Below are 71240 nucleotides of genomic sequence, written 5' to 3' on the forward strand. Positions count from 1 at the left end.
AAACACAGAAAGCAATATGCTTTCAAAGAGTAACTAACACATAAAGAAACACATTTAAATTTAGCTAAGATTACTTAGAAAAATACCACTGAACAGAGCTGGAAATGCTATAGCAGTAAAATCCTTGCTGAAGCAAAAGGGAGGTGCACATCCTATTTCAATTTAGGCAATCTGCTGTTTTTCTGGCGGTGACACAGATAGTTACCACATGGCAACAGCAGTTACAGTGATAACAGCCCTTACCGCAAATGGTAAAGCAATGAAATGTAGTTGGGTTGTAAAGCTAAAGTACTGACAAAGTCATACTATTTGACTCATAACATTTTATAGGTACCTTTATTGCTGCCAGACCTGTAAGTAGGTTTAAAAACCAATCAGAGTGTTTGATCTTCATCTATTACTAACCTGTACAGCCAAAATCACAAAGCCAAATATTGCAACTCCATAGCAAGACATCCTTGGAAATTACATATAAGGACTTTTCACTTTAATATTACATTATAGATTTTGTACATTTTTAAAGAGAGTATTTACTTACTCTTAAAGGAACCACTTTGAGATTATTTTATTTTCTTGATTTTTGACTTATTTTCCTCTAATTTTAAGGAGGGTACAGCTACACAACTTCAATCCTGCAATTTCCAAACACTCATACTTTAATTATTCTGAGCACAGACAACTTCTTGGTGTTTATGCTTTGACTGGTTTCTGTGATCCCTGCCCTTTCAGTTTGAATGCAGCTGTGCAATACTTTCAGATCCTTGCCAGAAGCAGAAGCCAAAACATTTGTTCTGCGGGGAGAATTAGTAGGGAATAACTTCCTAAATTAGTAGGTGAGTTGGCAGGTGGACATCATACAATCAAAGAACGGCAAAAGGTGGTTACCAGTAAGTTCAAAATAAAGTGGTGTTAAAACAACTTAGCGTGCTGAGCATCCCTTCAGGTTAAGTGAAAGAAGTAATTAAGGGTTTCTTTAAAAAAATAGCATCAGGAAACGATAAGAGGTCCCCAGAGCCCATAAAGCTCTGCCATGGGGTCAGAGCATTTCCCAAGGCACCGCTTCATGAGTGCTAGGGAGCTGGCTTAGAATCATAGAATCACCTAGGTTGGAAGGGACCTTTCAGATCATCTAGTCCAACCATCAACCTAACTCTGACAAAACCACCACTAAACCATATCTCTAAGCACTATGTCTACCCGTCTTTTAAATACCTCCAGGGATGGTGACTCAACCACTTCCCTGGCAGCCTGTTCCAATGCTTGGTAACCCTTTTAGTGTAAAAATTTTTCCTAATATCCCTCCTAAACCTCCCCTGGAGCAACTTGAGGCCATTTCCTCTTGTCCTATCACCTCTTACTTGGGAGAAGAGACCGACACCCACCTCACTACAACCTCCTTTGAGGTAGTTGTAGAGAGCGATAAGGCTTACTTTGTGTAACGACCTGCAACAAGAGGAACAGTTGTAAAGGATTAAGGCATAAGGTAGGAGCACATATTCACAAAACACAAGGTGATAAAGCACATTATAAAACTAATGATATTCGTATCACATGTCACAATACCCACGAGATGGAAGCACAGCCATATTCTGGCTGTGGCTGGCAATGTGATTTCCAGCTCTGTTCTGAAGGCATGCTTAGGGTAAGAAATTATTTCCTGAAAGTTTGTTAAAGGTGTAGATAGCAAACAAGTTAACACATTATCACTTACTAACATAAAGCAATGAGGTTTATCCCTATCGATAAGGCCGCAGCCTGATGACCTGGGATGTGCAGAAGGTACTCCAGGCAGAGGAACAGACTCCGCGGGAGCCGCAGCGGAGCCGTTCAACCTTTGTAACTCGGGCTTTCACTGCCACCCGGTGGACAAGCCGCCACTTACTCTGCAGCCGACCTGCTGGTGATGGTGCATCCGAGAGGGATTTGGCCCAGTAGATTTATAGCAGAAAATAAATTGCTTAACCTAAATTCATGCAGGAATAAGGGAGAGATGAAGCAACCTATTACTTGGTACAAACCACACATTCAAAAATCACGTGGGGAATATCCTAAGGCATAATTAATGTAATTTGTAAATCATACAAATAATGGCTACAAATATTTTGAAATGCTTTTCGTCTTCTGATTTCCAGGCACTTACAATATGTCAGGCTTTTCTTGCAATACCAAGGGCTAACTCCTTTTAATGGTAGGTTTTACCTAATCACATCTTCAGAGGGAAGAACTTTTGAGAACAGCAAATAGCGCAAATCTTTTAATTAAGCTGCTGAATAGTGGCGATATTAATAGTGGTTGACAAAGCTTCCTTGTTTAAAACAAAACTTTCAGAAGTGATAACTCTTTGGTGATTCTGCCACAGCCAGGTTACTAACAAAGACAAATGGTATATGCAGAGCAGTCAGAGTGCTCAAGATGCTCATCCATATTGCAGGCCACCTATGGGAGCACTCCTTATCAGAAATACATTACACAATATCATTTTATGTCGCAGACTTTGATTATTATTTAGTATTTTGTCACACTAGGGTTCTTCTAAGCACTTAAAAAATACAAAGGGACGTGACATCAAAGCAACAAGAAAAGAAAAACAGAAGTTCCAGATGCAAGCACAAAGTGGATGTGTGTGGCTCATAAATACTGTTTGTGTAACACTTGACTTCAGTCAAAAGCATCCTTTAGGGTTATCGCTTCTAGACTTTGGAAAAATCAAAACTAACTTGGTCCCAGGTATTTAAAAGCCACATTTTATTTGGAAAGACAAAGTTCTCTCCATCTGGGCACAATCAGGATTCCTGTTTTCCCCATGTGCCAGTGTAATAATTTGGATCCGGAGCTCAACAACTTGTATTACTGACAAATATTTGAATTACCAGAAGAGTCACTTACTAGACAGTGGGAGAAGAACAAAATACACTTTTCTTCCTATTTGTCTTGTTACTGGATGATTCCAAAGGCCTTCCAGGCACGTTAGTGAAGATCCTTGTGTCCCTAAGGCCCCAGCGGGCATCCTTCTGCCAAAGAGATGAGAAAAGCAGAAAAGCTTTTAAGATCAAAACCTTTTTGGTCAATGTCCTTTTTCTGGTAGCTCTGAAACTCAGGATTGCAAGGCAAACAATTTATCAGGCTCCACGATTATGTTTCTCCATTTCAGGCTGTAAAATAACTGCTCTGAAGCAAACACAGCATAATCTAATCTACTTTACCGTAACAGCAGCTGAACTAAGCTTTGACAGTGATTTTCTTTTTGCACGCTCGATTCCTAAACCCAAACTGAAGTTTGATCTTGAGAAGGTGCAGACTACAATGAGTGAAACCAAAGGCAACATTCATATGAATCTTAATGAAGTGAAATTCTCAAGCTTCAGGCAACTTCAAGTCTTCTGCGAGTCAGACAGATCTGCATTACATGAGAACTTGATATAACATTATGATACTCTCACAAATACAAAAGGTTGTATTTTCCAGTACCTGGTTCCCCTGTGACCCAGCTTTTAAAATCATGATTATGAAAGGTTTTGGGAAGTGAAGAGAGTATATGGAAAAGCAGTGCAAATTGTTTGCTTAACAGCATTTGCTTTTAGAGCACGTCCAGAAGTGTTAAAAATATGCTTCAGATGACAGGAGTGATTCATGACTAGACAGCTGCTGAGAGAGACATCACCGACAGGAGAGAGAAGGAGAGAGATTTGACATGCAAATTACTGGGAGAAAAAGAAATTAAATACCTTTTCTTCTGAGTTTTAGCATTTAGGAATTGTTTTAATGACTTTTGAATTGAAACGAAGTTGTTGCATCTGCTGAAGCTGTCAGAACTTCAGCGCCCCTCAGACCTGTTTCACAGGCTGCAGTCATTACTCAGCTGATGTGATGACTGTCTGTCATCGCTTTCTGGGTAAGAAAAGACAATTTTCTTTTGTCCACTTGGTGTTTTGCAGTATTAAGAGACTGACTGCTGAATTTCCTGTCAAGGTCTAACTTCATAAATAATGCAATTCTTACATAGGTATCAATTTTTAGACAAAACGTTTAATAAAGTTGGTTGGAAGTAAGTCCCTGCTCAACAAGTAGAAGGGGTACTTACCCCATTCTGGATCCATGGAACACATTCAGAAAGTGATTGACTGAAATCCAAATCTGAAAGTAATGACTAAACCATTTAGCACTTGAGTTTGAACTTTGATGTTCTAGTGATCTCCGGCGTTCCCCATCTGAAAAATAGCATGGCAAGAGTGCTCACCACTGGTCTACACCTAGAGTCCCACTGCTTTTCCCTATCCGTTCAGCACAAATCTGGTAGCACAAATCTGGTAGCACAAATCTAAACAGCAATCTTCATTGATTTTCTGCTTTGATATTGCTAATTTCATATATACTTAAGTGGTATGATGTTCCCTGGAAGCCCAAGCTTAAATTCTGGTGTTTGTCAAAACTAGTCAACCTTAATCTTGGCCTTTTCATGACTCCACAAATACATACCTCCTGGACGACTTAATGCTTATGGCTGTTCTGTATAGTTTTACCCTGAAATACTGAGTCTGACTTTTTGTGCGCGGCAAGTGAAAATACAGAGGGCCTTTATTCTGAAGTGGAAGTAAAACACGGTAAAATCAGCTAGAACTCTCTGTACCTAAATTTACAAATTTTCAGCCACTTCCAAAATAAGCATGTCATACATTCATACATTTGCATTGAAAAAGCTAAGCTGATTTTAGAAAACCAATATGATTAAATCATAGGCAAATTTGTGTCGACCACCCCCTTTTTAGAAGGGGCTTTTTTAGCTTGCTTTGTTTCACCGGAATACAGATTATCTATTTGAAATACACGAACTGAATGGACTTCCCATTGAGGTTAGTGTATTCTAGCATTGTAATAAAGGTTATGAAAAGATGTCCGAGCACCAGCTGGCCTTCCTTTGATCCTCTCCATTCTTGTGATGATACATTTTCACACTTAAGATGATTCCCTTCTACCTCAAAGGCTGAAAGCTGCTTTGGTCCTTACAAATATTAACTGCAATCACAATGACCTATCTTTCTGGTTCCAGTCATCTGTTTAATATAGAGTGGAAGGTCAGAACTACATTAAAAGGGCCTGAAAGGCTTTATTTCAGTATACTGCCCCCTGCAGAGCTTCACAAAAAGCTGGCAGACTTGTAGTTCATGCATGCACGCTCCTCAGCACTGCATTGTGCAGTTGTATTAATGGGCTTTTGTAACCTTCCAGGAAAAATTCCCTCACCAAGAGAACAAAACTGTTGTCAGATCTGAACACACATGTGAATATCAACTACCAAAGAAAAAAAAAATATATTTAAACAGTAGGGGTACTGTCTTTAGAAAAAAGAATGTCTAAGTCACTAGCTTGTGTCTTCACTAGGTTGTGTTTTAAAGGTAATTTTTATCTATTTGCTAGCATGGAGATTTAATAACAGAGATGGAAACCAACTGTTTAGAGAAGGCAAATTCAATAATAGATGTCAGTAAGGATTAATGAATAAGGCTATGGACCAGAAAGCACAAGCCTGTGTGTACCAATACAAAGAAATCTATTTGCAGCACAGTGGAGCACAGGTCACTTTGAAGTCATTAGCATACTGAATTACAAAATAGCTACATCTAAGGCCCTTCAGTTGTCATTAGAACACATTTCCCAAGCTATCACATTTTCCTTCTTCAAATCTGCCTATAAAGCTCACGCTTGCTTGCATTCTATTAAGTCTTCTGTACAAGCAGGACCATCTACATTTCTTGTCATGTTTGTTTTACGTTATCACTTCTCAAACAAGCTCTTTAGCAAGAAACCAAAATATCCAAAATCCCAGCACACACTCCAAAACACGGAGACTGGAGATTTTTATAGAGTTTTACAACTATGTGGGACTCTGCTTACCTATATGCCTCTACATTTTTCCTCACTGAGTTTGAATATGTTAACCTCTGGTCTGGATTATGAGGGGTGGGTAAGTGGCATGAAGTGAGCAGCAAGAATTGAATGCAGCTGTCCACGTATGAATGGAGCTACCCACAGTGGGGAAGACAATGAACGGAAAGAAAAAAGTGGATTCCAGAAGCAAATGGCCTATGGGGCCAGTTCCACTTGCTTCACACTGATTTTGTCTTAAATTTGACTTGCTCTTGTATATGCCACTTAGATGTTTTGGGAAGACTTCATGTGTAGCAATTACTTCCCTATAAAATTATCAACAGGAGTTTAAGCCTATTTGGATTTGCTGAAGAAGCCATGGAAACAAAGCACAAGTGCTCTGTTCTAAAGCCCAGTCTCTGAATTCAAGAAACTGTGAAACTTCTAGTGGGCCTAAAAAGAGTACGAGAGAATGCAGATAAAGTCTCAGACCACAAAACCACTATACGTGCACAATGGCAACAGGTAATAAACACGTGGCAAGTCCTTCCTAGTAAAGTTCGCCTTCCTTAAACCACTTATTTTCAGTTCTAACTAAACCAGATCACAAGTCTCAAGATAAGCAGAGGATTTTTTTTTTGGAGGGGGAGTTATTTGAACTTAGACTTAATTATAGGAAGTATCATTTTCCTGTGTACACACAGAAAACATACCCACATAAAAATAGCAGGTTACATTTTGTATAGGTTTAATGCACTTCAATAATCCAAAAACCACAGTAATTCCTTCAAAAGTTTAAAAGCTACTATCATTTGATTATTTTTTTTATATTGTGCAGGAGTCAAATGACAGAGATCTCTCTGCACTGAACAAACCCAAACTCAGCCCTGAGCAGTTACCTACATCTAGAAACAAAAGTGATTTAAGTTTGCAAGACGAACTGAAGAACAGCAGCTCTGAACTGCAGAATAGCTATTCCAATAAATAACTATTAGCAATCCTTCGATTTTACTATGCCAGGTTGGCTAACTTTTTTTTTAAATAGCACGCCATTTACATCGATTATAATGGCACTTCAGCAGTGCCTACTACTAACCAATTGACTGATGCTTATTCATACCCCTCAGCACGCTAGCTATGGATATTTATGAGCAATAGCGATGGCTGGGCGTCTGCTGCTTGTGAAATACTATTGGCTCAATAATTATGTCACGGTTTCCACCTGTTCTTCAAAGTCACAGGGTAACTGCTGTTTTCCAACTGCGCCAGCTTTATGGCAGTATTAGGACCACCAGACCATATTTGCTATTCCCCCTCAAACATCCTCTTCATTATGGGCCTACAAGTTGACATAGGAAATCCTTGGATACAGAAGATCCTCTTGCAAGGCAATTTTCTACAGAAGTCTCACTGGAAAAAGCACGTGGCAGTGCTAAATTGACATGACATACTATATTTGATTTTTGGAAACAAAAAAGCAAAATACATCTTGCAGTCAGGCAGTGATATTCTCACTGCGAAGTGGCTGCAGGGATGGGGCTTCTTAATCCAAAAGTTCTTACTCCATACATAAAATTTCATTCTCTTCCATCTGACTCCATCTATCTACTCATCTTTTGAGTTTTCTCTCTTCCTCAGCTTTTCCTTCAAGCCAGCGAGCAATAACAGTTCTTTGTGCTCCTGCCCAGTCTGCAACTCTTGCTTTTTCTGGTTCCAGCTGCACAAACTCAGATGGACTGTTTGCTCCTACCAGTGTTCTTTCTACTTCCTTCTCAAAGATGCCACATTGCAGCAAGGCGTTTTATCAAACTCCCCAAACTGCAAACAGTATTCACAGTCTGGTAGCAGGTTTGAGAACCTGCATGTTTTTGGTGTGAAACACTCTCACAGAAACACTGCCAAGGAAGAGAAATTATCCTTTGTGCAACATGGCTGTCCGCTGGGCACAAAGCAGTTGGTACCTAGTAACTTAATCGATATCCTTACAAGCATCTCAAGATGCCATTTTTACCTTAAGAGTCTTCAGCAATAACACATTCCACCAAAATAAAGAATACAAACCTCCAATACCCTGTTAGCAGAGCACAAAGGTTGCAACATGGTCTGTTTTAAACCTATGCTGTACCGACTCCACCAAAATACAACGGAGAAAGCAAAACCATTGCAGAACCAGAGGCAACTAAAAAGTTAGGAGGTTCACAAATTGCAGATTTGTCCTCTCCAAGCAACAGAATCCTCGTGGGAACAGAATCAAATGTCTGTTTTCTCTTGGGTTAAGTATATCTAAAAATACTTTCTGACAAGGGGAAAGCTACAGAGCTAGTGACTGGCAGATACCCACATTTTGCCTTAGGTGCTAGTGCAAGGATAGCAGAGTGAGAGCGAGCATGAGCACACATGGTCAGGGACAGAACCATAATGCATGGGTTGTTGAGTAGCATGTGGAGGATTTCCACAAAGATCTGTAGTGTTCACCAGCAAATCATGTAAAAGAAAATGAATGACAAAAGAGGTAAGGGTTCAAATGTACAAAGTGTTGCCTGCTTAATCCTATGTGGGACTATGATCTGCTAGCCTACATGATACTTTTAAAATTAGGCACCAAAAGGTGAAAAAAAAAATCCCAATTTTCTCTTCAGTGCATCTGTTTGGGTTTCTTTTTTTTTTTTTTTTCTTTTTTCTTCTTTTTTTAACTGGTCTGTTAATGTAGCAAAAAAAAGGTTTTCTGCCCTTTTTGTTTTAAGGAGTGGTAAGCTCTGGCCAGCAATATTATCCTTCTCATTTCAACCCAGGTTGAAAGCAGTTAAAAAACAGGGAGGTGCAGGGCCCTGTAAAGGAAGGGGAAGCCACAAATTGCAATGCATGGCATTAACACAATAAGAAACTGAACAGCTAGGTTTGAATTCCTGGGGGGAAAAAGTGATAAGCACTTTAAAAATATGAAAAATACTATATTTTCCAGTCTCTGAAATTCCACAGAATGCAGGCAGTGGACTATGTCACCTCTGGTCTACAATCCTATTCTAGCAAAACTAATTCTTGTTCTACCAAGAACTAGCTTAATTACAATAGATTTGAACATTTGTGCTTTAGTGGGCTACAAATGACAATGTATTTTCTAACACCAAGAAAATGTGACATTACATATAAATTTATAGATAGTTCCAGCTATTAGTTTTACACAAACACGAATTTTTCAGCAGAGCAACTACAGTGTCACTAAGATAGCAGTGATACCAGAATTTGTTAACCGTTGCAAAACACTGAAATCAACTTCTCGGCCTACAAACTGCTTCTTTTCACAACAAAAAAATTTATGTAATCAGGTGTTTGGGGGGTTTTATATGGTTTTGTAGTCCCAAATAAATTTTGGCCTATTTTTCATGCAAGTGCAACTGAAGTCTTGCAGTCTTATCATATAATACTACAGATACCAGTACTCACAGCTGTCTTGCTAGCAGTGAACATTGAGACTCCTTATAGGAAATAAGTAGCATGTACTTCAAACAGACTTCCCAGCCTGTGAATGAACTTCAGAAAAAGGTTAGTACAAGTGTATTTTCAGGAATGTTTTAGCAGAAACCTTGACAACACACTACTGAAGCTTTTTGATGGGTTGGAAAAAGTTAGGCCAGTAGAACTTATGACTGTAGCAGGCAGTTTGAAATGCAGCAACAGAATCTATACTGCAAATTAATACAACCATTCAAAGCACCAAAGCAGAAAAAGGCCTCTAAGCAAAGTTTCTATCCTGTAAGAGTCTATTCATTCCATTAATTAGCCAATAGTTTACACTAATTCACTGAAATGCAAAGACAATCTACTGGTGTATTGATTGCACTTATTTTATAGTGCAGCTCTTCTTGCAGTGGTATCCCCATTAGCATTGAAAAGATACCTGGAATAGATGGATGTTATTGAAAATCTTTCATAAAAAGATGAAATGCATTGACCAATTAAGATACAATGTAAAACAACTTCCCTTTATTTACATTTCCTGATCTTGGTCTTCATTGTACAAACAATCTGCTGTGCAAAATAGTTTATAAAATACTAAAAAAAGCTTTTATTGTAAAAAAATAAAGTTTCTAGATATACAGTTACTTTGCACTATCACAAATATTGTCCAGTATTTAACATTGAAATTTAATATCACAATATTCAAGTCATGTAAACCAATGATCCTACTGGTAAGAAAGCCACTACTGAAACTCAGGTTCACTAGGAATTTGTTAAATATTTTCCTCTTTTCATATCTACACCCTTACACAAGTCTGATGACCCATACTTGAACTGCACCCATATCATGAAATTAGACATTGGGCTCTCCTTTCCTCCCTTATCAGGTAAAAAATACCAAGTTAAATGGCAAACTTAGTAAATGGTAAATTTTAGTAAATCCTGGCAACACATGAGCTACACAGTGCAGTCACAGAACAACAAAGGTCCTCAAAACTAGATCTGAACTTTGCTGAGAAGCAGTGTAAAGGCAGCCTACACTGGGTTCTGGGCATGCGTATCTTGATTTCTACCAAGCTAGCTGGCTTAAAAACTAGCTCTGATCTCTATGCTGCAGTGCAATCACAGTCACTTTAGCATGAAATGCCTCTAAGAAGTTTTGATACAGTCACCTGAGCCCTCACTGTTCCAATTCGCTTTCGTTCTGCAAGGTCTTCATAGCTAAACCCCAGAGGGTCATGCTGGAGAAGAATGGTCCTTCATTATTCTTGTATGCAGCAGATGATGTTCGACTGCCTAGTGGATCATTACAATGACTGTCCAAGCTAACCATAGAGGAACGAAGCATGGGAATATTATCAGACTGTAGGGGTTCTTCTGCAGAAGATACATCTGCATCGGCATAAGCATATGGTGGTGGTGGTGGAGTTTGCTGTGTCTGCGCTTTTGGGAGTTTAGCAGAATCCATGTTCAGTTTCTGTTGGTTTGCTGAGTCATGGTGTTGAATCATTGATCGCAACTTACAGTAAGAATCTGCAGAACTATCAAATTCAGTTGAATTTGCAGTTGGACGAATGGGAAATTTAACAGACACTGGTAACAACGTAACAGACGTTTCTTGGCCAAAAGAGTCAGAACTCTGAGATTTGTCAAGGTCAGAAGTTTCAATCCCTTGAGTAAATTCATCTAGTGCATTTGGACCTTCATCAGGGGCTTTACAATGCATTTTCTTGTGCCGCCGTAGAACAGCAGAGCGAGTGAAGCATTTGTTACAAGTTTCACAGGTATAGGGTTTTTCTCCTGTATGAGTCCTCACATGTCTACGCAGGTCACCAGAGCCTGCAAAACACTTCCCTACAAGACAGAAGTGATAGATTAAGATTTTGTCTTTAACAGAAGTGCATAAACATGTTTTAATTAGGGAAAATACCAAGTGATAAGGTATGGTATGTCCCAATACTTTGTTTATCTAGAACAGGTTCAAACAGGTTCCATCTATTTTTACAATTCAATGACTTGTTTCTTCTTCTTGATCTGATTTTCTAACTTGTGTTTCCCAGTGCATTAGTTTTTGTCTCCAGAGATGGGAATATCCATTAGTCATTGAAAGCTGTTGATGTCCTCAGTTTTTAATCAATCTTCATGGAGGAAAAAAAATTTTAAAATAATTTTAATTGTCTGTCTGGAAAAACAGTATGCTGATAGGCTTCTAAATATATTCTTCCAGTGAGAACTGCATCATAGAAAGTAATGGCATGTTCATTACCAAGAAACTATTCTTAAAGTGCTGACAAAGTTAGGTTTTTTGTTAACTTTGAGCTAATGTAATGCAGCAGTCTATGTTTTATACTCTAGCCAGAGAATGTGTCGAAACTGTAATTTTTTATTGCTGTAAATATTAGAATACAATAAAATATTCGACTGTTGCTTATTTTCAGAACCACAGGCTCAAATAAGCTCAATTACCATATTACAAAGAAAAAAGTGTCTGAGGCTGAACCACAGCAAAGTGTATAAGAACAAGCAGAACAATAGAGCATTAATTTCCAGAATTGTTACATGATTGAGACATCTCACATTCTTTACGATAGCAGAAATAAGCCGGTACCTATTTGTGATTTTTTCTCATTTTACCTAGGTTAAAGATTATTTTATTTTGCGTGGAGGGATACCAACTAAAATCTGTATTATCTGAAATCCTAGTAAAACTGCAGTCTCAATTTCCAGCATCATACTTTTCGTTCTACTGACCAGATTTCTCTTCAGAGAAGCCATTAAGCAGTAACAGTAACATTACAAATTACTGGACTAATACATGTGGATTTTTTGCATGATGTGAATGATTTCTTAATGCTTGATCAGATCCTCTTTGCACAATTTTGCCTTCTCAGTACAAGATGGCTAAAATGAAAAATAATCAAAAGATCGCTACAAGACAAGATGAAAACAAGCCTATTGTAATGACAGCTACACAACTGTTTGTTTATACTTTCATATCCTGCATATCTGTATTTCCTCCTTATGATGGAAAAGTTCCTGATAAAATTAGCTTTTCTTGTGCCTCGAGACATTACAAATAAAACATACTGCAGCTGGACATTCTTATATGGAGCTACCCTCATCCAAAGCTGATTCTTCAGAACGTGAATGAAATTATAGCAAAATAGCACTTAAGGGCAGAAAAGTAAGTAGTATGCTGGATGCTAAGTAACATATGAGCTAAGGATAGACAATGCAATTTCTGAGAACTATGTTATACAAGGATGAATCATTGATCAAAGAGCCATTTTCAGGCCACCTGGAAGTAAGACCTATCTAGCAGATTGTGAAAATGAGGTGTTCTCTGGTATGAAGCATTGATCAAGTTTTGATTTTATTCCAGAGGTTGAAGCAAAGCAGCAAAAGGTTGTTATTATCAAGCTCTGTGGTTGAATGCAGTTAAATCCAAACAATATTCAACTGCAAAAATAAAAAAGAAGAAAGAAAAAAAAAAGATTCCACCGATAGCCAAGTGATGCTAAACCTATCTTTTCATCAGAAAGAACTATACTGAAAATAAATCAATTTTTGAAGCAGCTAGTATTAGTACTTTGCTAGCAAACATGTACACGTCTAATGTTGATTCCTCTTATTTCCTTTCTCTATTCTTCAACTGAAATTCACTTTTGAACTTATTTGCAGCAGCTAAAGGAGTTTATACATAAAATGGAAGACTATGAAGTATGCAAGACAGGTTAATTGTTATTCTGCTGACAGAGGAACTTTTACCTATCATTTAAAAAGCAAAGACACAACCAAGCTTATGCACAGTAAATCTTACCACATGCTGAACAGCTGTATGGTCTCTCTCCGGTATGCCTAATTCTGTGCTTTACTAATTTTCGTTGCATGTTGAATGACTTCCCACATTCATCACAGGTGAATACTTTATCTGCTGTATGGGTCTTTTTGTGCTCCTTTAAATTACTAAAGTTACTGAATCCTAGAAAAATATGACGGACACTGAGATTAAAATGACTCCTCACATTTCAGTCAAAAAAACCTCAGAGGCAGAAACTTTGGTTCTTACATACCTCTGCCACAGATATCACACAAATGAGGCTTTTCTCCAGAATGAATAATAATATGACGCTGAACATCACCAGAAGCAGCAAATCTGTAACAGAATACAGAAATCCAATTACTGTCCTTATAAGCCCCTTATTCTCCTAAACTGAGCATCACGTGGAAATCAACTATAATGAATGCCTGATATTCTGAATAAAGATTAAAATCAAAACCACAGATACCTAAATGGATGCATTTAAGAAAAACATTTTGAAGCTGGCAATGTCTAATTAAATTTATGCTAGAACGTGAACCCCCAAAAAACCTTTTCACCATTAATGTTATTAGTTCATTCTGCATTTAACTTAGTTTAAGTACAAATGCTACTCCTAAACTAGTGTGTTTTCTGTCACCTGCTAGCAGAAGGCAGAAATATTTAATGCTTTCCTTAAATTCATCAAGTTTCCCATACTTCTTAATTTCCATAAAATGTAACAAAAATTATATGACCAAATACTGAAAAAAAATGTAAGGGAAAGGTACAAAACCACATGGTTTACTGTGACTCACGCTGTTCAAAATACACACAATAGTATAAGCTTACCTAAAGGTACCAATATATAAAAACTTAAGGAAGACCACGGACTATATATGTGGTGACGTGTTTATCTCAGTATTGAGACTTGCAACAAGACACTGGCAGACATTTATGTATTTTTATCCCATCAATACACAAAACAAACCTAATGTCTTTTAAACAAAATTGAGCTGCATGCTGCCTTAGCTCTTGGCCCTTAGTTTATCAGGAAGATTAAAGAAAATATGAACAAGTTTTATCATGTTAGCTTTACCAAGATGAACAATTCTACTCACCTTTTCCCACAGATTTCACAAATGTATGGCTTTTCACCAGAATGTCGACGTAAATGTGTCTGGAGATTACCTGCCTGAAGGGACAGTAATTTAAACATTTAAATTCAGCTAGCCTGTTGCTGTATACAGACAAAAACACAAAAAACACAAAAACAGGAACTATGAGACTGGCTTTTTATTCCTAATTCTAAGGCAGTGAAGACTACAAAGTATGTAGGAACTCAAGCATTCTTATCTAGTAAAGACAGACTACCAAGTACTTTAAGATCAAATTGCTTACGTATGTAATTATACATTGACAAGAACAGGAAAAAAAAAAAGACTGGAATCAAATGCTATGGAAAAAGGAAGACCTATAGTTGAAAACAGATCCAATTATAAATTAAAATTACACGACCTAGATTGCAGTGAAGAAGAAAACTTACTAGTAATATGGTTCATGTTAGTCTCATTTTCCCTGTCCTACAAATAAAATATTGTTACATCAGGATGTCTGATTTCACCTACCAGGAGGTTAAAAAGAAAAGAACAGAGTAAACATTTTTCAAAACATAAAATACTCAGAGCGAAGTGCTCCAAACCTATAAATATTTACTCATATCAAAAGAAAATGGAATAGCAAGTACAGAAATGAACAAATGGGATTACCAGCAACTAATTTTTATCATGTATCTTTCCTCTCCCAATCCTGTAAAAATCATGCTAGTCTAGCAGGCAAACCAGATAATGACTAGACAAAACCATCTTACTCATTCCAACTTTTTTTAATTTAATTTTATTTTCTTAAAGCCACTGCTGCTTCTGAATGGCTAATCCACTGAGAGTCCTGTTCTCAAAGCACAAGACACAGCTAGTCCGGATAGAAGAGCTGCGGATATTCCATACACTGTGCATACTTCCATGGTCCGTTTTTAACCCTTCCATTCTCTTTGATGGACACCTGCCTGGTTTTATCCAAGTACACTAAAGGAACATTAAGTCCTTTCAATTAGGAAAGAAAACTGGGGATGCAAAGATTATCATGTCCTCCTTAGTCAAAGTGAGACAACAAAAATAAGACCTGTCAGTAATTTCTTCCAGCTCCTTTAGATAATAAATTACCTACGATGATCAATCACTGTAATCAGAGCTTATAATATACCAGACCTAACGTATTGGAGACACACAAACAGATACAGGGGACAATATTAAATGGATCACTGTTTGAACCCTGAGAGCGCTTTAACTCCTCTGAAGTTTTTCAGACATCAGCATGGCTGAAGCACTGTTCTCTCAGCCCAAACTTTATAATACTGAAATCCATTCAAAGAGACGCATTAGACACCTATTTCTGATGAAGGAGAAAACTAAACTGACTTCTCCATGAGGCAATTTGTGCTTTGCAAAGACAAGGGATTTTATGCACAGGTACATTTGAGAGAAACATAGGAAAGTCAAAACCTTTACCTCTATCCACGTCACAAACCAAATCAAACCATATCATAGGCATTTGAAAGTTATTCTGGATAAAGACAGAGGGTGAATTTGAAGTGCAACACTTATTCTGAAATAGTTCCCTTACAAGTATTTTTAGCCAGAATTAAAACATTTAGCAAGTAGATCCATTTCTTCATTACAAGCCTATGTCATTTCCTCCTAATGAGGGCAAAAGCTTGTTATTAACTATGCTGAGACAGAAAAAGGCAAAACCATCAGTAACTTGTATTCTTCCTAAGCTTTTAAGTTGGTATACAACCACCTGTTGGTTAAGGCATAATATGGCATACCAATGAAAAAGCATAAGAGGACTTTGTTAGCATTTCAGTGAAAGAAAAAAAAGTGCTCAGAAGAATTCTCTTACTGATACTGGTTGCATGCCACTCCTCACACTCGGAGACTAGAGAAATATGCAAGACTTAGTCCATTTGTATCTGGCATGCTTCTAAAGTGAAGGAAGTAATGCATATGGTCCCCGAAAAGAAGCTCTGCAAAAGCAGGTAGTCAGGAGGTAAAACATGATATCCTGGACCACCAGCCAGAGAAGGACCACATAGCAACAGGCTGTGTACTAGTAGTAAGGGAAGATGCAGGCTTGGAAGTACAAAAGGAACCTTTTTCTCCAAAAATCAAAGACATTTATGGTTATTTGTTCCAGACTATGCGTTCCTATGCCAGTTTTCCCTGCTTTCTTCATTTTCTGTTTCACATTCCAGAACATGGAACATCATTTATATGCAGCAGGAGCAGACGTACTATCAGACGCAACAACTGCACTGTCTCAAAAGCACAAGAACACGAAGGCTTAAATAAGAAAAGCGTTACTATTTCTGTGCCTGCAGGCTGAGAAGATCAAGAGTAAGATCGGAGATGGCCTTTTAAGCAAAAAGTAGATTGCAATTATCCTTGCATCTTACTGTCTGGTAGGTGGAGTCTTACTTATTTGCACAATTCAAGAGAAGTATTCAAGTTCCCTTCAGCACACAAGCTGAATGCTATGGCTTATATTCTGGACATATAGGTATTGTCCATCAATATGTATCTACCTACACCTTCAGGCAAGTCAGGTAATGGGGGGGGGAGAGGAAGGGAAGGAAGCCGTTTGAGAGTGTTTAATTAAAAGGCAGAAATTTCCAGTTTTGATGGGGTTTTTGTTTGTTTTTATTAAAGAGGAGCAATGCATGTTGCATGAGGAGTCTGTCATGCCTGTCATATGCTCTGAATATGTGAAGATTTTTTATTCCCTCTTCCCCCACAGTAGTGGTACAGAATATCACTCCGTTTGCCAAAAGTACTGTTAACAGAATTTGGAAATATTCACTTTTTTCTTTTAATAACTACAAGTTCAGCCATCAAAATGAATGAAAATGCACTTTCTACTTTCTTTGCCTATTCAGCAAACCCAGTTCTGTTAAAATGGCTTGATAAGCATGATGAAACAGTATTGCTCACTGGATGCAGTGTTATATTTAGCAACAGTGGAGGATGCAACTGCATGAGATTCATGGGTCAAAGAAGTCCCACTGGGTGGACAAAACTGGAGCAAGAGAAGAACAAGCACTGGTAGGTGGATAGACAAAGACCTCATAATTCTAATCCTTAAACCATAAGGAGGACACAAGTTATTCAATGATAATTATTATTTAATCTTAGTATAAAATTATGCACCTGTCTATTGTCTCCTGTACTTAGGTGCACATATTCTAACCAAGAAAATAGAAAAGAAAAAGACGTTTTGGAAACGTGAGACAACTAGGCACCAAATTTGTAGAAATGCAAATGAACTGTTGCACCCAGAAGATTAAGCAAGCATTGGAGGGCAAATTAAGACAGTTAAAGCTTAGGCCCCATACGTAGGTAGGGTATTTCACAGGGCTGTTTTTTTTAAATCATAGCTGAGTTTTGTCACTTCAGACAGATTGTGCTGCTGTTCTTCAGAGAAAGAAATTGACTCCAAAAAAATCTGCTTAATAATTTGTGCCATTTAGGAAGATGAAACAGTATTGTGAATACAACATTATATAAAATTCTAACCTGTATTTTTTTCAGGCACTGTAAAAATACTATTCACGACATATCCCTAAGCATAAGGCAAAAGCACAGCCTGAGAGTGAACATTCTCTGAATTTCAAATATAGTTGTGGCTGTGTATAGTTAAAACATTCATTTGAAGATAAAATACATAACAAATCTACTGAGAGCAGACAGAATCAAAGGTACAAAACATATCAAATAAATATAAAACATTTAACATTATTTTCAAATAAGACATTTTAATATTCTATCCCTAAAGTCAAGTCTCTCTCTGAACAAAAAATATCTAATTTATAGACTTAAAACTAAGTTTATTTTTAGAATCAACACATAGATGCATTTAATTTTCAATTCAAGTACCATAATATAAAATATTCCCACCTGTGAGAAGTGTTTCCCACAAATGTTACATTCAAAAGGTTTCTCACCTAAAAGGAGAAGAAACAGAACATAGAACTTCTAATAGTTGCGACAAAATACAAATGTTTTAATTTGGTACGTTTCCTTTTAAAATATGTAAGAGTAAAAATATCCCCAAAAGGACACTTACCCATATATTTAAGAGGAAATTCAAGAGGAAAGTACAGCATTTACCATTAAGTTTGTAAGGCAGCCTTACTCAGACACAGAGTAGTTTTAAAACAAGTAAGTGGAAGAGTTTTGATATGGAGTGTTTTGTAATTTTATTTTTTTTTATTTTTTCCAAATGAAAGGGGTACGATACGTCCAGGAAAAACAGAAGATAACAAGGTCCTACAACAACAGCAGCAACTACGGGAAGTGCACCAGTTCTTCCACTTGTACACACAAAGGCCTGTTCTTAAAAAGAGTAAGGAATGCAGAGAAGCTAATTTGGAAGGAATCTGCTTTTTCAGATATATATTTTCCTTCAAATTCTCATCCTATATAAGAGTATCTGATAAGTAACCCATGTATTTTCCTCCAAAATTCTAAATTTATACGTATAAAAGTGGTAAAATATGTAAAAATATGAGCAGCTTTAGTACAAAACTAGTGCAGCCCATTTTAGCTTTTCAAAATATCTTTATTCTTAATCTAGAATGTAACTGCACAATACTTCAATTCTCTAGCTGTCAATTTGACACAAATATCTTTTTTCTAATCACTTTCTCTCCTCTGCATTATTCTTTAAAGGTATTTTTTTTCCTGCTTAGTTCTTGGTTTCCTAGTTTGTACACTGTTGATAAAAATCTCTGTGCATCCTCTGGTATTTTAAAAACAATAATAATGCTCAAATACCACTGAACTCAATGACAGTCAGACTTCTAATGGTATTTTCATGAGTCTAACTGTACACTGAAAGGACATATATAATCTGGCCCACAGGTACAGGGAAGCAAAATTAGTGTAAATCCTTGTGATTTTGAATGCAGATATTTCCAGAAGGAAAAAGAGATCTTGCACTATGTTTCATCTTGGTGCTGATTCAAAATCTGCCTAAATATTTTTATTTACTTTTTAAATTATAATTTTCCTGATTTTACAGAACACCTCTTGACTATTTTTAGCCTTCTCTTCCAGCAAGTATTCTCTAGATCAGTATTCCTCCTCCATCCTTGGAAGTGTTACAAGCAACATCTACAACATCCAGGTGTTGATGTTCCATTTTCCTTCCCTGATGCCAAATACAGGTGATGTACTTTCAACGTATTTTAGGATCAAGGACTAAATGCAGCTCTCTTAGATCTTAAAGCACAGAGTAAACATACACCGTTATGTGGCTTCACAGATAGCAATCTTGCAGTTAGTCTGATAACTTGAGGTTATATCTACTTTTTCTACTTAATGAAGAATCGAAATCTTTCAGCAGTTTCAAGAAAGCTTTTATTCAATTAAAGAAAAAAATTAAGAAACCAATAAGTAAACTGAGCCTCAACCGAGGCTTGATTTCATTATGGCTCTAAATTTGCAAAACACTAAAAACTATGGTACCGACAACCCAAATATAAATGAAACCAACAGGGAGCCAGATCTGTGGCAACTGGGAAGACTTCTGACAACTATAAAAGCATCAAGATTTTTGAAATGGAGGATAAAAACAATAGTAGCAATTTCTGCAGAAACTACCTACACAAAAAAAAGAAAATTACTGTTGACACAAAGACAATTATCTGAACAGAAATACACCCTGAAATAATTAGAGGGGGAGGGAGGTAACTGGAGGCTCAAATTTCTCAAAACTGTTGCTGTAGGCTGCATGCAGCCTCATTATAACTGTACTCATTGGTGTGCAAAGAGTTGCAGGGGTTTTTCCCTCCATGGTAAAGATAAAACAGAAAAGTTTTGTTTGACAAGAAACATCAAATTAGGTTTTGGAGAACAATTCTACACCTGCATAAAACTCCAAACCACCAGGCATACCAAGTAGCCTATTCCAAGAATGAATTCTAGCAGAAATACTGAATTACTCATAGTGTTGTAACATCCCTAAGGTAAAGTGAGGCTAATTGCTTCCTAGGGTGTATTAGTAAGAGTGCAGATAGTAATCTGAAGATGATTCTTCTCTGCCTATCACTGGTGAGACCATATCTGGAACCTTAAGAGAAGGCAAACAAGAAAATCATACTGCTGTCTACATGAAATGGGAAGACAGATACTGAACTACAATTAAGACAATGCTTAAAAAAACATCCAGGGAACTTGACTTTTGAACTCTTGGACTGCCTTATGTTTTCTATCTTCTGTTGCATCCTTCCTGTTCAACACTCTGCAAGAAGACATGAAGATAAAGTATACAGTAGTGGGATCAAAGCAGTGGTGTGTCAGCTCCAGAGAAGAAAGGCACAGAGGCAGAAGCAATATTCCTGAAGAGATCACAAAGGTGAGGAGCGGAACCCACTAAAGCATGGAAGGCTGTCAATTTGCTCAAGCAAAGCTCAGAATAAAAAGGTTGAGGATCAACAGTGTATTACATGAAAGCGTAACTCTGCTCCTGTTGTTTTCCATCCTGCCAAGAGTTCTTTCCATGGGGGTGGAGGGTAGGGGGGTGTGAGATGTTTCCTGAAAATATTTTTCAAAAAAACCAAAACACTGGATATTACTGGATAGGTAAGAACTGTATGAGAGAGATATATCTACTTCCTTTTTTTCAGACAGGCCAATCTAATAAAAAACAAATGATAAAATTATAACATTCAGACAAGTCCAAATCAATCTTAAAGTCAATGTAATAAGCTCTATTTAGGGATTCCTTTAAATATCCTCTAGCAATACAATCAAAACTGCTAGAAAACCCAATACAATGACTTGTGTTGAACACAGTATGCCTGTCCTTCACATAGACAACTCACCAATGCAACCATGTTAACCTGTAAATTCTTTAGCAGTTCCCTAGTGTTCAGGGACAGAGAATTTCACATGTGCTTTTTCTCGACAACGAGGCCTCCACAGCACTTACATCGAAAGACTTGTCATCTATGGGTTAAACACTGGCTTGCCATTGCTCTTCAGCAAAACCAGATTTGGAGGACTATCAGTAAGTGCTGTAATACCTAAACGCTTGCTAACCCTTTTGCTCAGTTCTAGAAAATTAATGTTTTTAAATGAAATTCATTAGCTAGCAATTTGCTATGCTTTCTGAAGTGGCAGATAAATGGAAATGGCTTTTAGCATACGCTTCCATTACTTAACTACGAGTATTAGTGATACAGATGTGCCCTGTACCTTCAGCTACAGATCCTTTCTATATTAACATCCTACTCGCTATCCACTGCAATTTTCCAAGTACTCATTTTGCACTAGTTGGATATCTAAAAACTGATTAACATGACCCAAAAATAACAGACAAGCAAACAGGCATATGGAGACATATTCTTGCCTTCAGTTTTCCACTCTTCTTTGATGTGCTTATTATTTGTTAAACTTATGCTCTATAGTGTATGAAAAGCAGCATGGAATTCCTGAATTCAATGCATACTCAGACTAGTAGAGAAGATCCGCAGCAACAAAACCAAGTCTAGGATCACTTTTCTTACATAATGTATAAAGCTAGTTTGTATCAGGCAGTGTTGGGGAACATGAAACAACATCTATCAGAGCTTAAGTGGAGTGGAAACACGTGTAAATACACAGACCTCAAATAAGAACAAAGAAATTAATTGCAACACATAAATAGCCTTGCAAAGCTACTGCAACCCTTTTTCTCTCTTCCCATTTCCTACACTTGTAGGCATTTGTTGGCCATGTTGTGTCTAAAGAAGAAAAGTTGTAAAACACTTGTATCAGGGGCTATAGTCTCTTTCTTCATAAAGCTTAGTACCCAGTCCACTCCCCTGACCTTTAAGTCACAATACATTAGCAGAGGTAGACTAAATTTTGAACATCATGTTTTAAATCATTCATCAGACTCAGAAACATACAATAATTAAGTCTATCACTTGGGCAACACACTCTTAAAAAAACAACTCACAAAATCCAGATTCCTTCCAATGACTAAGAGGTTTAAGGAAGGGGAAATTCTAACAGGTTTGTCATAGCTGGTGTCTCTCTCTCACATAGATTCTCTAGCACAAACTCACATATTAGTGACTTCAGAGTCTCTCCCTCAGTTGGGACTTCTCTAGATGCTCTAGCTTCTATCTGATCACCCATTTTCATGAAATTTCTAAGATATTAAAATATACCTGATGATGTCAGCTAAAATCGGATAATAGATTCAAAAAATACAAGGTAAAGAGAGAAGATCTAGGTAAGAGACACGTGCAACTCTCACAGGAGACCAAATTAAAAAAAAAAAAGTAATGTGAACATACAGTAGTCAAAGATACCAAGTGAAAACTTCAGGCACATAATGCGAAATGTTCATATTTCCAGGTTCTGGAAAGATTTTTCTACTAATAAGACAGAAAAAAAAAATTTCTTAATACTAAGGATCAACTAACCAAAGAAATTAATGTCTGCTAAGAGGGATTCATATTTACTGTCACAGTACCGATACATGTATGCTCATTTGCAAAGTGATTTTTATTTGACAAGACTGAGAGAGATTTAATACAGGGAAAAAGAAAGGCAAAAAACATTCAACAGCTTAATCAGGAATAATGCCATCTCAAGGACTTGGAAGCAATGGTGTTACTTGACTAGCTAAGGTAATTCTTAAAAACCCTTTTAAAAAAACATATTTAAAGTTGTAGAAATAGAATAGAACGTGGTGGTTAAACTGAACAGACAAATTAGTTAATTCAAAGTTAAGACTGGATCTTGTTTTTCACTAGAATAAAAAGATAATTAGAAATAAATCTATGCTAGGTTTAAAAGTAATATTACCTGTGAGTTTTTAAAACAAAGCAAATTAATTCAAAATTCCCATTCGGTCTGCAGTCTACTTGTCTGCAAGATCATTACTCTCTAGGTAAATGCAATGAGAGTTGTTCACACTAGGAAAAAGGTATAAATTATTTATAGAGCATATTTATATAGGTTAAAAAGAAATGACAACCAAGCCTTAATCACTTGCATCTTACAATGAATATATGATCAGAGAGAACTGAGGTCATGTAGAACAGCTGTAGTATCTTCTATCCATTTACACTTTTCATTGTTATCTGACTCAGACTTCTGGGCCATCTGACAAACTGACTAGAAATGCCTCTTCTAAATGCAAGACAAAAATAAAGTTTTCATTGAAATATCACACAATGTTCTTTGAAAAATAACTCTAAAAAACAAATATGAAGGAGAAATCTTTAATAGAACTCTCAGCTAATGTCAGTCTTAACAGTCTTTATTCATGTATGATTATTCATGTAAAAAAACCCAAAACAACAAAAAACCCACAACCTTTTGAAAGTAGACCCTTAACCAGCATCTCTGACTCAAGATATACCACAAGACATCCTCTTTGATTGAAATATTTGGTCTGCAGACCAAGTTATTGATAACTGTACCTGTATGAGACCTTTTATGAAGCTCCAAATTGCTTGGATGTTTGAAAGCCTTCCCACATAAGTCACAAGTATATTGCCTCTGCGACTGAAGAGTCTGTGATTGCCCTTCTTGTTCCAAAGGACGTTGAGATTTCTCAATTTCAACAGTTTGTTCAAAATTCTCAGAATTCACTAAATCTTCAGTTTCTTTTTCTTCAGTAACTCTAACATTTGTCATGTCCACGTTACTTTCATTTACAGATTCAATTACTCCTGTTATTCTACTGTCATCTTTTTTAGGCTCAGGTGGCTGTTCTGCAGATTTCTGAGATCTTAGAAAATTTAACTTTTTGAGGTGTATTGCCTTTTTCAGCCGCATCTGTTTGGTGGGCTGCATAAGTGTGCTTTCTGCATCTTGGTCTGGAGCAGCTTCATTCACAGACTGAACCAGAAAGTTTGATGGTAAATGGTCAGAGGTTTCCAGAATACACTCAGAGTGATTGACAGTACAAGCATTATTCTCTACGGTGTTTATTTCTGTAGACGTGTTGTAAGAAAAGGATTGTTCTGCTACTCTCTCATGATTAGAGCAAGCATTTTGCTTATAGAACTGTTTACTGTAAAAGTTGCGTAGTTTATAATAGTAATTTGGTTGTTTAAATGGAAGCTCTGTGCAGTTGCCATCTAAGGAGTCTTGTGGTTGTTTCTGTACATCACCTGAGGGTGTGTGAAGATTAACAGACTGCGATGCATGAGAATGGTGGTCAGCCAAGACTTTATTAGCTTGTGTGTCAGATGAGCATTCATGCAACAGGTTTGTTCCATAACTGTCATTGGCACAGCTAGTATCTGCAGTCAAAGTATTCTGCAGCGAAAACATGCTATTACAAGGCATGCTGGCAGTTTGTTCTACAGCTGCAGAAGATTTTAAAAAGGTGTGGCAAATGTTCAGCACATTTTGCACTTGAAGACACTGTGCAATATCCAACATAGCTTGTACATTGTCCTGGCTAAGATCCAGGTGAGAGGTGTACATAAAGTCCAAGATCTGGCCTATCCCACCGACATTTTTAATGTCCAAGTGAAAAACATCATTCTTCTGGCCTGAAGAGTTCTGGAAAAGGGTCCTGGTAAAATAAGGCAAATATTCAAACACAAATAATTCACAAACACTTTCATAAAAAAGTACACATACACTTCAAACAGACTGCTTGGTACAAAGCAACAGTTTACACTATGTGGTCTTATCTAGATTGCTGTGTTTTTGCAGATGAACATCTCAAAACTGCTCAATTACTTCTCATATATTAGTTCTACACTAGTACACTTAAAGTATAAGTCAAAGCAAATGATCCCTCATATAACTTTAATTTTCTATTTTTTAATGTTTTGAAATCACACCCTATACTTGTGGTTTCCTATCCAATGTTCTTTACATATTAGGTACAGTGATGCATTTATGGACTATTTGCAAAAGTTGGTTGACTCAGAATGATGTTTCTCCTTCCCTCATGCCAAATAAAGCAGGACATGAGAAATTTTCGAGCAAAAAGGAGAAGACAGACCTCAAAGTCAGCTAAACTGGCAACTTTTCCGGCAACTGAGCTTGTTGATCAAACTTTATCAGTAAACCTTATTGACCTTATTATTAGATCTTTCTCTGCAAGTAGGTGAGAGGATGGTAATAGTAAACAAGATGATGGCATTATTTGCAATCTGTCATCTCATATGTAGAAAAAAGTATTTTTTCTGTTACTGAATGAGAGCCAAGCAAAAGAATAATGAAAAGTACAGGCATGTGAGCCTACAACAGCAGTCCAGCAATACCCACTGAATTGTTATTGAATCCTTCAAGTGTCACAAACTTCTTACTATTTGATGTAAAGTTTTCTTAGCATCAGACCTCTAGTTCTTCACATGCACAAACAGTCCTAGATTAAGTGGGTTTGTACTCTGCCTCGGTCAGTAACTTCACACCCTTCCACTAAAACCCCACCTCTAACCTGATACTTACACAGTAAACGATGATATATAAACAGCGTCAGGTCAGTCCTATGTAGCTATTTTCCTACACTAGGAAATGCCCTGAACTTGATGATTCCTCTCCGTGGGTTAACTCTCAAATTAGGTTTTGTTTAAAGGTGGGCATAATATCAATGAGCTCTGAATCTTAAGCAAATGAGAGTCTAGGCTTAAACTTTAGAAATGCAGAGTTTCAGATGCATCCCCATACTTAAATTGTTCTATCCTCCTACTTACATGCTACTCTGAAGCCGGTGCCCACATCCAAATTCTTTCATAAATCCAGCCCACACTATCTAAATTAAAATCAGAACTATAATGAACAGATCTCAGGTGAGAGTCTAATTAGTCCCTTATACCCTATTGAATTTTAGTGAGAGTTGAACACCTAGTTCTTTTTAACTATTTTAAAAATTCAGTCTTTGAACGTAATTTCACTTCAGCATCAGGATTAAAACACTAGAAAAGAAAAAGGAAAAAAACACTCTCATCTTTTTTCCCTGATCATAACACAAAAATAATTTTCTTACATAAAAATTGGTAGTCAAGCTTTAGAGATGTTCCAAGAAGCAAGGTCTAAAAACTGCCAGCTCTAACAGCTTACTTATAACTAACATAAAACACTAATTTGGGAGATCCAGCATCCCCCAAAATTTGGAGGATCAGTGAGGGCTATACAGAGGAAAAAGAAAACAGCAATGTGGCTTCATGGGCCACCTGTATACTTTAAAACATAGATGTTGTCTCTCTGAGAATCTGTTCTAAATAAGAGATGGAATAGTAACCAATATACTCAAATTCTATTTTGAGTATATAATTGATGAAACAATTCATATTATCTGTTTCTCTTCGTGTACTCTACTATGCTCCCTGTAAACAGTTAACTTTCCAGGCTGAAATACTGAATACAGCTCCACTCCAGAATCCATTATATGAAGCACAGTAAGCAAAAAAGGATCAAGAAAATGCTGAACTCAAACAGTGAAGTAGTTAGTTACGTATATCTAGAAAAGAAATTAGGATTGCCACAGTTTTTAATCAGATTAAATACTTGATATAGATTTATCTCTGGAAAAACAATACAACTTTTCCCCTTACACTCCAACAGTTACTTAGTCTGCAACTACCATAAAAAAATACCCTTCTCAGAGAAAACCTCAACCAACAGCATTTACTTCACTTTTTTAAAAGAAGAATTTTCTATCACATACCTGAAATATTGACTGAAAGCAGCTAATACATTTTTGTGTGCTTTGAAGCAGACACCTTTTACCACCAGCATGCAGTCACAGAGAAGACCCTGAATGCGCTGTTCATGTAGCTGCTGGAGAAGATGACAACTATGGCTAGCAACAGTGTCCATGCTAGAAAATCACTTAAATTACCTACAATGAAATAAAATGCTAAGATGAATTTTAAACATTAAATTGCAAAATGAATTTAGAATACGAAGAACATTTTTACAATTTGTTTTAGCTCCCAAAGGAAACAGGCTTCAGTTTACACCTGCAATGTGAGCTCTAATGACATTTTTTCTGATTAAACATGAGTCACAGTATTGCTCACTAGCAGAAATACAGCAATATATATAGGAAATATTGATTTTAATGAGGTTTTGCTTATAACAAAGAGCTTCCATAAAAACGTGCTAATGGCGCTGCCAATAAACTGAACTCCGTAACAACAACAAAAAACGCAATTTAGACAACTTCGACAATTAGATTCTAAGGCAAAACCACATCACAACTACAAAATCAATAGTATTTGTAGAGGAAACCCTCAGTTTCTTCACACTCTAAACTGAAAAGGAAGAACATTGTAGTAGCATTTTTTATTCCATATTTGTTGCTAGCGTAGCTAAGCACATTTCCCACATGGCTCTAATTCATTCGACAATTTAGTATGTTAATTTTTTTATTTAATACAATGTAAAGTCTCTTTTAAAAATCACATCTTTGAACCGGTTGAAGGGAAGACAAGTAACATTCCCACACAACGCATTTACATTCAATTCTATACTTCCTTTTTTTGGAAGAAAGATGAAACTCCACGCCTGTAAATATGAAAGGAAAATTCCACCTACTAGGACAATTAAAACCTCTAGTCTTCTAACTAACGAATGAAGCTGAAAAAACACCTTGGGTTAAACATGAGAAGAAAGCAGTTGCTCCCATTCTCAATTCTCATGAGCACTTTTAGGCTCTACGTTTTAATTTATGCTGTTACTCTGTGACTCACTGCCTCCTGTTGGATTAAGGTGAGCTATTATATTGTAGTTTTTTCTATTTATTATTATGGGGTTTCTACCAGGCTTTAAAATAAGGAAATCACATCCGTTTGCCAGAGAACTGCTTTCTTTCTGCAGGTCTCCCACCACGGCACCCTGCAAGTACTTTAGCAACCGGAGAACTCGGGCTCCCTCAGCCAGCATGTGCCTGTCTCCCATGGGAAAAGGCAGAACACTGAGCTGCTCCCGAGCAAGAAGAACCCCAGCGACACAGTCGCTGTTTATGCTGAAGCTACCATTTCAAGCCCCCCTCAGCCTTGCCCGGCTCAAGCTCCGGCTCGAGGCGTAGCACGGAGGAGGGGGACGGAGGAAGGCTTTCCCACGGGAGACAAGACCGGGCACTGAGGGGAGGGCGGGCCCTGCACCGAGAGCAAGCGGCACCGCGGGAAGGCGCGGAGACGCCGCGGGCGGAGCAGGGCGGGCGGGAGCGGTGCGATAGCGGGGCCCGAGCAGCCGCCGCCACAGGGGGACGGGGCTGAGGGCGGGCCGAGCGCCAACCGCCACGGAGAGAGGACGCGGCCGCCAAAGGGCCCTCGGCGGGGGTGAGGCGGCGCGGCCTGGCAGAGGCGGGGAGAGCAGCCGAGGGGAAAGAGCCGGCCCCGCTCAGCCCAGCGCTTACCGGCTCCGGCCACCTCCCAGCTCCAGCTCCATTCCCGCGCGGCCGCCCGGCGGCTGCCCCCGCCCCACCAGCAGCACCGGCCTCAAGCCCGCCGCTTCCGCTTCTTCCGCTTCCGCTCCTTCCGCTTCCGCTGCGGGGCAGCGGCGGGGAAGGGGCAGGGCAGGGCGACAGCGGCGGCACGTGCCGCGTGGGGCGGCGGTTGAGGTGCGGGGGCGAGGGGCGGGCAGGTACCGGCACCGCGGAGCGGCGTGAGGCGGCACGGCAGCGATGTGCCCGCCGCCGAGGACCGGGGGTGCCCGAGGGCGGCGGGCGGGCCGTCCTCCCCGCCCCCTGTGGCTAGGTCTCTCGTTCAGGCGGATCCCGCGCAGCGGCGGCATTGGCCTGGGCCCGGCGGAGATGGGTCCGCTGCGGGGAGCGGGACGGGAGGGCGCGGGGTCGGAGAAGCGTGAGCCGCCGACGGCGACGCGTGTGGGCACGGGATGGGGGTGTGGGTGTGCTCGTTTCAGAGTTACTGGTTTCCCTTGCGCTCAAGGTGTCGGGCAAAATGAGTTTTTCCTTTTGAACCTTTCCCCGAGGAAATCAAACTGCTCGGACTTCCTCTTGGTGGGTGCACTGCTGCGTTTCTCTTCGGCCATCCAAGTTCTCCCAAGTTGTAAAAGTAAGATCTCCTCCTTTTCTAGGACTGTGCTCGTGTGGGGAGAAAGATTGTACCCGTTTCACAGAAGCTACTGATCGCTCACCAACATGGTGGTTTTCACATGCAACGCGTGTGGAGAATCTGTGAAGAAAGCCCAAGTTGAAAAACATGTGAACATCTGCAGAAACTGTCAGTGCCTTTCTTGCATGGATTGTGGCAAGGATTTCTGGTAGGTAAGGGGTGGGAAATAGCCTTGCTCACTCTGCAGTGGTTGCAACAAATTTTCCTATGCTGTATTAGAATTAAATTTGGCAATTTCTGAATAATTTGTACGTGTATTTAAAAATTATACACGTTTTCATATAATTTCAAGCTTAATCGTCGAAGTTTGAACCACAAGGATAACTAAACCAGACAGTAAACAGTGTTGCAATTTCTTCTTTTACAGTTATAAGTGACAGTGCTTTCAGCTTCTGTTCATCAACAGCTGTTACTTATTCTGCCGCTACAGAGGGAGTGAGATTGGCAGTAACATCAAAAATTCCAAATTTGGTTGTCACCTCAGAACAAAGCAGAGCTACTGCTTTTGAAATATATGAATTTGCATAAGAAAATAAGATTGTTCTCAAATAACGATTATATTTCTCCATACTACATTGACAAAAGATTAAGATCTATGTTATTCGTTCCTTTTTGGAGGCACTTACACATTGGTCAGAACTATGCTACCACATTAGTATATCTATATTTAGGAATTAGGTTTTTGCGAGCACTTTTCACCTGCTTTTCTAATTTTAAAACGTGTTAATGTGAGTAGTAAAACACAGATATGTGTTAATAGCTGTGCGTATGTCACATGTACAAATGTGCATAAGTCTCTTTAAACCAGGATAATAAGTTATAGAGCCATTAATAAAAGCAGCAGTATACTGAAGACTCAGATCTGATTTTGCAAGTCAGAAATCTTCACTGAAGGCTGTAGCACAACAGAAATGTCAACTGTCTTATAAGCATGTACTTTAAGCATATTGAACTTTATTCATATAAGCATTGACAGTATTAAGGTTTAAATGTTAGATCTATCATCTATTACTTCAGTTTGTTGACTGAATAAGTCTTGCATAGTTCGAAGGACTGAAACACTTTAGTGAACTACAGTTAAAAATCTGCCTTCAGGGGTGACGATTATAAGGAACATGTGAAGTGCGTAAGTGAAGACCAGAAATACGGTGGAAAAGATTTTGAAGCCAAAACTAACAAAGGAGATGCTAAGCAACAGGAGTGGATTCAGGTAAGGTTTATGCTATATACAGATATGATAAATAACTATAATCGTTAAAGACACAAGAGAGGCTATACTGGACCAAACCAGAGATTTCTTCTGGAAATTCCTTGGTAGGTCTATTGCCTGTCCTGGTAAGAAACACACCCTTTGTTTGTTTTGAATCTGTCTCTTACTAGTTTGATTTGATGTTCCCTAATTCTTGCATACGAGAAGGCACTGATCATTGTCCACCCTCTTCACGCCACGTACGCTTTTGTAGACCTCTGTTGGGCATCCCTCCCTGTCTCATCATTTCTGTGCCAGGCTCAGTTGTTCTTCATATGTAAATTATATCTTTGGTCCTCTGAGGTATTCCCAGTTCTACTGTATCATTGTGAAGTGAGGTTTCAAGAACTGTTCAAGCTATGGATGAACCATAGATGTATTCTGTATCATAATGATGTCTTCTGTGTCCTTCTTTATTCCTTTCTTACTCATTTTTGTCAGTTGATCTACTTTTTTTTTTTTTTTGACTCTTGCTGATCATTGTGCTGGTATTTTCATGGAATCCACTGTTTTAACCCCAAGATCTTGTGTCTGAGCTTGACAAGCTTGTGTCTGTCTTAGAGCCTGCCATTTTAGATGTGAAGTTGGGATTGCTTTTCCTATGCATAGTGCTTTACATGAATTTGTGTTGAATTTAATTCACCTTTTTATTACCTAGTCGTTCTCTTAAGATCTTTCTAGAATTCTTCTTCACAGTCCTCATCCTGAATAGCATCATATGATTAGGAAAATTTTCCTGCCCTCTTTTCAGATATTTTGTAAATATGTTTAACAGCAGAGGCTCCAGTGTGGATGGAAATGTCTCCTACGCTTTCTGTCCTACCCTTTGAGTAGTTATTTATCCTATTCAAGAACCTGCCCTCTTATGGCTGTTAGATTCCTTTAAAGGTTTTAGGAAGGAACTCCCAAACATGTTTTTAAAACACCATTAGATATAATTAGTTAGGTCACTTTTATGCGTGGATTAGTTGATTTCTATCTCATATAGAACACAATCTTAACAAAGTACATGCATACTCAAGGAATATGAATAATAGTGTTGAAGTCAACAGATCATTGCCATTGTTGAGATTGAACATTGTTTGAATGCATCATTCAAAGGCAGTATGATGTGAATGCTATTACTTATGAAAATTGTTAGCCTTCCTCAATAGCATGTACTTTCTACGCAGAACGGTGAGCGATTATTATGGAGCGTCCTTTTCTGGTAGTCTTCATGCATCACAAAACCTTTTAGTAAACAGATTTTAAGAAGTACGGGAAGGCTCTACAGTGTCCAGTGGCTACATCTTGAAGCAGTGGGAAGCTCAGAACCTTTTTCCCCCACAAGCAGCACCGCTCTTCAAGGCCCCGGCCCAACCTCGTCTGTTCTCTTGGGCTGGCACCCACAGCATAGGAATATGCCTGAGCTCTCTTATGGGGATTAATAGTTGTTAAAGCCATTACTGCTGCCAGAAGAAATACATCTCAAACCATGGCCTCAAAGTTAGCCTGATTTTTCATAATTAATTCCAGAGGTTTGCAAAAACCGATCAGTTGACAATTGCTTTTCTTAATACAGGTCTTTTTCATGCTGCAAGGATCCCCTATGTGATACAGTTACTTTACTTCTAAAAGTTTTTATTACAGGTTGTAATTTGTACATCAGAAAGCATTGGTGAGCAGTCCTGCTTGCCTCTGCTTACGATATAGGTATAAATATTTATATAGATAACTGATGCATCTTATTATCTACGATAAAACCAAAGGTTAGTTTTTTTCCCATGTGCATTGATGAGTTCTTTTGAGCAGGCTATACAGTCTGTAGGTACTGGGTGATTTCTGTCCAACATGTTTCCGACTTGTGTACCTCTCATGTATCATTTGATCATTATGCTTCTTTGCTGATTTAATTCTGTTTTTCTTCATTCAGAAAATTCATGAAGTAATGAAGAAGCCAAACATAAGCCCTAAAGTGCGGAACATTCTGGAGCAAATGCGTGTCTTTGATAATATTCCAAGAAAAAAAGCAAAGTTTCAGGTACATTTCAATAGAGATTTGTAGTAATCCATGCAGTGAGCTTTAAAATAGACTTTCTTGCAAATGCCACTCCCTTTGAACAAAGGTGGGACAAATTGCTTGTTTGGGAATTGGTAAATAGATGGTGTAATAGCTGAGTTTCAAATAGGCCGTGTTTGTAAAATACATCTTGCTTAAAAGGACTCTCTGTGCCATTTTAATTGGGCACTCACCATTCAAGCTTAATCTCCAGTTGGAAGCTTGGGTTTTTTTAATATCTTTCTTTTTTTCTATTTCCAATTTCTATGGTATGTCCAAATTCTTAGACATACTTTTAAAGGATTCTTATTTCTGTGGCTTTGTTTTTTCCTGCTAAAGGCGAGGTACTGTTTTGAGAGTTTTCCTGTTGCACAGTATTCTCACAGAATCTCCCACACTGGATGCTTCACTAAACTCTGCATCACAGCCAAAACAAATTCCAAATGTTTCATGTGTTATCAGTAAAGAATTACTGACAAGCTGGCCTCCTCCCCCATTATGTGCCTCAAATTGTGAGGCTGAGAGAAGATCATGATTGCTTCCAAAGCATTTAAATAGAACCTAATAGAGCTGTCGTGAAATTGCTGCTAGCGAGCTGAAGGTTAAAATACTTTTCTACAAAATTAATGTTCTAAGCAGGGAAAGTGACAGTGTCAAGAAGCCTGTTTCTTTTTGGTAAGATATGTTGCAGTGGAAGATCAAAAGTTTTTGTAGTTCATTGTTCCAGTTTACTAATGCAGCTTTCCTAGGATTTTCATTGCAATGCCAATATCTTCACATTACATTTTACTTAGAATGACACATTCCTGAAAGTTGATCTGTTGCTGACAGTGTAAGCACATTATAAGTAGAAATTTAGTGCTTTGTTTTCATTTTCAGCGGGAATGCCTGCAATAGCCCCAGCAACTTTCAAATGTTCGCATTGAGAGATTTGCTTAAACTTTACTTTTCTGAAATAAACTAAGGTATCCATTTAGGAACACAACCATCTGTCCAGTACACAAATAAATAAGATCAGATCCTTAAGGTTTTAACTCATGGGAACAGTCAGAAGGTTTGGTAGGACATTAACATAACCAACTGTATCCAAAAGGTTGAGGATCATCTTTTCTATATATTTATGTCTTCTGGATTACTATTGGTGAGACAATTGAGAGGTATGGTATAGCCTCGTAAGAGTACACAGGCATATGCGAAACAATTTAACATGGAGGTTTAATAGATTCATAGAGAGTTAACGTCTAACCAGATCTTAATCAGAAATGATTAGATTCTTAAGTGAAAAATAGAAACAAGAACCAAATATATGGTAGTCAAGAAAAAAAATCAGAGATGCAGTTATTGTTTTTTTCCTGTGTAGAATTGGATGAAGAACAGTTTGAGAATTAGTGACAGCACTTTGCAAGACCAGGTGTGGGATATTTTCTCTGAAGCAACCAGAAACGTAAGTTAAGTTAATGGTACAACATTGTACAACAGGAATTCAGTAAGTAACGCTGGAAGGAAAACCTCTCAGACTCCCTTTGTAGGTGTCTGGCTTTGTAGCCATAAGGAGCTCCCTCTTGATTTAAACTGTTTTGGTTTTTTTTTTAAATATCTTGAATCTGAACAATTATTTTATTTAAACACAAGTAAACAATTCAAATTTTCTATAGAATATAGCAGTAAAGTAAAATACCCTAACACAACTTTCTTGCTTAGATCGTTTCAACACGCTTTTAAGAATTCTTAAAAACATCTCAAGATACTCTTGTAATACATACCTTGAAGTGTACTCAAAGGAGGTTCTTAAGTGGAATTCAAATTTAATTGAATTACCCATTAGAAAAAGATGTTGGTATTAAGTTGCTTGTATAAACATGTACTCTCTTTCTCGATAGCCACATTAACATTTCAGTTATCGTATTTCACTTGTAATTATTAAAATTAAAGTTTAAAGATAAAAATGTTCATTAATGTATTAATTCTTCTACAAGAAAATTATTAGAAGCCCAGGAACATTAAAAGAAAACCAAATATGTTAAGGTGAGAAAAGTACAATTAAAAGAACCACCACTGCCTTTGTTGACATCATCCAAAAATAGTTTGTTGTCCCTGCCATATCCCAAGACAGGGAATTGGATCGCAAAGCTAAGATTATTACTTATATATATTTGGGAATATACTTATATATATTTGGGAATAGGTTCTGTATCTTGGTGTAATATGCTATATTTTTGTCTGCGTAAAACAGAGTTGTCTCTCCCTTTATTACATTTAGCAAATATTTTAAAAAATTACATAGACAACTATTGCAAATGGAAATTATATACGATGTAAGATAACATTTCTTCTGTGATGTTAAGGTAATTAGCATTTAGGCTGTTACATTAAAAGAAGAATCAGCCACATTATTTTGTGCTATTTCTCAGGTAACTGGTGTCACCACATGTAAGCGATTTAACTGAATACAGGACATTACTGTGCTACATGAATGATGTAGTAGAGAAAAGTTGTAATGTCAAAAAAAGGCATGTAAAAATTGTAATAATCTGTCTTTCAACAAAAGATTTCAAGTGAAAAGGAACAAGATAAACCAAAACAGCAGGAAGGGAGGCAGTCTGCAGAAACTGGAGAAAAAGCAATGCCAGAAGAAAATGGAATCACAGATGATAAAATTGAGAAGAAAAAGAATAAGAGAGAACGAAAAGAAGAGAGACAAAAGAATAAGAAGAAGGAGAAAAAAGACTTGAAATTAGAAAACCAGTCAGAAGTAAAAAAGAGTAAAAAGTCCAAAAAAGGAAAGGAGAGCTCGGAGAATGACTTGGAAATAAATGGAAATGACCATCAGACTGAAACAGAAGAGGAAACAAACGTAAAGAAACGCAAACATAAACATGCAGAAGGTATCTATCCTACATCTTATATTCTTGTTTGTTTTCAAGATGCTTTTTGTCAATGCCTTAAAGCTCAATAATCTACTTCAGTAGTATTTTTTAAGTAGTAAGTTACATGTACAAATTAGATTATTTTTTAACAGTGTGGTTTTACAGTCTGAACTTCTTAGCAAAGACAAACTCGTGTTACAAGAACAGAAACTTTAAGTCCTCTCAGTCAGAACTTTTCTTCTAGTTTTATAATTTTTTGGTGTGTGTTTATCCAATTCCATCTCTAGAGGAACCTCATATCACAAGAAAGAGAATGAAAACTGAAAGCATTTCAGAAGACATGGGAACAGAAAACACCAATGGCAATGAAGAAAATGTGGGAATGGATAAAGGTATTCTTAGAGGGAGAGTTTAGGTAGTTAAAAAACTATTCTGCAAAAGACCTTGTGCAGAATATAAATGTGGGGCTTGTGCAGCAAGGCATGAAATAAATTGTGCCTCAGTATACATATACATATGTATATTCAGTATACATTTCTGTTGGAGAGTAAGTAGCTTGTGCTACACTTAACACCTGATGCTCTGTTAGTTCTGATTTGTTGCTTCTGCTGTACTGGCAACCTTTGGCTACACTTGCTTCCACTGGGCAGTGAGGAATTTGGCATGCTTGTTTCACCACAGCAGGTCTCTTCCCTGCTGCCATGCACGTTAGCCAACATAGAGGAAAATGGATAACAGCTCTCTTTTATCTCTTTATATCTCTCATATCCCCATTTTTGCTTAGTGAATCATAAATTGGACTTCAGCTGTGTTTGACAGTTTATGCTTAGATAAACCCACTTATGCCTATCATCCAACACACTGTTACTTTTGGGGAATGTATGTACTTGAACATACAGATTGTTTGAAAACTACCAATTAATGACCGCTAACTTGGCTACTGTGTGAAATTCACTACTTGTGCTCTAAGGGTGAGGGTACAGGATCTTCCCAATTATTCCTGTATTACATAAGGATTGCTGCTTAATAGCTGAAGCACAGAAGTTAAATAAAAACTATCCTGACCTGAGTTCAGTTGGTTCCTCTTATCTGTCCTCTTAAAATCTTCAGAAACAGCCTACCTGACTTTATGCTTAAGACACCCTGCTGTTGTAGGGTCAGTAAGGTAACAATGAACTGTTGTGTTAGCTGAACTGGTTCCAAAATTAGGAGATTGAAGACTGGTTCCTACTAGAGAATATGACCTGCAAATGCGTTATTTTACTAATGATGTTGTACACCTAATTATTTTCTAGGTAAATTCAACTGGAAAGGAACCATCAAAGCTGTTCTGAAACAGGCTCCAGACAATGAAATTTCAATTAAAAAACTAAGAAAAAAGGTACTGTACAGCATGTTTTTTTAATCCCCTTTGGTCTTGTGCATTTCTTTCTGTAATGCTTAAGTTCATAAAATCCTGCCCCGCGTAAGCAAAAAAGTTTGACATTATTTAATAGAGTATCAATTGACAGAATGTCAACTGAAGGACATCTTCTTTATTGCTTATGGACTACAGAACAAATTTGGTGCTAATTCCGCAAAGAAATAATACATAATAGATTCCATGCTACTTTTAATACAGGAACATGAATCTATTATTGCTTAAAGTGGAATCATCTTTACTAACTCAAAACCGTTCCTCTGTCTTTGTGCAGGTTATAGCTCAGTATTACGCAGTGGCTGGTGAACATCACAAATCAGAAGAGGATATTCTAGTCATATTTAATAAGAAAGTGAATAACAATCCCAAATTTAAAGTTTTAAAGGACAAAGTTAAACTCCTGAAATAAGAGTTTGCATACTTTTAAAAATCTTTGCATTTTAATCTTGCAGACTGAGTCAAATTCTTCTGTCAGCTGTACAAATACCATGCATTGGCCTCAATTTAAATTGTGTATGTGAGAGCAGAAAGTAACTTTTAAGACTGGATTCCTCCTCTTTTTCTAGATTTATCACAGAACATTTTCAGATATTTTATTTTTTGATTTTATGGAAAATGTATATTTTTTGGTAAAAGCCTACTGTATTAAAGTTCTTCCAGTAATGGATATAATTTATAGGCGTGAATGTTTATCAGGACCTGGGTTGTGTGGCTTTTTGCAGAAATTATTGTAAGAGCACATAGGATTTTCATATTCAAAAACCCACCATGAAATAAATGTTTTGTTATGCTAAAATTCAAAATGGTATGACTTACATCTCCTTTATGCACTGTAGCTAGTATATGCAGGCTTTAATAACCTATTGATTTTGTGTTATGAAATGCCCTGGTTGGTTGCCCAGCCTGTCCCAAGCAGAGATCACGGATTCCCTCCCCGGCACCCCCAGCCAACTCCCATTTATATACCATGACGTCTATGGTACAGAACATTCCATTGGCCATTCCACTGTTGTCTGTCCTCCTTCTCAGCTTCTATAGGGAGCTGAAAAAAATCCTTGACATCACCTAACAGCAACAACTAAAATAATGTGCATTATTGACATTCATCTTACACCAACTCTGAACACACAGCAGCCACCAGCAAGAAAATTAACTCTATCTCAGCTGAAATCAGGACAATAATTAAGAGTGTCTGTCAAGTTTCTGTATGTAATATTGTGCATTCAGTGAAAAGCTAGAGACTGAGTTACCAGTATATGCATAGCTACTGAATGTTTTAATTAGTAATGCAAATGAGTTCAATATAAGAAGTCACATGGACTAAAAATTGTCTGGTGAAGTAAATGACTTTAAAACAACACCTTAAATACAACAAAACTTGCCACTTTGATTGTATAATAGATCCACAAATTATACAAAATTTAAACAGGCTTTTATATTGCAGTAACTGAAACAATTTAAGCAGGCCAGAAACCTTACACATATGAAGTTTATAGGGTTTTAATCAAATACAGAATAATTCCAGATAGGGAGTTTCCTACCATGAAGCAATCTGTTAGAAAGCCAGTGAAAATTTCTTGCAGTAGACAGTATGGTGTTTTGGAAAGTTGCACAGTGATTTGAAGCAGATAAACTTTTATAAAATTCCATTAATTAAAATATCTTAATTTATAGAAATATTGAATATATTAAAAGTATAAATATGAAAAAATTAACTGTCTGATACACTGTGTCCAGTTTTTCTGAGTACATATTTTTCTTGTTTCTTATAAAAGTTGTAAAAAAAATACCTAATAAATTTAAGATCTCTTCCATACGCGTTTGTTGTTAATTCATGAAAATGGCTTTGAAGATAACTAGAATAAAAATTATGTACAGACATGGAGACTCTTTGAGAAGTTGTTTGAACGTGTTTCAAAAGCTTAGATTTATTTTTTTGGAGAGGACGTATAAAAGACTAAACCCTTCTCAGTGAAACTGAAATTAATACAGTGCTTTTAATCTTTTCACTGTATTTATTTTACAACAAATACTGTTAAGATCCTAAATAGTTTTCTTACAGTACTTGTTACAGATTTTATTTTTTTTTTGTTTGGCATAATTTGGAATTAATTCTATTCTCGTATACTTTTCATTTTCTGTTGTTGTTGACCGTAATGTGTTTGACGCATGTCTAGAAACTACATTTGCTGAACTTTTGATGATGATATCCTAAGTCCTTGGGATGACAGCAGCAGTTGCGGGTGCAGTCAGCAGCTGCTCTGCTCTTGCATGGACAATTCTGTGCTGTGCCTCCATCCTCTTCCCCATACCCTCAAACTAGGGCCTGACCTCTCTTTCTGTCCTACACTTCAAAACACAAGTCCCATGCCCATGAGCCAGGATTGTCTTCCTGCTGCTGTCTCCGCTCTCATCGGCCAGTGGGTTCCAGCTGCCCCACTGTGGCAGTGCATGGTACAGCTTGGGCCAGTCTCTGGACAGGGCGGCAGAAGCTCTCTCTGCCAGTGAGTTGTGGAGTAGCACAACTGGCCGTACCACTGTTGGTAACCGCCATTACCCACATGTTTTTTCAATAAAGGCCTACCATTTTCTTAACATGCTCGCAAACTCATCAGCTGCATGCTTCTTCCTTTTTCAAAGTGGTGAGGGCAGTTTGGATTGTTTATTCTACACATTTAAAAATAAACATTCGCAGCAAATTTTTACCTTGGAGTGTTGCAAGTTACCTTTCACGGCTTGTGAGAGTGACAGTTTCTGCTCAAGAAAACAATCTGCAAAGAACCTGATCTATATCAGATGGAAACAAGAGTGTAAAAGAACCTTTAAAGTTATACAACAGTTCTTTTTGTTCAGAAAACCAGATACTTATTTGGTTCATGCCATTGCAAAGTTCTGGTGTCTGGTGCTCAGGATTTACTTCAGTGATCACTACAGGCATCTCTGACACAAAGCAACAGACTAAATGTTTAGAAACACCACACGTTGGTTTAAGGCTGAAAATAAGGAATATCAAATCAACAGTACGTGGATCAGCTATATGAGTAGGATTTGACCTTGGCATTTTTTCCTAGAGTAACTTGTGATTCTTAACGGTTCAAACGGCAGACCACCCCCGTGCAACGCCATGGTTGTGCAGGTAGTGCCTACGTTGGTAGTAAATGTGACTTTCACACCTTATTCTTCCCTTCTCTGTGTAAAGGGCAAAGCAGCACCAGCTGCCATTCAGTTTTTTCCCAATGATCTGGCAGACATAGAGGAAATTAATGCCTCTTTATTGATGGTCACTAGTGGGAGTATTGCAAGTGAGTCCTGTTCTAATTACAGTAGTATTACCTCATACTACTACTTATAGTAGTATTGCCTTTTCCTAGTCTGTTTGCAGCGGGGGGGAGCAATATGTTTTGTAGGTATATTTTTCTTTCTGAATGTTCCTGGAAGTACTGGAGTATGGTAGATGAGTCTATGCCTCTGACTACAGATGACTTCAAGTGCTATTCAAGTCCAAGCATAGTAGCATTACTGACATGCAGCTTGGCAGTAAAAAAAAAAAAAAAGAGAGACCTCTGTGTTTTTTATTAGACAATTCATAGATTCCTCAGAGGACTGAAACTGGCTTTTGCACTTACAACAGATTCGAGCTTTAAATTACTGCATGCAACTAATGATGTCTCTATCAGATTGAAGTTACCCTGTTCGTTACAACTCCCGATTCAGTGGTAATCATTGCAGAGGGAGGCATAATCCTTTGCAGCCTTTTCAGAATTTTTCATGAAGACAGAAAAACAGTAAGACCTAGCTAATTTCTGTTCGGTGATTAATCAGCATATTTACCAGTATTTTTTTTAAATACCATGGATCTGTTATAATGAAGTTAGGTACCTTGAATGCTCTTTTGTTTTTAAGTGGGATGTGTGTGGGTACAACCTTAAGATTTACCAAATGCAAGAGGGCAACAGTATGAACTTCCCTGATTGCATTCAGAGAAAGAGCACGTAATGTTTAAAAATTATTATTCCAGACAGTGTAAGAGAACAGCAAGGCACAACCCACAGTGGTAATGTGGAAACTTGCTGAGCATCTGCTTGCAGTTTAATATGTTCATTAAGCATTATCTTATCCCAGCTTCTAGGTCAAATGATTAATTTGACTGAAAAGCTAACTCCTCATTTGAGTGACTTGAGTGTCACCTTAAGAACAATGACAGGACTGAATCCATCCGTGCACGCATGGATTTGAAGAAGGAAGATCTAGCTTCCAGTAATTGCTGTGGTCGTGGTGGTTGTGCACAGACTGATGGCATGACTGCCATCCCTCCCTTTCACGCTATCTTTGGTCATCAAAATTGACTCCTGCAAGCCGTTGCCACTGATGCCAAGTTTGCTGCCCAAGGAAATTTATCCGACGTGATCCACAACTGACATTTTAAACACATTTGACAACAGGCACATGATGAACCAGAAAGTTCATTATCTTTGATGTAGGTTCTCAGCAGCAAAGTCAATTATTAGGGTTATGCACAGACAGCAAAGTTGTGGGTGCCTTCATCAAGCACACTACTGACCTGCTGTTCAAAAATATATAAAAAGTACAGAATATTTCAAAGAATGTCATGACGGTACTAAGTAGCCCTTTATTTTACCCTTTTTTTCTGACAGAGCAGCTGTGGTATTGGACTTTATTTTAACAGCATGCCAGTGTACAGGCTTTGTGTTGCCATAAAGGACTTAATCTCCTGAGTTCATTTCTTTTAGCATTTGGTCATGAAACCACCAAAACAATGTCTGAGAAGTGAGTCCAGTTGTGTACATGGGGAGATCTAGCAAAATGCAGCACACACTGCAGTCATCATAAAAAACCCCAAGCCAAACCCAACTGCAAACCAGAGACCACTGATCTGTGGCAGACCCTCAAAATGACTGGCTTACATCATTTCCACTTTTTAGTCTGATATCTTTCTAATTCTAACAGATTTTACTATTTTATTTAATATTTAGTATTTAATATTTTAGTACACAAATTGCTGTGCAGTGCAGATAACATTAGTATTATGCAGGTCATTAAAATAAGACTTAAGTGTTTGGACATTAAACAAAAAAACTGACGACCTGCACAGCACCCCTTCAAGTTCTTTACAGTACGTATTTTTAAAGCACCATCACCTTTCCCACTACTTTTTTTTTTCTGAGTTTTCAGGACAAAGGGGTATTGCTTAATGTCGATTCTGCAGTTTGGCAGAATCATGCAGCGGGTGAACATGCACCTTTTCTTGTGTTTTTCTCATTTGCATTTAACCAACAATAATATTCAGAATGGGACTTGCAGCTGCCACTCTAGACTCTGAGGAAAAGACGGAGCCCTTCCAAACTTTTGCAGAGGCAGAAAAGCTACTGTAAAATCAGGTAACTTAAGAAAAGGAGGTAAGGTAGCACAAGTGTCAATTCTATTTTTGCATTTCCTAGTTTAGTTGCATTAATTTATACCATTAAAGCTAGCATTTTAATGTAGTTTGTACAGACAGATCTCAACCAAGAAAGTTCTGATTTTACTAGCAAGCGCTGGGTATTTAAGTGTTACAGTATGAAAAAAGTCATAATATTGAATATTTACTCTGTAACTACATATTTTACATTTGTTCTGTTTCAAACTGAGATGTGAAAACTGATAAAATCAATGTTCACAATTTACAGTTTTCCAGTATTCACTCAGTACTGTAACCACAGGAAATGTCTTTGTTGTAACATGGGTCAGGTTACTGAAAAATTAGTGCAAGAGAATGTTTGTATAAAGCTTCACTTAGCATTTAATACAAATTGACAAAATCATGCAGATTTTTTTTTTCCGCAAATTATGTTTAGCAGTCACTGTTAATATCAAGTCACAATAAATTGATGAGAATAGTATATATAATAATAGTTACGACAGATAATAGTAACATAGCATTACAAAATGTTCCAGAATATGTTTGTTTTGTTGATTTTCTAAACAGCATAACGTCTCTCCACAATAAAATATGCCTTATTGCTTTTCTAAAATAATGATGTCTTGAAAATTGACTGTCTTAGTGGCAGGGGGGAGGTGGAAGTAGTATTGTAAATTAGAAAGTTGTTTAAAGCTAGTGGCTTTCTTGTTAAGTATAGCATAAGCATTTAAGTAGGGAGTTTGATCATGGAAAGAAAAAAGCTTCAAAGGACAGCTACTTATTTGTTGTGCTCAGCCCTCCACTGTACTGGTGCATTAGAGTAGTTCATTCTTCTTTCTCCCAGTGAAAACCAATCCTCCCACCTGGTGCTATAATCCGATTGCATCAGTACAATGCAGTCAGACCCCGACATGAGTAGTGGCTTATAGCTGCTGACCACAGGACACAGAGACCCAATACATGATTTCATTCGCAAGCTTTTAAAGCTGTAACACTCATCCTTATTAAGGAAATAAGAGAGCAAATATTTAACTTTTTGTGAGAGGTAAGCAAAAAAAGGCATATTGTTCTATACATTGAGCTGTATTCACAGGTTACAAGATATGTCAGTCAATATATTCAACATTTATCCCTTTTTTCTCCCAATTTAGCCTTTCAGAAAAAACAAGAATAAGTCCTCTAAGTTTCTTTTCTGCTCTGTCAGCCAAGAAAAGCAACATATTATGTTTCCCATTAGTACTTTTCCAGGAACTGTCATTTTATATTGAATTCTAAATTTCACTTGGGCTAGAGGAAGTTTTAGTAGTAACTTTTCTTTGCCCTTGTTGAGATACAATTCCTTCTGCACCTGTAACCTACTGCTTTTCTTCGCACTTGTTGAGAAGTAACTCCTTTTGCACCTGAATCCTCACGCTTTTACGTTCCCACAGGGTATGGGCTTAAAAACCTTCAAGCATTTTGCTTAGGTTGGACTTTGTTTTTGCAAGACCGAAGATCACAGAGCTTAATCCTTTCTCAAACATATCCTCATTTTATTTTTTATTTATCCCTCCTTTTTTAATTTATTCTAGGAGAGTGAGAATTGTCCAGTCTTCAAATAAAGACTGTGTTTTGCCCTTCTCAAAGTGTATCTTTTGTATAGAAACTGCTCTTGCTACTCAACTCCGTATCTGAGTTATAGCAGAAGTAAAATAACTGAATTACTACAGAAGTAGTTTTATAGTCCCTGAAATTACTTGAAAGTAACATAAAAACAGAAATTGTGTCTCTGTATGCCAACCCATTAAACCTCTATTCTCAAACTTTTAGGTGGAATGCATTACTATCAAATTAGTATCAAAATCCTAATCGAGGCATGATTACAGAGTCAAGCTCAACTCTCACATGTATTTGTTTTATTAGAAAAAAGGTGCTTCTAAACATACTGAGATCTTCCTCTCAGGCAGCATGAAATCCATCTGAAAGTATTCAGGTCACTACATCTCATTTAAATGACAAATTCAATGAAAAATAACACCAGAATTCCACCTGCATTGCAGATAGCTCAAAACATGTGATTATTACTCATTCATTCTTTTCTCTGCAGTAGCCACATAATGAACTCTCGCAATCCAGCCATTAATGTATAAATACTAAGGATGAAGTGCACTTTTCTACATTCGATTTTCTGCCCCTCTGCTGGCCTTTGATTCTTGATGATGATAAGGAATTCAAGGAGGGATACACAGCTATTGACACTGTACAGTATCCACGTGTGACAAAACCTAATGTTTTTCATGGGTGATACAGGACCATAATTTTCTCCTAGACTTTTCTTTCTTACCATTAAAGCAAATGCTTCACTTACTGAAGCTGCTACTTTGTGCCTGCATTTCTGCCTTACACTTCTAAATCAATTGCCAGTATAAAAACTTTCACTCAATTGTACAGACACCTCTTACACTTAGAGCACTTTATTAATTTTTTTTTTTCATTCTACCATTTACTATTAGATATTTTATGGACTGTTTGTTCCTACAATTTCCTTGTCTTACACCATGAAATATGCTTTCTCTTCCCTTCTTCAATGCTGTCTCACCTATTCTACCTTTGAAAGTTCAGCTTTTTTGGTGAACTTTCAGAACTTAAGTGGTTTCAGAGGTTAGCATTGAATAAGTTTTCTATGAGAAGAAAAAAATACAAACTCAAGTCTTAGTTCTATGTTCTTAAAGACCTGTTAATGTTAAGCAGATTACCCAAAACAGCAGCAGGAATTGCAAAACTATCCTCCAGTTAAAATTTCAAATTGAGATATTGCTGAATTTAGTCTTTATATCAGCAAACATCTTTCTCTGACAGTATAGCACTCTGTCAGTGTTCCCTCTAACTCTGCTGTCCGTTACAATACCAGATCAAAATATATGAAAAATTGACCCTACAGGATACATAAGTGATAATGGACTGTGAAGAATGATGGTAAAGAAAACCTGCTTATAAACCTGAATGAGGTGTGTGAGAGCTTTGTTTCATGTTTGTTTTTTTCAGAACTCCACAGAAAAATTTCTCCAAGCAAACAGCATGAGCCGAATTCCACACTATATACATCAGTGAGATGCATATAGCATGTTCCTACGCTGAATACGTTATGAAAATTACCTGTACTTTCCAATCCTGTAACAGTGAGGTTCATGTGCCCAAGACACTTTGTCTCTGCTTCATTACAGCAGTCAAATCACAGGCAGTGGGGACACCAGACCATCTCCAAAACAACAGTTAATATGCTACCACAGCCTAAAAGAATGCTAACCTCTATCAACAGAGAAATAAAGTGTCATGCCGAAGGAGAGCAATACTCCTGCACAGCAAATGTTCAATGAATAATGAACTTGAATGCCCACTCCCACAATTGGTAGTCTTTCCCATGTGAATTAGATCTGTGATCTTCATTATTCCAAAAAAACCCCCAAAACTTTAGGATGTTCCTAAATGCCCCAAGTATTAAATTCTTGTCATATTGTTAAAGATGCACCGTTGCACAGACTTTTTCCTCAGTGAGGAAATCAGTTTCAGTAATTCCCAAGTGTTTCCTTTCCCATCCTCCCACATTTGCTTTTGCCTCTCCGCCACCTCCGCCACCCCCGCATTTTTGCAGGCTTTTAAAACCAGATCAAATTCTCAAACTGAGAGGTATTATATACCACTACTGGGGATTGAGCAGTCAAGAACAATCATAGCTGAAGTATTGCTGCCAAATGCTTTGTATCATTAAACTGTAGTCTTAGGAAAACATTTTGAGAACCATTGTACTCCCTAAGAAAGTACACATAGTTAAGTGAAACTAAACTCAACAAATGATTTAGGAGAGAGAGTAGGAAGATTTACTTAGCAACTTCTAGGAGAATGGTTTGTCCAGATTTATTTAATGTGTTTTGTTGTTTACACGTTTGAAGATCCAAGCTGAAATTAACAGCGTTTGCATTTTATATTCCTAATGCTGATCATAGCAAAAGGCAAGAGTCAAACTTTGAAGCTACCCAACATTTTTAATTGGAAAATTGAGGGTGTTGAAATGGTCTTCCATCAAATAGATACTTCAGATTAAATAATGTTCTGGACCAGCCACTTTTTTGTAATTGGCAGACAATTTTAAAGGTGAAGAATAATATACCTAGATAAATCAGATGACATTATGTGGTACATTTTTTTTCTGTTCTCTTAGATGTCCTCTTCACCTTGTTAACTGCCTTTATCTTTTCTGCTTTCTTTTCCTTTATGAAGTTCAAATGCTTGCATGCTTATATATAGTGCATTCTTGGTATCAAACACGCTATTATATGTATTGTTTCCTTCCTAAAGGGTCAATTCAGGGCTGCACTGTAACTTAATACTCGCATGAGAATTCAACTTGAGTTCAATAGTTTGTGTATGTACCACATTCAGAGTTGATTGAGTTTTTTAACCTTTAGTTGTTCTTCAGATCTGCATTGTTATTCATACCAAGTGCTTTTAAGTCCTTTGATGATTTTTTTCCCATTGTACTGAATTTAAAATAATTAAAAGAATGCTAGATGAAAGCAAGCAAACTGTAGTACTATTTGAAGGCTTTTTTCCTACCTGCATGAGTTAGACAATGTATTTACTTTTTCACTCATTGTATGAGAGGATGTGCAATGCTTTACTCCAAGAACAACGTTCAGGAAGGATGGAGAACCTCTACTCATCCAATCCTTTTACTCCTGATAGTGGAAGATGAGCAGCAGATTACTACTCACTTTATTATTACTTAGTTCCTGAACAGAAAGCAGAGTATATGGCACAATTGTTCCCCAAAATTAAGACTATGCCTACACTGTAGCCAAACTCCTTCAGTTAAAAATGAACATATGGAGAGAGAAGCCAGACCTACTTAGATACAAAATTAAGAAAATTCCAGTCAGGTCTCTGTGAACAGATAACATTTGGGCTAATTTAGCCATTGATTTCTGTAATGGGGAAAAAGTTACGAATATTTGCTAGAATACTAGAAAACTAATTTGACTTTCTAGAAGTGTAACTGGGAAGTCTAATTCTAAAATTTATATGTACTCAGTCAAGGAATATAAAAAGCTACCACTTGTGTTTGTCTTTAAGGGTTATCCGTAAATCAACATAGAACCAACTAATCAGTAAATAGCAAATACTCAGCAAGTAACAAGAAAATGAATTTCAAAACATCTAACTAGATTGCAAAATTCAACTTTCACTTAAAACTGCAAAACCTGAATATTTAAAAACATTCAAATAACTTACAAAGCATTCTTCTCTATTTAAAAGAAAAAAAAATGCACAGGTGTTGAAGTCAGTTTCTGAAAATGTGGGAAGAATCCACGTTACACAAGGGACCAGGAATACAGCTGACAAAAAAATTGCTGCCAACTCTACTCTTTGTACATTTCTTTCACAGAATCTGCAAATTCACAAATTGCTTTCCCAGAGAGTTAACTAAATTTATCAGATCAAGCACCACATTTTAAAATACTGCCTAATATTTCTGCAGGGATTCTTAAACTTTAACTTGCAAGAATTAATTATCCATAACAGGCCTGTTGTTTAGATGCTTTGTTAATTATGTTGTTCACTTTGTAACAGTTTCAATTCAGCTCCTGATCGCTATCTACTCTTCAACAGATTAATAATTTCTGAATCAGAGAAGCTCTGTGAAAAGATCACAGAAAACATCTCAGCTCTACAAACACCGAACATGAGCAGTCTCGGTTAAGGTCAATAGTGAGTCAGGGAAGGGAAGGTCTTATTTCATCTCTTTGCACAATACCTACTCTGTAGGTAAACAGGAGTCTTCAGTTTAACAACACTAACAGACCTCAACCTTTTCAGGCATATATCTTTATTTAATTGCTACGTTTAAATCAAAGATATTTCCTGTGAATAGCTTTTGCAAAGAAAGTACATGAAGATATCCTTTGTTTCTTATTTGAATCACTAGCATGAAAGTGAAGGCTGAGGTAATCATTTCACTCAAAGGAAATAAAACAAAGAAACCTCTATTTCATGCTAATAAAGCAGAGCTCAGGGGCTTCCACAAGCTGTTAACTTCAAAATATTCAACCAAACTACATAAAAAATAATCACTGTAGTCACTAAGGACTATAATGTGGTTGGCCCTTACGTGAGACATGTTCTAAGGCTGGGAAAGACAATTTCTACTCACTGTGACAGGGCTCATGTGAATTTCAGATGTAGAAGGCCCAGCTTCCTGCAGAAAAAAAAAAATAAAAATTTGTTCCATTCCTTTTAGGCTGAATTTACTCAAAACTCAATGCACAGTAAAAAAGAATAACCAGAACCCTTGCTTCCCTTGTCCCAGAACCTCGCTCATTTATAAAACAGATGATAGGACGTTTAGGAATATATAGTCTTTTTTTTTTTTTTTCCCTGATAAATTACTGCTAGCAGCCTCTTTGCTGAAAAGATAACATCTCCAGGTAGGTTATACAACACAGGGTATCTACATATCAGGTTACATGACAAATGAAGAGCAGTGCTATTTTTCTTCTAACTGTAGAATGCACAGATTAAATCAGATTCTCCATTGCTTCAGCACCTACAGTTCAAACCAAATGTAAGAAATAATTGTGATAATTAAATACATTGAAAAAACTTAGTTTTATGTACTTCCAAGGTGCATCATTACACTAATTAAACCGATGGAAGTCTACTGAGTTAAACCTGCTAAAACATTGTATGAATTAGGCTATATATGCAGAAGATCTATTACTTTATTAATACTTATCCCGTTTTTTTCCCACCCACTTAAAGGGGCATTTGATAAGGTCGTTATTTACCCAACAGGTTTAGAACTGCTTAAAAAGAGTGCAAGTCAGAGCAACTCCAGCTTGTACCCTATCTAGCTTCTACCAGTTAGTTCCTACCCTTATGATGGCCTGACATTTTTTAAGGTTTATTGATAAAATACATAATTATTTATCCACAGCCTACATTCCATTCTTTCTGATTTTCCTGTTTTCTCAACAAGACTTTTATGTTGATAAGTGCCATACAACATGCAGAGAATACATATGGAAAGTGAAAATTTGAGTATTTCTCATATTCACTGTTTTCATGCAAAATACTCAGTTTACGTTCTAAAATAGAAAAGTATAATCGGGTAATTAAACATTTGGTTTTTTTAACTTTAATCTATATACAGCTAGGACTATAAATTTGCTTTCGGTAACTAAACCTCACAGACTAAAATTATTTTTTTCTTCAATCTACCTTATAAGAAGAGCTTTTATTGAATATTTCTATACTTAATCACAGGGTAAAGTTACCTGTAACAGGTGCCATATCGGACAGGTACTTCCATTCTGTAGTCAGTATGATTTTTTATTAGGGGCCTTATTAGGGACATTATGCCACACATGATTTTGTCTAAGAAAGCACAGAATTTAAGTACCACACATACCATCTAATTAGCCTAATAAATCATTACAAACATAGAAACAAATTTTAAAAGCCATGTTACTTATTCAGTGAACACACCCCAAAACATACAGTACATATAGAATCATTTCAGTTGGAAGGGACTCGAAGATTGTCTAACCATCAACGTAACACTGCCAAAACCATCACTAAACCATGTCCCTAAGCACCACATCTACCCATCTTTTAAATACCTCCGTGGATGGTGACTCAACCACTTCCCTGGGCAGCCTGTTAAATATATATTCACAATATTCTTATTAATGACCACACCTAAGATTAATCTGTCAATACAATTTAGTAGCTTTGAGTTTGTCCATGTGAATAAACAAGAAATCAATAATAATGTAGTAAATTTCAAGGTTTTGTTTGCAGAAATATGCGGAGGTGACTTCAAATCTAGTTATGCAGAATTTAGCTACAGAACTGAAACAATTTACCATTTTATTAGCTTATTTAACTTTTATTCAGTTTGCCTTGTAAAGATGGCTATTTTCAGTTTTAAGTTGCAGCATCCAGTATTACAGGATTCCTACGGCTCTTGAAACCTCTCTGAGCTTTCCTCTGTTCCATCTAAACTACTGCTCAGTTGTCACAGAATCCAGATTTTCCCATCTGTCCTTAAGAGCACGTTTTGCAAAATGTGATGAGCAAAATACTTATATGCGCCCAGTTTTTCCCTATTTTTATTAATTATTTTGACAAAACAGACCTCACTTCTGCACTTGGATTTGCATCACACCGCTCACTGTTTTCAACGGGGATTAGCACGATTTATGATACTGTTGATTTATAATGCATCGCTGGGCCATTAACAGGATCATCACTTGCGCCAGCCGTGCTCCTGCAGCGCCCTCCGCCCCACTCCGGCCCCGGCAGCCAGGCACCGCCGCGGGGCCCAGCCGCTCCGACTCGCCTTCCGACCGACCACGGGCTCGCCCAGCCTACGACCAGCCACAGCCGCCCTGATCGCTGGGACACGGTCCTTCCGGCTGCCCCCCTTCGGCTGCCCCCCTTCCTCTGCCCCCTCACACGGGCCCGCCTCCCCTCACGCCAACGGCCGTAACGGCCACCGCGCTTCCCGCCCCCACCCTGGCGTCACTGCCGGAGCGGCGCAAGATGGAGGCCGGCGCCAGCGGCGGGGAGCCGCTCCCAAGGCTCAGGCGCCCTTTGAGGCGAGGGGCAGAGCCCCGCGACCCGCCACTGCCGCAGCCGCCTTTGGGGGGCGGCGGCGGGACGGCCGGTGGGTGGTGCTGGGGGCGCGGGGGCCCCGCCGGGAGGGGAGGAGAGCGGAGCCGGGCGGTGTGACAGAAATGCCCGGGCCGGGGGCGGTGACAGGCAGCACCTGCCGCAGCGCTGCCGCCAGAGTGGGGAAGGGGACGGAGCGTGCTCACAGCAGGAGTGAGGGGGCTCCTCGGTAAAGGGTCCGGTGGGATACTGCCTGCTTGCGGCCAGCACCTCTTCCCTCGGGCGTCAGCGCCTAACAGCGAGTTGGACGCGAAAAGGGAGACGTGAGTTGTGTAAAGGACTCGTGAGCACGCATTTCTTGGTGGGAGTGAAGTTGCTTAAATGCCCTAGACCCAAGCTGTAGTACATGGGGATGAATCCAGGAAATAAACAATAAAAATGCCTGTAAGCTCCAGCAGACCTGTTAGCACACTCAGCTGGTGATAATAATGCCTGTGGAGGAGCCAGCGTACATTACACTGCTGGAGGCACACACGCCAGCAATAACTTACAGTGATGAAGTTCAAAATATGAGACATGGAAGCCACCTTTGACACCTTTTTTGACAGTGTGCATAAATACTGAGTGTGTTAGTTGGTTACTGTCATGCACAAAAATATGCTTTCTAATCTGCCCGCTCTGTTGTCTTGCTTTCTCTAAAACAATGTATGGTGATGAGGGAAAAAAGAAAAGATACTTTTCTGCATAATGATAGTTTTAGTTTACCTGCTGAAGGTATGCAGCATGAATCATAGCAGCTCCTGAAACTGAAGTTGAATATCTCTAGTGAAATAACTGCAGTTGAGTACAGGAAAATTATATATGTCTGAAACCAGTTTGCAAATACTAAAATTAACAAAAAAGGATACAAATAAATTAGTAATTGGAAATATCAGTGTGACTTCCTATATGCTAGATTAATAAAAATGCTTTAATAACACCAGAAGGTTTTTAATTAAATAACCCTTACAAAATCTAGTCAGCTGTTAATTTCCTAAAAGGGTACCCAGACGCAGTATGTGCTGATTGTTACTGCTTTATCATTTTATCAAAGGGTACCTTGCTTAGTCTATATTATTTCAGTAAATGTGCAGAGCTTTTTAGAATACTTCCTCTGTAATACAAAGTGTATTATACTGAGTATAATAATCTCCAAAGATAAATGAATTAAAAGGATAAAGCATCGTGTTTTACGTAACTATAATCATACTCCATGTAATGACTGGCTTTAGTGCTATAATTATGTTCTTATTTACAGAAGAGTCTACAGCTGTAGAGAAGAAGAGGAAGCCTCTTAGCAGACTGAATATTCATTCTGCATTCTGGATTTTGGCATCGATTGCTGTGACATACTACTTTGATTTTTTTAAAACTGTTAAAGAAACTGCTCAAGCAGATAGGTAAGGTACCTTTTCTTACAAAGAAAGTTGTGTTTTCGTCTTGCAGTGATATTCAGTTTGTTACATCTGAACACTGTTTTAAATCTTGGATAAACAAGATCTACAGTAAGAACAGAGAAAGCTGGGAGTCTTCAGCTTGGAGAAAAGAAGGTTCATAGGGATCTTATCAATGTACATAAATACCTGAAGGGAGAGTGCACAGGAGGCAGAGCTAAGCTTTTTTCAGTGGTGCCCGGTGATAGGACCAGAGGCAATGGGCACAAACTGAAACATGGGAGGTTTCCCCTGAACATCAGAAAATGCTTTTTTGCTGTGAGGGTGACCGTGCCCTGGCACAGGTTGCCTAGGGAGGTCATGGAGTCTCCGTCCTTGGAGATACTCAAAAGTCAGCTGGACGTGGTCCTGGGCAACTGGCTCTTGAGCAGGGAGGTTGGACCAGATGATTACCTAATTTTTAAGTAAATACAATGCTGAAAATTTTGCTGTAATTATTTTTTTTCTATAGGCTCTTTTGAGCCATCTGTGTATATGCAAAATTTGTTCTAATAGCAGGATGTTTTAATACTGTACCTTCAAGTTTACACTTAAGTACAAGAAATTGCTGCCTGTTTTCTTGAAAATGTTGGGGGTTTGATTTTATTTTAATCAAAAAAAGCTGAAATTTATCTTTAAATGTCAAAACGAGGTTCATTTCTCTAGAAGTTCTCTAGACTTCTTTGCGTAGATCAGCAAAAGATTAGTGAAATTTACTTCTATGAAGTAAATTCTATTTCTTTTCTATTAAATTATTTTAAATGGATTGATGGGTGTTAAATATTTTTAGATAGCTTCACCTGGAAGTGCTTTTAAAACTCTCATTGTCATTATTGTATTGGTACGTGGAAGCTGAACAGGGCCTTGCTCTGTGCTGTGAGATTCTCTGGAGCTGCTCTGCCAAGCTGGTCTAGATATGCTGTACATCCAGTTGGCTATGGATACAAACTAGTGACTCCAGGATATGATTAAAGTTTTGGGTGGCCCCATCTGTTCCCTGTAGGACACTGTCTTCCTGCATTGTTTGTTTAGGTAGACTATGGCAACTGCCGTCTTAATGCAGATTTCTTAATTGGTGGTATTGAGGTACCAAAATAGCATATGGTATTTGCTGTACTGTACCAGGGCAAATGTTACCTGAGTAGGAAGATACTTGATTACCCTTTGTAATTTAGTAATCAAACTATTGTAATAAGAATTCACTTTTAAAAATTTTTATTTGCTAAATACACATTCAGTATAAGATTTTATTTAAGTGCACCTTCCTCCCAAGTTGTCTCTCCTGTCTTACTCTTGAAGTATGTCCGCAAAGAGGCTCAAAAGTGTGTCTACCTAAATAATTGCAAATGCTGTGTTTTCTTCATTCTGAGTTTGAAATCCTGGATTTCTCTATGGTTTTCTTCAGCTGCTATAAAGAAAAATCTTCATGCTTCTTGTCTGTTAAATTTGAGAGTTCATAAACTCGAAATCTTATTAAAGCTTTTCTGCAACATTTCTCTTGCACAAAAATCAGTAGTCTAATTCATAGTGAGTTGCAGCAGAGCCTATTTTATTTCATTACCAACAAAGTATTTTTTGTGTGGTAGTATAGTAGATCACTGACAAGGTCTGTTGCGTTGCATGCTCAAAATATTTGAGGGAAAAATAAATGATGGGACTGATACATTGCAAAATTGAACTCAAGTAGGTATGTATATTAGACAGCTTTAAAAGGGCAAAAGTGTTTTGTAAAAGTAATTTAAGAAAAAAATGACAGGATCTCCAGGTTGATCTGTCTAATTAACAGGTATTGTCTGTTCTGTCTCTAGACTAGAATGAAGATTAATGGGCGAACTGCAGTGTGACTGTGCTTAATGTGTGTTCTCCCCACAGCTGGTGGTTTGCCTCTGGCAGTTGTTTATTGGCTGTGTGTTTATCTGTTGCCTTTTACTGCATACTCTATCTTGAGTGGTATTGTGGAATTGAGGACTATGATGCACAGTATCCAGCATTGATACCTATCACAACAGCTACCTTTATTGCAGCAGCAATTTGGTAAGCTCGAACACTGTGTACAAACTTCTGCTAAACCTGTGCAAGTCTGACTGTGTTAATGGGCTCATTTTATAAAAAGTGTAATTTCTCTAATTTTACTAAGTGTAATGGTGACAAGACCAGTTCTACATAACGTTAATTTCTTCCACTTTCAACATTCATCCACAAAGCAAGAGTTGCAACTCTCGAAACTGTGTATTAAGTGTACGTGTAGACATACTGGATCTTTTCTGTCTTGAAAATCGAAGTCCTTAGCTTTGTTAATGTAAATTGCTCATCACCTCTGACAACTGTGAGGTTCAAAAATTAAGACAGAAGTGTATTCTCTAGCTGAGAAAAAGTTATGCCTGATCAGTTTCTAATACAGAGTTCTTCTTTATCAAACAATCTACAAATATCAAACATATACTGAAATGTATACTTCTAACTATTGTTATATGAGCTTTAAGGGTTTATATCTTGTCAGAGAATGGTACTTTTAGTAAGAGCTACTTTATGAGATTATAGGAGTCAGAATTAAGTGAATTTGCATGTGAATGAAAAAATTATGTGTGTGCATGTACGTGTATTTATTTGATCTCTGCATGAAAGCTGGTTCTCTTTAAGTTTAGGTGTTGTATCTGAATAACATCAGTCAGTATTTGTTACAATGCTGGGGAAAAAAGGAAGACTGAAGAAGATAAAGGTTCCCTATAGTTTAGAATTAGTCAAATCTATAATCCTTGTAATTCAGTTGTAAAATAAGTTGGTTTTCCCCCTTTCTCTTCAGTTCTAGCCTTAATTTGTACTTCTAGCCAACTCAAATCTGCTTAGCTAGAAGTACAAATTAAGGCTTTTCTCGGTTGCTATGTATGCCCATGGAAAAATCAAGAGTAGTTAATTTTCAGGTGCTTCATATACAGGGATTCTGAAAGCAAAAGGTATCTTTACCCTTGATGGCACTGAGTGGTCTTGCTCAGTGTAAAATCTGCATCAGCTACTGAAGCTCTAGGATGAGTTGTCAGTAAATAAACAGTAAACTAAACTATCAATTTAATAAGTAGGTGCTGGGGTCTTTTTGTTTTGTTTTCTCTCAAGTCATAAAGAAACAAGTATTTTTCCAGGTTCAGTAATTCAAATCTCATTTCTTCTTGTGCCATGTTTTCTTTGCATGGCTGGTATTTCCATAGTATGACAATTGAACTTACCAAAAACTTCCTGCTTTTGTTCCCAGTTTCAACATTGCCTTGTGGCCTGTCTGGTCATTCATGACACCTTTGTTGCTCTTCATTCAGTTTATGGGTGTTGTGATGCTTGTGTCACTCCTGGGATAAGTCCTTCAGGTAATTGTTTAAGCATATAAAAATATTGATCTTGTTGTATGAACTGCTTTGTTAGATATTTGAGGATTGTAAGACCATTAAAGGATTCCTCCTCTATGTTTTGTGTATGCTTTTAGAATGTTGACACTTTGTGGCATATAGAATAACTGGATAACATGGAAGTATCCTAAGGGGGAAGAATACCCTTTTTCTCTTCTCCAAGATTCCATTCTAGAGTGAAAAGAAGCTATTAGAATGGATGGTTTTGGGGAGTACATGCCAAATACCTGCAGCTTTTACTGAAACTGGGCAAACTTCTTAGGGAAGTTGCTTGACCTGATAGTAAAGGGGAGAAGCTATTAACAGACATATGCAACTGTCTTCTTTATTTTATTTTTCTTTTTAAATACTTTAAGTATGCTGTTTTCATTTTCTGTGATGAACAGTCCAGATCAACCTGATATCTGGAAAACTGCCAGATATCAGAAGTTCCCTAAAAAACAAGTGTTCAAAGGCAAAACCTTTGAGAAATTCATTCTCAATAACTGCCACATTGAAAAGGGGTTCTCACATCTTTTGTTAGGATTCAAGTGAATTCTGTGAAATTGGAAAAGCTTAATCAGGAAGACATCAAAGACTGCTCGGTAAACAGAGTAAGGGATGTCCCCTGTATCACAGGTCTCTACATCATCCGGTAAAGTGATGCCCTCAGCGGGACTTGTTTGGTGTATTTCCTTCTCAAGGGAATGTGTGGAAGCCTGTTTGGTTTTGCTTGCCATCACAAATCCTTCCACTGAGGAAGTTCTCCAGCATTTTCATGAATGCAGCAAGAAAAATGGGACAGTGCTGGATTTTGAGTGTAGCCTGTTGTAGCACCAGAGTTGTTGGCAAAAAATATTCAATGGCTGGGACAGCAAAACACAGCTTTGTTTGCATAAACAAACTGAAACTAGTGTTGCATTTTCCCCCCTAATTTCTAGGTATCAAGAAACCTGGTTTTTTTTTAGGAGGTAATTAACTTAGGTCATACTCTGACAACACCTATAGACTTCTGAAAAATACTTACTTCAGAACCTTTTTACTGTATTATGGGAGCTTCAGTCGCACTGGTTAATGCAAACTTCTTCAAACCATGTTTGTTCATTCTGTCATGAGCTATGTTCTATCTGAGCACTGGAAGGATGTGAGGAAAGGACCCAATTCAGTGTATTAGATCGTATTAACAGACTAAAACAAGCATTGTGCATTAATTTGTACTTAGAAAGTAAGAAGTACAAGTGAATTACAGATATCCTGAACAGCTGAACCTTATGAAAACATTCTGTTTCTCTTTATGAACAGACAAGTAAATTCTGTTATACATAATTTATTAATTCTGTATTAGACCAAATAATTAGGGCCAAGTTATTACCTGGTGATGCAATATCATTAACTAATCAGTATCAAATTAGTACAAGATAAAGCTTGTGCAGTATATACAACCGTACAGTGTTTTTGTTAAAGTTGGATTTGTTTTTTCTTTTCTTTCAGCTTCCTGTGAAGGACTCAAGTAACTTTTATCCTTCAAAGTAGATGTCACTTCTGTTACATTCCAGTACTTTTATTATTTCTAATACTGCTTGTTTGCTCTAACTGATACCATAATTCTTATACTACCCGATTTATAAATCGAATGGACATTTGGTGGCTGCGGAAAAGCAACTGATTAGTGAATAATTGAAAAATACATGGTTTTTACTCCTTTTAGTAACATAAAACATTTAATTACTGCTTTCTAAAGCTTTTAGTCATGTTTCGGTATTAAGCAGATGGGTAATAAGTCAGTTATATAGTCCTAAATCCTATTTTGGGACTCCAGAGGTCACCTAGTTCAATTTCCTGCTCAAAGCAGGTTGGTTTGAAGGTGATTAATGCTTAATTCAAGTGTTGTGGGTTTTTAAAACTATGTTCTTTCCATTTGAATTGACAGCTAAAATATTGTTATCTGGAATCTGTGTTTGTACTTGTAAACTTACTCATAGATCACACAGGAGACATTTCTTGATCTGTTAAATTTCTAATATTATGTGTGTTATCATGTAGGAAATATTTTATTACCTAATCTCTTGACTTCAGATCTGCTACTGTTTGAAAAAAGATAGGGATCAGAGTCAGGGCCTAGAAAACTGGTTGACGTTTACATCACTGTTAATTTGGCAGTGCCATCAATGAAAGAAATAAATTCTACTTGTGCTGATATAGTTTGTCCACAGCCAAAGATAGATGATCAAGCTGTGAATAACAACTGTATGAACCATATTAACACTACACAAGAAATCAAGAGCACAAAGTAAATTCTTTTGATATATGCACTATTTTTCAGTATTCAGGATGTTATTCTGTAAATTAACTTTTCATTCTCAGCAGTGCCTGTTAATGAAGTTGCCATTTTTCTTCCTCAGCAATAAAAAGGCTGATACTAACTTAAATGCCATTAGTCATACACAGTTGGGAAAATAAAATAACTTTGTATGTCTGTTCACTTTGGCTGAGATGCCTAAGTATCTGCAAACCTCTGCAGCATCTAGTTGATAGACCATTTTATATAGATCCTTGTGTTAAATACTTTCACACCCAGACCTTTTGGAAGATAGGAGAATGTAGAAGCTGGGTATTGCAACTTGTTAAAATTTACTCCTTGTGACTATTGCTTGAAGTCTGGGCTGTTAGAGGAGAGTGTTTTCTTCATTCTGACTTTCAAATTCACACAATTGCTGAGTACACAATACATGGAATGTTTAGTAATGAAAAAGGAAGACATTGTCTTAAACCGCTACAGTTTCATTAAGGAAAAATGTTGCTGTTGGTATGCAATACAAAGGATCAGTCAAATGAAAATAAAATACATTTAGCACTACTGTTAAGTAGCTTGTAGAGTAAGTTAACAGCTTGATTTGTTTAAATGTAATATTTAAGTTTTCCAAAACCAGTTGCTCTTCACATCCTTAAAGGGCAAGTTGCTTATCTTCAGGTCTTCATCTTTTACCAAATTTTAACAATTTTGCATCTGCATACAGAGGTACATTTGAGTAACTTTGTTTATTATATTTAAATGCACTGTTGCTCAGGGATGGTAATTATCACTGTATTTTTATTTGTCAACTATATAAACGCTCTAGGTGTTTTCAGTTGCCTTGTACTGTAGAATTAAAATTTGCTACATGTTTTTTCAGATTTATTCTTCTGGACATCTTAATAAACTTTGTACAAAAATGATCAGTTATTGTTCAGTACTAATTGTTTAACAGTCTTGGGGACTGTCAGCCCATTGTTTTGCCTACAAAATAGATGTTCATGTAGATTTTAAATACTGTACATGACTTGGAGTATGTTTGTCTTTAATAACCTCTCAGCTGGGTTTATTGAAGGTGTAATACCATTCTGTTCGCCTTCGGAGAGCTATTTGCCCTCTGACTACTTTGATGTCTTTTTCTGAAGATCCCAGGTAGATATACTCACTGCCCAAAAGTTTGCAAAGTCTTTCAGTAGCGGCTATGACTATCCAATGGAATACTTATTCAGTTATGAGCTCAAAAGGAAGCAGTGGCGAATCTGGTAAGAATGTAAAACAATTTTTGCTGTAATTAGCAGTCTGACGAAATGGTGTTGCCACTTCCAGTTCTGTGAACTCCTTGCTTTTGTTATTTTCCTTACCACCAAATAAAGAACTAAGGGCAAGAGATTAGAAAGAGGTATCTTAACAGTTTCCTGAAAACAGTTATCAAATGGTCAAAATCCCTACCTCTAACAACTCTTGAATATATTAGTTGGCTACAGAGCACCACAGGTATTGTCTGTGTCCACATACATCAATTTCCCTTCAGGAGATTGTGTACCAGCACCAAAGAGCTCTTCACAGGTGACAAGGGATGCTCTGGAATAATCTTGAAATAAAATAGTCCAGGCAGTGAAGATTATTTATCATAGTTACCCGTAGAAGCTCTGTAAAATGAAAGCATCTTCCGTAGTTATTCCTTAAAGGTTACACTACATAAGAGAAAAGTAGGACTTGGCATTTCCATAAACTTCAGATAGCGATGGATGTCGCTCTGAGCTAGAGGTGATTGAAGCCTTAGCTGTTTGACGAGTTACGTTTTTTATTTATACTGCTGTTATGGGCCAGGCAGAAATACAGGGCTAGCTTTCAGTTAACTGCATTTTTCAGAAGGGAAATTTGTAGGTGGCTTTAAATACCTGTTTCTTGAGAATGGGCCAAAATGAATAGTTCCTTATGCTTACCTAAATAGGGGATTGTACAGAATTCACTCATTCCACCCTTCTGCCATTTTGTCCTCTTCCCCTATTCTTTAAAAGGAATGTGAACCTCAGAAATTTACATACAATTTCAGAAATGTCCTTTGGGACTTCAGAAAAAACGTCTCTCTACTTGTTTCTGTCTCCAGAAGCAAAAAAGCTTAAAACCTCTGTAAGTTTTGCCAGTGGAAGTGGAGTAAAGTAGATGCTGTCTTTTCACTTCTCCTTTTTTTTTTTTTGATGTAGCTGAATTAGTGGCTTAATTTCATGTGAGACATAGGTCACTCCCTGTAAAAAACAATGCTTTGGATATTCGATATGCTACCAACAGATACAGGGTAAAAATGTAAGACCTGCCTGGCCAGAACAAGGACCAGTCTATCTTGGTATTTGGCCTCCAAGCTATGGCTAGGTACCTGAATACCTAGAATTGAGAGAATTTGTATTTTACACAAACAAAATACCATTTAAAATATGTATTGTTTTACACTGGGCTGAATTCCTGTCAGCCCCTATAGATAAGCAGCTGGTGCTCCAAATCTTGAGGTTTGAATACATTGGTATTTTATGACCATAGGTCATAGTTACAAGCAGTTTAAATAAGAAAAGGTAAATACTTAAAATGTGTATAAAAATTGGGAAAGTTAATGAATAAGAAATGGATGACATCCTGCAGAAGTCTTTGCTGTTTTGAGCTCAGTTTTTGCTACTCCAGCCAGCAATCGCTACAATACTCTGTTGTTGGAATGGGACTTATAAGAGAGAAATTGCCACCTTTGAAAGGTCTAGAAAATTCTTGAGAGCAGAGGGGTTTTATTACCAATGAAAGTGCCAGTTGCTGAAAAGGGGGTGGCCCAGAGCATCAAACCGTGGAAGGTGACCCCGTTGCTGCCCCGGGAAGGAGCTGCTCCCTGGGCTGCCAGGCGGGAGCCATCGCCCCCTCCCCGCTCTCCCTGAACCTCTCCCGCATGTTGGCCATCCCTCAGTTTTCCAGCCAGCCGTTAAGCATCAGGGGTGCTTTGTTCGCTATCTTTCCCGTCTCCTTATCTAGAGAACATGTTATGCCGCGCACGTCTCTGTCAACACGGACGTAAGCTCGGTGTCCCTCACCGCATCCCACCACCCTCTGCAGGGACATGGCCACCTCCCGACTAATCTTCTGATGCATGCACTCTCCCTCATCCCTAATCTCAACTGTTGGCCGAGTCCAAGGCAAGATGCCCCAAATCCAAAGCAGCAGCGGCCTTTACACCCCCGCCCCCGGCAGCCTCCCCTCCCTTGGGCAGCCCGGGGATCCCACCGGCAGCTGGGGACACTCCGGAGACCCCCGCCCGGTGGGCAGCGGCTGCGGGGAGGCACGGCAGGGCGAGGGCCGGCGGGCAGGGGCTGCGGGGAGGCAGGGCAGAGCGAGGGGCTACGGAGAGACAGGGCTGGGCGAGGGGCTACGGGGAGGCACGGCAAGGCGAGGGCCGGCGGCCCCGCTCCGCCCCCGGCCGCCGATGGGGGCCGGGCCAGCCGGCTGTCTCCGGGCTCCCCCGGGGGAAGCGGGGCCGGCAGCTCGCAGTGGCTGGCCGGCGACGTGGGAGATGGAGAAAGCCGCCGGTTCTCCCTCGGTGGGCGGCAGCTACCCGCAGAAAAACGCCGAGATCCTCAGCAGCCAGTACGGCATCAACCTCTTCCTGGCCGGGCTGCTGCTCACCTTCGCCTGGGCTGTGCACGCCGTGGGCATCAGCAAGAGCCACCTGCTCTCCTACCTCATCACGCTGATGCTCATCCAGCTGCTGTGGATGCTCTGGTACCTCGGCAGGAGCTGCACGCAGAGGAGGCTGATCCGAGACAAGGACACACACGCCGGAGCCCGCTGGCTGAAGTGTGAGTACTGGCCGGTGGCACACAGGGTGGCACCGCACACGGGACGTCCGTGCCATCACCCATCTTGGCTACCACTTTGTTACCCTCGCTGTCCCTACCAGGAGGCATCCTGGTGTTCATGAACTTAACGCACAGGCAGTGCACTCTAAAGTAAATACGTGCATAAGCTGAACATACTCGGAGATTGTATGGGAAAGCTGTTTGCTGAACAGCCTCACTTTCCAACCTGCCATTTACAGCGCTGAAAGCTCTGGCACCTTTTTTCCCCTTACCAGGCTGGTTTGGTGGCACTTTAAAAATAAAATATAGCTAATGGAAGAAGCAATTATGTTGATGTCATACAACTGTCTTGGAGGAATTACCACCTTTTCCAGGCAATATAATGCAACTTACTTTAGGCCAGTACCAGTCAGAAAGGTCCTCAAGTGCTCTCTGTACTGATGTATATCAAGGATTCCCATGTATATGTGTACAGTAATGCCTTAGAAATGTCTGGAGATAGACAGAAGAGGACAAAATCCCTGGCCATATAAGTTTGGAGATAAGTACATAAAACTTTTAATCAAGGAAGCTAAAGCTAGCATGAACTTGTCAGAAAAGTAAGGAAGTTTGCAGGGATGTGGGCCCTTATCTGCAGAGTCAGGTGTGTACTGGAGTAAGGATATAAAGGTTTATTGAGAGGTTGTGGTTGGGGAGCCCATCACCCCATCAGAGTGACAGGAATGCTGTGTTTCTGGGTCCCAAGAAAAGGAAACAACCCACATCAGCATTGTGCGGAGGTCAGAGGCAAGCCCAGTTTTACCGACTGCTTTGCCAGTCTCAGCACTGTAAATGAATAGGTTTGTAAATGATAGGTTGGGAATTAAGTATGTAAAGTGGAGTGCTATAGGACAGCTTTTCCATAAAATATTTCTGTCCTGCTAGCAGTGAGACAACAGTTAATTATCACAGCAGCTAATGAAATATCTAAACGAAAATCCCAAGAACACACAAAAACTGATTATTTTGAAAGGTAAGGTTGTGTTGTGGAAGTTGAGTTTGTTCTCAGTCTCAGTGCTTGTGTGTCTTTTCTTTGCAGCTGTTAACAATTGAGCTGTATGAATTGCCCAGGGAAAATCTTTTTTTTTAGTGTCTAACATGTTACAGCTGTGGTCTGTAGACTCTTTCCTGAAACGTATGGAGTCCATGTACCAACTGTTTAATTGTTCTCCTTCACTGTTTTCCAAAACAATATTCAGCTCTTGGGCATTTTTCATTCATTAGCTTATGTGGCTTACAACCTCATAAAGTTCATTAATGCAAGGCTTAATTTGATCCTATTTTGGACCAAGCTATGCTTTTGTTACTCAGAGAGTAGCTTTCTCCTCCTAAGTATGGGATAAATACTGCTTAACATGGTTAAGTACAGCAGAACCCCCTGCCCTTTTTCTTTTGGCACGGCATTCACAGCATTTCATTTGTCCTACAGGATATAAGGAGTCACAGAAACTTAGAAATAAGATACCGGAATGCACTACTAGGTTACCTTATCCATTTCTTTTACCAGCACAGGATGGCCCTTTGTACTACCTTCTCAAGTGGTGTGGCTTCCACCGCTTCTCTTGGATGTCTAGGCTGCAATTCAACAAATTCGCCCTTAGGGAAAGACCTACACTTTTCCTATTCTTAGGAGTTTCTTGTAGTTACAACAACCCTGTACAAGTCCTTTATCCTCTGTTGGTAAAAGAAAACTTATTTGAGCTAAGGAAAAACTCAGGTGGCAATTCCTCTGCCAAGATCCCCCTTGCCCTCCTCTGCATCAATGGTTTTGTCATAGAAATCTTTTATCTGAAAGACTGAAAGTCCAAAAAGGAGGAGGGGCGGGAGGATAAATTTTCATCAAGTCTTTCTACGGAAAGCTCGCTGAGATTTTTGACTAGCTCTATCCGCTGCTTTTGAAGAATGACTCCTTGCTCTCATCGTTAGAGAAAATGTCCATATACTATGAGTATATTTTCACGATGCCCTTCAAACTGTGAATATCATCTCAGTTAAAGTGGTGGTAGCCGGCTGCTTAGAGCATTTTGCTATGATAAACGTTGAAAAAGAATGACTTAACAAAAACCTCCTATAAGTGACTCCTTGCACACGGTTAACAATGCTAGAAGGACAAATAGTTTACAAGAATTGCTGACAGAAAGGTTCCCTTGAGCATTTTTGCAACTGTGTGAACCCTAGAGCACAGCTGCCTTCCCACTTGTGTGGTAGACTGAGAGCCGCTCTTATTGTCTGAATGTGAGAAAAGTTTCAGGGAGAGCTTTGTCTTTAATAAGGTACGGTTATCCTGACCCAAATGATCACAGGGAAGCTTAGGAAGTCCTTTCCTTGACTTATTCCAAATGTTACTCCCCTGAGGACACTCTCCTGCTAGGAAAAGGTCTCTGACCATTATTTGTAAGTTCTGCCAAGTGAGCCAGAGAACTCGAAAATCAATTGTCTTCACAAATGGCCTTATTTTAGCATGTTCTCCAGCAGCACAGCTTCTGTTTAAAGCATAGGCAGCTAGTCGACTTCCAAAGCTCTTGGCAGACTTCAACTTCTACCTTTTTAGTGCTTGCATTAAATTGTCTATTATTTGAACAATATTTTAAGTTTAGAGTGGCATTTTCACAGCTGTATCATCTTGCTGGTTTATAGAAAGAATTAATCTAGCACCTAGCAATACTGAAAATCCTACTCTTGACCCCCCCTAAGATATGCAGGTTTCAATGAACATTTGAAAAAAATCCTTTTTTTTTTTTAATAATTGAGTGCTCAATAGCAATCATTTAATGTTTTTTTTAACTTTCAAACAGAAATAGCAAAACACTGGAATTATCTTCCTTATTTATAATTATGGGTGTATATATCTAGTATTTAGTATTAGTAAGTAATACTGAAGTTTCCATCTTCAGGATGGAAGGAAAGGAAAAGTTAACATGGAAACAATTAGCATACCATATGTACGGTCATTGTAGTTGTGCTTTGACTTTTGCCTAAGCAAAGTAGTACAATCATTCTCTTTTGAAGCCTGGAGCTTTATGCATGTTGGACATTTCGTATGTGCTTACAATGTGGCCACCTGAGTCATTGCCAGAAACATTTAGATGTCGTTTGAATAAAGGAAATAATCGAACATTCAAAGAAATGAGTCATATAAATTCTTCTAATCCCCGGAGAAAAATGGCAAAACTATTGATTTCAATGGGAACAGATTGAAGCCCACCAAAAATTTCTGAAGCCTGTTTTTGGTTAATTTTAAAGGATCCATGAAATAACAAACAAAAATACATTGTATTTTTATAATTTATACTTAATTTGTATCAATGCAAGTTTAATAATAAATGTATTATTAATTAAGTAAATTATTAAATTAGTGTTTTATTGACACAAGTGGAACAAGTGGTGCTTATAAGGAAGTTAGGTTTTGGTCCCTTATAAAGGATAAATATTCATCACAGTCAACATTAGTGATATTATTTACTCTGTGAGGAATTACAAAGAAAAATTAAGATACTGATGCTGATCTATATGTTAAGGTCCGTGGGTAGATTTTTATCTAGTCTTAGTTCAAGTAAGCCCAAATTAAATCCAGTGGAAGCTTGTTTGAATAAAAGCCCAGAGAGAAAAAAAAAAAACAACAAGCAAATGAAGACTTTAGAGTTTGGTTCAGTAATTACTAATATTTGTAACTAAGCACCAGTTGTGCTTAGTCATATGGCTACAAACTCAATATACATCGTGTTACCATATAGCTTTCCAGAACGAGTTTGTAACAAATACTTACATTACTGAAAGAAAAAAAAAAATAAACAAGGGGAAACATGTATTTTGAAAGTTCTTTAGGATATGAAATACATATTTAGAGAAACATATTAGGGTTTTTTGGGGGGGAGGGGGGAATAATAGATACAGAAGTGAAATCTTTGGTTCCTTTCTGGGAGAACAAACCATACAGCTTATTGTAGTTTTGGTCTCTGAGTTAAACGTAACCCCCTGGACCCCGGGGAAGGCATACTGAGCGATTGGGTTACCAACGTGGAGCTCTTGGCCCAGGAGACTGAAACACGATTGTTCAGCTCCCTGGAATTGTATGGTTTGCTGTGTGGCTGTATAGAGCATTAATTCACGTGCTGTATGGCCCCTTCAGTGCTGCCGTTACTTGAGCGGCTGACCTTGCAAGGAGCTGGGAGCCGTCTGCAAGGTGCCGAGTGTCTCTGGGTCCTGGCCATCGCTGGGCTGGCTCCTCTGCGCTGGCTGTGCACGGCGTGCACGGGGATGTGCCTTCATAACATATTGGGCGGAGGCTTTCACAGATTAGAGGAACCAACTTCTTTGAGTCAATTGTCTCCATGAACATTGATCTGCATCTATTTCCTTCAACAAAAACACAGATATTGATCGACTTTTATTTCCCTAAACAGATTTTAGGATATTGTACGAATTGTCTCTAGATGCTATAACCGCACATTGACATTTTCCAATATCTTTTTTCATTTGTAGGTGGGATTACGTTGTTTGCAGTGATTACTTTAATTCTGGACTCTTTTAAAATTGGATATTACATTGATTTTTCGAACTGTTTATCACCAACTGAAGGCATTTTTCCTGTTACACATGCTGTGCATACCATCTTACAGGTAAAAGTTCCTGGTTTCAGTTTTATATTACATCTGTATCTCTTACCAAAAATATCTTTTATCTTCTCATCATCAGCGAATTTTACACTAATTAAATTTCTATTTATATCACAGGATACTTTTGAGGGCTAAATTCTTGTGCGTGTGTATCGTTTCTATGTGTAAATTCAGGCCTTGCAACTTGAGATTGCTCAGCTGTAAAACTCACGTGGGTTCAAAAAAGAAATAATCCAAAAATGCTCTTCTATAGTTGAAGTTACATGCTTTTTCTTTAGCTCGAGTTACATATGTGACTTTCAGAATTTTCAGGCTGAAATGAGCAGCTTGGCTAAAGACAATTAACTTATTTTTGTATATAGGACTTGCCACGCAAGTTCAGTTCATTCTGCCTACCCTGATGTCCCGTTGTGGTTAGGGGTGGAGGTCTGATACTTAAAAGGGGCAAAATCCTTCCCAGGTATTTGGCTTGTTATAAAATACTCGCACATCTTTCCTATACCAAATGAACATGGGTTTTTCCTTCTAGAAGCATTTGGTTATGCTTATCGGGGACTGCATGACAGCAAACATAGACAGTGACTCCCGTAAAATATTCCAGCTGCTTGTTTATTTATTTTAAGGCTTTGGGTCTATACTGCATGGTGATATTCCACAGCTGATTGTTTATCACATAAATTCCCAAGCCCCTGTCATCAGATTTATAGGAAAGAAGGAAAGAGAAAGCCACTCAACTTAGATACTCCGTTGTAGCCAGGTCCTTTGATGCACTTTCCAAGATAATTAAGTCATTCAGAAAGAAAAGGAAGATTTTCCTAGCAGTTGTGGTTGCACGTAGCTAAGCATTTGAACAACTTACATTTTTCTGCTTTCTGTAACAAAAAAAGCATTGAAATTTGAGCAGTAACTCTGACTTCTTCTGTCTTATTTTTGTTGAAGTAATTTTAATTTCACCTTCTCATAATACCCACGCTCCATGTCTCGCAAATTCTTTGCTTTTGCTGAAAAGCAAACCAAAGAAACTAAGCCTTTTTTCCCTGCTGATCTGCGTGTAGCATTTTTCATTGCATCCAGTGACCCTGAGCCGACAAGGTTTTCTGCTACCGTGAACCGGAGTGTGGAAGAAACAGCATATAACAACACTGAACAAAGGGAACAAGAATTCTAATTTAAATTTTACATCACCCAGTGTTGCTGAATTTATCATCTACTTTGCTTAAAATACTGAAATCTAGAATGTTAGCCTGAGCAATCAAAGAAAAAGTTAAAAAGTAATTTGCCAGATGCCTCTGACCTAAGACAAATCTTCTCATGTCCTTGAAACACAGGGTGAAATTCCAGCAGACAGCGTGCCTAATCACGTGTCATCTAACAACCTCAGGATTTGTTTTCCATAGAATATGTGTCAGATTCTGTTGTATTTTACTCTAATGATGCATCCTGATATGTGCCATTAAGTTAATAAATTCATACATACTGCACCTGTGCAAGGAATGAGCTAACACATACCTGCCCTTCCAAGACAGGCTGTGCATTGCACTGTTTGGTAGGCTGAAGTCCCGTTTAGGCAATGTATTTGAATATTCTGTGAGCAAAAATTGGATTTTATGCTATTGCTTTACCTTAATGACTTTTCCCATTTCCCCCCACTTTCTTGTCTCTGATGTTCGAACAGATCTTCAAAAGTTATGCTTTCTAAGTTTTGAAGAACGCTTTCACATCTGCTGTTTAGATTTTACTGCATCTCTCCCAGAATGGGAAATTGAAGATGGCATTAGATGAGACTAAGGTGCTAATTTCCATTTGTTTGATTTCAGTTGAAGCCTCCATGATACCTTGTGGCCTCTGCACCTGGGGTTTTACAGTGGTTGCACCTCCTTTTGATAGATCATTAGAGGGATGAATGAACATGTTATTGCTGGGTGGTGTAGCAGTCCCACAGAGAACTGCATTTTCCTAGCTTTTTCAAAAAATCAGATATGTCACCAGAATGTCTCAGACGACACCATCTGTAGTGTAAGGTGCCTACGTTAATGGGCACAGTGGTTAAGTGGACTTCTAGTTACTGTATTGCTGAAGAAGAACCCAAAGTTCTTTGCACTTTTCTGACCATTTCTGGAACACCAACCCACGCAGGTTTCCAAGAGAAACCTTTGGGACCGTTTCTCTCCTGATAGTTCACCTACCATCCAGTTCAGTGTCCTAGGAGCTATTCAGAGTAAGCAGGACTCCCAGTTTCACCCTGACATCCCTGAGGAATATTGGTATTGTTCTCCTTGTAGTTATCAGCACTTGGAACCAGTTTTATCTCAACACCAGTCTGTAGCCTGAGGTTTCCGTTATCCTCCCACAAACAGAGATTCCCGCTTTTAAAACTTCTTTCCCCTTTATTTGCTAACTCAATACTGTTATCTCTCTCTCTTTTATTCTCCAGCTTGAGCTTTCCGCACTGTACTGTGTTCAACTGCATGTGTTCCTGGTGCAGTCGTCTCTCAGGCTGACAGTAAGAACTTTCCTTTTGCTTCCTGGGTGTCTGTTGTTTGTTTTATTAATCAAGTCTGGCATCCTTTCGCTTATCTCTCTCCCTCCTGACAATTCCATATATTTAATAAATTATTCAAACTTAGCATCACCACGCCCTGCAGCAATCATACTGCTGTCCCCAGCTGGTGGCTTTATTTCCTTTGAAATAAAAGCCTCTCCAGATACAGACACAAGATATGTTTTAGTGAGTCATATGGAGACTTCTTGCGGTTGAGTCACTGACTCTGCATCTAAGAAATCTTAGGTTCATCATGCCAGAGAGGTTCTGGGTGAACATCAGAGGAAATCATAAGTTATTTCACGTATGTGAAGATGGAGCTACCTCACTTTAAATCATCACAGTTTCCATCTACAGATGCACTTTGCTTTTTCAGTGTCACACATGCTTATTAGTGTACTGACATTTCTCTGTATTCCTTTCATTTAGGTGTACTTTCTTTGGTGTCATGCAAAGGATATTATCCAGTCTTTCAAAACACTTGAAAGGTAAAGTGGATCAGATTCTCATCTGGAATGCTAATAGGTGTAGGTCTGCACGGTGCTTTAATGTCCCCCTGTATGAGGGACATGGAAAATTTACAGTTTGATTTTCCTCTTAATTGTGTTAATATAACTAAAAGTAACTCCATTTACCCAAGTGAGAAGACAATCATTAGTCTGAATTATTTTTTTCTCATTTAAACTGTGCTTATATTTTATAATATAGATCAGTCACCAAATAAGTATATTTTTATCCTGAGAGGGGGAAATGGGCTATGTATGATACCACAGTGTTACTTGCTTTTTTTGAAGGAAGGAAGGAAGCGCCAGAGGACTATATGCTATATTATGTTTTCTTTATTTAGCTACTGACAGGGAATCTGCATCAGCAACCTGTAGTCAGTGCAACACATCTGAGGTATTTTATATTGATTTTTTTGGAAAGCACCTTTTGCAATGAGATGCAGATGTGCAAATTCAGTGGGAAATACAGCCTCCCTGGTGGTATCCCATATACCCAAATCCCTCAGGGATTTTGCACATTTGTGAGGCCGGAAGTTGGTTCTCGCAGTGTAACTGATGTGTCCTCTGAACAGCTGAATACATACATTTCTTACAGAACCGAGGCAACAGTGTAGATTATCTGTACATAGAACGTAAATAAACAAACATAGTAACTTTTAAAATACTCATCTCAAATTATCAATAAGCTGACCAGTTTCTATAGGAAGTAAAAGAAATTATTCAGAAATATAATTTATGGAGCAGGTTCTTCTTCTGTTTTGCTCTCTTGGGTGAGTGTTTAAGCCTCATGCCAATGAGGAGAGAGATCACAGATGGCTTCGCAATGTCACCTGGTGAAATCAGCTCTGTTTATAAATAGAATTTTAAAAATCCCCAACCGCAAGTCTATCAGTGAGAACAGTGCAGTAACAAAGAAAGAACTGTTTCTTGGAGAAGGAACATTACCAGCCTCAGGTGCAGGAGAAAAACAACTGGCTTAGCAGAAACCAGGAGTCTCAAAAACACGTGGAGACCTAGCCTCACTGTATCAGCAGTCTGAATGGGATAAAGCCCTCTGTTGGCTTCAGGTCGCTCCAGAAGACAAACATGCATGGACTAGAAGTTAGAGAAGGTGGTGGTATCTGTGAAGACAGACCAGCCACATTGAGTATGACAGAGCACTGCAGAAGGCTCTGAAATACAGCTTGCAAAACAAGTAACCTTGTTCGGACTGTTTCATCACTGTCATTAACATGAAGTTTGTCCAGCCCAAAGAATAACAACCATCACATAAGAGAGCATAACAAATAATAGCAGCATGCTATTAATGGTTTAATACATGAAGCCGTTGTGATTCTATAAAATTGTGTAAGTCTATAACACCCGTTGTGCTCCACTGAGGAACATCTTTAGAGAGATCGGTTACGATTTTCTTTTCCCTGCACTGACAACTAAATAGTGCCACGTAGCATGTCTGCAGAAAGTCAGTCCATTTTATTTAACATATATGGAGGTGTATACTCTGTGCAGATTCCTTCAGTAATTGTTTTGTTTTGTAGGTTTGGGGTTATCCATTCTGTCTTCACAAATTTGCTCCTGTGGACAAATGGAGTGCTAACAGAGTCAAAACATCAACTGAATGAACATAAGGAAAGACTA

At 38.2% G+C, this 71240-nt stretch overlaps 4 protein-coding genes and 1 long non-coding RNA gene across 9 annotated transcripts in view; 3 read left to right on the top strand and 2 right to left on the bottom strand.

Annotated features, from left to right (window-relative positions):
• Positions 1-582: 582 nt before the first annotated feature.
• LOC141743442 (uncharacterized) lies at positions 583-6671 on the bottom strand. Its single transcript, XR_012587054.1, has 3 exons — positions 4082-6671; positions 2887-3011; positions 583-1963 (listed from the first exon to the last, which is right to left on the bottom strand). It is a non-coding gene; the product is annotated as an uncharacterized LOC141743442 (long non-coding RNA).
• Positions 6672-9907: 3236 nt separating this feature from the next.
• Positions 9908-28701, bottom strand: ZBTB49 (zinc finger and BTB domain containing 49). Of its 3 annotated transcripts, none has more exons than XM_074587585.1 (8): positions 28568-28701; positions 26873-27046; positions 23661-24766; positions 18136-18182; positions 14245-14318; positions 13398-13480; positions 13145-13306; positions 9908-11178 (listed from the first exon to the last, which is right to left on the bottom strand). In XM_074587585.1, exons 2-8 carry the CDS (start codon positions 27022-27024, stop codon positions 10505-10507), a joined length of 2298 nt encoding a protein of 765 aa, XP_074443686.1. In that variant the 5' UTR covers positions 27025-27046; positions 28568-28701; the 3' UTR covers positions 9908-10504. The 3 variants fall into 3 exon arrangements, with proteins under 3 accessions (XP_074443686.1, XP_074443688.1, XP_074443689.1); XM_074587587.1 differs by having other exon boundaries at positions 26873-26985; positions 28568-28666; XM_074587588.1 differs by having other exon boundaries at positions 26873-26982; positions 28568-28665.
• Positions 28647-38673, top strand: LYAR (Ly1 antibody reactive). Of its 2 annotated transcripts, none has more exons than XM_074587589.1 (9): positions 28647-28771; positions 29248-29433; positions 30381-30495; positions 32447-32554; positions 33933-34016; positions 35121-35457; positions 35727-35831; positions 36735-36820; positions 37134-38275. In XM_074587589.1, exons 2-9 carry the CDS (start codon positions 29312-29314, stop codon positions 37266-37268), a joined length of 1092 nt encoding a protein of 363 aa, XP_074443690.1. In that variant the 5' UTR covers positions 28647-28771; positions 29248-29311; the 3' UTR covers positions 37269-38275. The 2 variants fall into 2 exon arrangements, with proteins under 2 accessions (XP_074443690.1, XP_074443691.1); XM_074587590.1 differs by having other exon boundaries at positions 28680-28794; positions 37134-38673.
• A 12166-nt stretch (positions 38674-50839) lies between these two features.
• Positions 50840-58989, top strand: TMEM128 (transmembrane protein 128). 2 transcript variants are annotated; one of them, XM_074587594.1, is made up of 5 exons: positions 50840-50982; positions 52225-52366; positions 54272-54433; positions 55647-55755; positions 57265-58989. In XM_074587594.1, exons 1-4 carry the CDS (start codon positions 50859-50861, stop codon positions 55744-55746), a joined length of 528 nt encoding a protein of 175 aa, XP_074443695.1. In that variant the 5' UTR covers positions 50840-50858; the 3' UTR covers positions 55747-55755; positions 57265-58989. The 2 variants fall into 2 exon arrangements, with proteins under 2 accessions (XP_074443695.1, XP_074443696.1); XM_074587595.1 differs by having other exon boundaries at positions 50846-50982; positions 56318-58989.
• Positions 58990-61613: 2624 nt separating this feature from the next.
• OTOP1 (otopetrin 1) overlaps positions 61614-71240 on the top strand; it is a 13873-nt gene continuing 4246 nt past the window's right edge. The window contains exons 1-4 of the mRNA XM_074589465.1: positions 61614-61899; positions 66421-66557; positions 69526-69584; positions 71141-71240. The exon at positions 71141-71240 is cut by the window's right edge and continues 31 nt beyond it. Coding sequence (XP_074445566.1) covers positions 61614-61899; positions 66421-66557; positions 69526-69584; positions 71141-71240 — 582 coding nt within the window. The remainder of the gene's footprint in view (positions 61900-66420; positions 66558-69525; positions 69585-71140) is intronic.

Source organism: Larus michahellis, chromosome 5 (genome assembly GCF_964199755.1).
Source record: "Larus michahellis chromosome 5, bLarMic1.1, whole genome shotgun sequence".
NCBI classification, from domain to species: domain Eukaryota; kingdom Metazoa; phylum Chordata; class Aves; order Charadriiformes; family Laridae; genus Larus; species Larus michahellis.

Coding starts and splice junctions, on each gene's coding strand:
- TMEM128 (XM_074587594.1), top strand. CDS start 50,859: ATGGAGGCCGGCGCCAGCGGCGGGGAGCCGCTCCCAAGGCTCAGGCGC. Junction 50,983..52,224: donor GGGCGGCGGCGGGACGGCCG/GTGGGTGGTGCT, acceptor TCTTATTTACAG/AAGAGTCTACAGCTGTAGAG. Junction 52,367..54,271: donor GAAACTGCTCAAGCAGATAG/GTAAGGTACCTT, acceptor TTCTCCCCACAG/CTGGTGGTTTGCCTCTGGCA.
- ZBTB49 (XM_074587585.1), bottom strand. CDS start 27,024: ATGGACACTGTTGCTAGCCATAGTTGTCATCTTCTCCAGCAGCTACAT. Junction 13,481..14,244: donor TGTGAAATCTGTGGGAAAAG/GTGAGTAGAATT, acceptor ATTCTGTTACAG/ATTTGCTGCTTCTGGTGATG. Junction 11,179..13,144: donor ATACAGCTGTTCAGCATGTG/GTAAGATTTACT, acceptor TCTGTCTTGTAG/GGAAGTGTTTTGCAGGCTCT.
- LYAR (XM_074587589.1), top strand. CDS start 29,312: ATGGTGGTTTTCACATGCAACGCGTGTGGAGAATCTGTGAAGAAAGCC. Junction 29,434..30,380: donor GATTGTGGCAAGGATTTCTG/GTAGGTAAGGGG, acceptor ATCTGCCTTCAG/GGGTGACGATTATAAGGAAC. Junction 32,555..33,932: donor GAAAAAAAGCAAAGTTTCAG/GTACATTTCAAT, acceptor TTTCCTGTGTAG/AATTGGATGAAGAACAGTTT.